Genomic DNA, 66054 nt, shown 5'->3' on the forward strand with positions numbered 1-66054 from the left:
TAAAAAAGGTACAGTATGTGCTACTACATGCTCAAAGTATATTTCTGTCGGTTAGGTCTTCTCTGCTCAAAAATGTTACCTCCAACATCTGTCCTACTTCTCAAATACATCTGGACTTGGTTATTTTTGGTGCGAAGACCTCAGAGATGAAATATGTATATACAGTGGGTATGTAAAGTATTCGTACCCCCTTTAAATGTTTCACGCTTTGTTTCATTGCAGCCATTTGTTAAAATCAAAAAAGTTAATTTTATTGCTCATTAAGTTAAACTCAGCACCCCATCTTGACAAAAAAAACAAATGTAGAAATGTTTGCAAATTTATTAAAAAAGAAACTGAAATATGACATGGTCATAAGTATTCAGACCCTTTGCTCAGTATTGAGTAGAAGCTCCCCTTTGAGCTATTACAGCCATGAGTCTTCTTGGGAATGATGCAACAAGTTTTTCATACCTGGATTTGGGGATCCTCTGCCATTCTTTCTTGCAGATCCTCTTTCACTGAAAAGAGGCTGCCGTCGGGGCACTCTGCCATAAAGCCCCGACTGGTGGAGGGCTGCAGTGATAGTTGATAATTTTGTGAAACTTTCTCCCATCTCCCTACTGCATCTCTAGAGCGCAGCCACAATGATCTTTGGGTTCTTCTTTACCTCGCTCACCAAGGCTCACCGCCCACGATTGCTCAGTTTGGCTGGACGGCCAGCTCTAGGAAGAGTTTGGGTTGTCCCAAACCTCTTCTATTTAAGGACTATGGAGGCCACTGTGCTCTTAGGAACCTTGAGTGCTGCATAAATTCTTTTGTAACTTTGGCCAGATCTGTGCCTTGCCACAATTCTGTGTCTGTGCTCCTTGGGCATTTCCTTTGACCTCATGATTCTCATTTGATCTGGTGTTATATAGACATGTGTGTGCCTTTCCTAATCAAGTCCATAAGTTTAATTAAACAGCAGGACTCCAATGAAGGAGTAGAACCATCTTAAGGAGGATCAGAAGAAATGGACAGCATGTGAGTTAAATATGAGAGTCAGAGCAAAGTGTCTGAACACTTATGACCATGTGGTATTTCAGTTTCTTTTTTAATAAATTCGGATCATTTCTACATTTGTTTTCTTCTGTCAAGATGAACAATGAACTCCCCAACAGGCAAAGCACCAACACCTGATCTCTGGCACTAAACTACGGTTTGGAAGCTTGGCAATCATACCACTTCTTCATTCGTGGCCAGAAGAAATGGTGCAAATTCCAGTCATGGGTTTTCTGTACTTCCAAATGTCCTGATCCATCATGACCAAGTTTTAATGGAGTGACCACCCAAAAAATGGGATCTCCAACAACATCTTCAGCCTGAGGCACCCACTTCCTTAGCAAAATATCATCCTGAAGGAAGCACCCGGAGAGATGCTTCACTTAATCGTCTGACAGCACCACTCTTCCAAGGATGGATCAACTCTGTTCCCTCTGCAGCTCTCCACGAGACACGGACAAAGAAATCAGGTAAATCCAGTGTCAGCAGGGGGACATTGTGGTTTCTGTAAATTATTGGTTTTGCATTTTAGCATGGCTTGTTTTTACATTTTAGCGTGGCTTGTTTTATTACATTTTAGCGTGGCTTGTTTTATAACCTTTTAGCATGGCTTGTTTTTACATTTCAGCGTGGTTTGTTTTATTACATTTTTGCATGGTTTGTTTGATTACATTTTTTTACATATTAACCCACCTTTTAGTAAATTACATGCACCTGGAGGGACTAATCAATTACAGAGAGCCCTGGCCAACCACATTACACAATGAAAGGACCTCCCCTCTCCAATTAACACAGCTGCTATAAAGGCCCCAGAGCAGGAAAAGGCCAGAGCGCAGGGGAGCCACAGGAAGGAAGCCACGGGCAGGAAGCCACGGGCAGGAGAAGCCACGGGAAATCGAGCGAGAGGGCGGCCAGACAACGGACGAGCAGGCAGGGTGCAACGGGGAGAGGAACGAAACGGACTGGACACCTCACCCAGGAAAGGAACGGAACCGGAAACAACAAGAAGAAAGGGCAAGACCGACCAGCAGCAGTGGCTGGTCGAATTCTTAAATCCTTTTAGTACCTTGTTCCAAATGGACTTTTAATATTGTAGTTATTTATGGGTTTTTAGTTAATAATAAAATCCTCCTTTTAAACCACGCTTTTAAGTCTTGTGATCCATGCTGTTCTTCCTCTGGTGAACAAGAACCTGTTCTATGGAGACCTAGACTCCGCAACTAGGTGGCGTTGCTGGTACCTTTTTATAAATGTAATCTTATTTTTTATTAGATTTTAATTCCCCCGCCTCACAAGGCTGACAAGGGAACTTTTCTGGCGTCGCTGGCAGGACCGGATTGGAGAACAGCTGCGGTGATTTAAGACAAAAAAGACTTTGAAGATGATGATGCCTGTGTTTCCTGGTGCCCCGTGGCTGCCTAAATTTAAAGGGCCCGGTGAAGATGTAAAATACAGTGATTGGAAGGAACAGATTCAAGGACTGTTAAGTTCCCAAGAATTAACAGAAGCTGGGAAGGCAGCTATTGTGTTGGGAGCCTTAGCAGGTGAGGCAAAACGCCAGGTCAGCGTCCTTGAAGACAGTGAGCGAGACCAGGGTAGGAAGATTTTTCTCTACCTAGACACTCTCTATGGCGATAGAACCCCAACCCCGGTTTTAAGATCAAAGTTCTTCGGTTGTAAACAGAAACCTGGAGAGTCTGTACCCTCGTTCATATTACGGTTGAGAGAGTTGTTTTGCATGTTGCGGCGGAATGATCCAAGCAACGCCCCCTCTGACACGGTGCTACGAGACCAGTTGTTGCTTGGGCTAAACGAAGGCCCAATGGCTCAGGCGCTGAAGGTGTATGCGCGCCGTAACCCAGACGAAGACTTTGCTGCACTTCGACAAGAAGCACTACTGCTGGACTCAGAACACGGATACACACAGCCGGAGGTAACATGCTTTTCTGTGAACGACTCTCATGCCTCCCCTGCTTTGTTACAGAAGGAAAGTTGGAGAGACACGCTGGAGCGAGAGATCATGGAAGATGTGAAATCCCAGATGCAAGGACTCACCCAAGAATTAATAAAGGAAATTAAACCACTACTTCAACCAGTCAATGCTCCCCCACAGCCCCTGACACAACATAGTGAGCGGTCGCGACCGGCGTCCGGTGTTAACGACTGGGATGAACAAGGTAGGCCAATCTGTCGCCAATGTAGACAAGCGGGACATATAGCCAGGTATTGTAGGAGGCCTGCTTCCCGGGTGGCTTTAAACTAGCTGTCCCTGCTGCTGAGGTCCAAGGGGCAGGGGTTGCTGATGCACTACACGACTCAAGGGCCACGGAAGCCTTTATTGGGCAATGCCCAACTATAGGAGTAACGATTGAAGGGGTTGAGTTGCAAGGACTGTTGGATACGGGGTCTCAGGTTACATTAATGCAGCAGAGTTTATTTGAGCAGCATTTTTCCAAAGCTAAGCTTGGGAAGACCCCTGTAGTTTTCCAGTTAAGGGCAGCCAACGGCCTGGAGATCCCATACACTAGCTACGCAGTGTTTGATCTGGAAGTGGAAGGCATCAAAATACCTGGACGAGGAGTCGTGATTATTAAAGATAAACACTGCACCCACCCGCTCCTCATAGGTATGAATGTTGTGACCGCCTGCTGGGAAATACTCTTTCAACGACCTGGAAGGCCAGTTTCCACTCCACAGCAGCTGAAGAACCAGAGAGTTTGGCGGGATGCTTTTGCTACCTGTCAACGTATCGAGGCCACCATGACAGAAGACGGATTCTTGGGAAACGTGCGGCCAGCTACTCGCCAAAATATCCGAGTCCCACCAAAGAGTGAGCTGCTGGTGTGGGGCCGTGCTCGGATGGGCCCGCGAGGAACAGACTACTGTGCCCTGATGGAAGCACTACCTGAAACCAACAATGTTGGCGTAGCTAGGACACTAGCAGTGGTAAGAAATGGGAGAATCCCTGTTCGTGTCTGTAACCCATATCCCTACACCTTGTCAATAGGGCGGAACCAGAAATTGGGTAAGCTGTACCACGTTGATGAAGCTGATGTGCGTGGATCTTGTGACCTTACCCTATCTCTGAAAGACAATTGCGTTGTTGAAGTGGCTTTGGTAGATGCAACAGGCAACCACAAGGGACAGGAGCTGCCTGAAGAGGTAAAGAACCTGACTAACCGACCTGATCTCTCTAAACAGCAACAGGAGGAGCTATGCACCCTGCTGCTCAAGTGGAAGGACGCGTTTGCTAACCATGATGAAGACTTTGGTCGGACAGACCTGGTACAACACCGTATCCATACGGGTGATGCAGCGCCCATCAGAGAAAGGTACCGACCTCTTCCGCCTCTGATGTATAAGGAAATGAAGGGCCTACTTGTAGAAATGCTTGAGAAGGGGGTAATCAGAGAAAGTTGTAGCCCATGGGCTGCGCCCATAGTTCTGGTGAAGAAGAAGGACGGTAACTGGAGGTTCTGTGTCGACTATAGGAAACTCAATGCCGTAACCCATAAAGATGCCTTTCCCCTTCCAAGAATCGAAGAGACTCTAACAAACCTGACCCGAGCTGAGTGGTTTTCTACCCTTGACCTGGCTAGTGGCTATTGGCAGGTTGAGATGGACCCCCAAGACCGAGAGAAAACTGCCTTTACAACCCCACTTGGACTATTTGAGTTTGAGCGCATGCCTTTTGGCCTCTGTAATGCACCAGCAACATTTCAGCGCCTAATGCAACAGTGTTTAAGTGGCCAAATGGCGGAGTCCCTATTGGTGTATTTGGACGACATCATAATATACTCACCTGATTTTTCCTCTCACCTACAGCATTTGGATGAGGTGATCCAAAGATTGTTGCGGCATGGCCTGAAACTGCGATTGGACAAGTGTAAACTTCTCCAACAAGAAGTAAAGTTTTTGGGCCATGTGGTGGATCATTCTGGGGTAAGACCTGACCCCGATAAAATCTCGTCTGTATCAAACTGGCCTGTCCCGTCCACGATAAGGCAAGTGAGGGCCTTCCTAGGGTTAGCTGGATACTACAGACGCTTTGTATCTGGATTTGCCAAAATTGCACGTCCCCTGAACAACTTGTTGACAGGCATTCCAGCAAATAAAAAGTCTGAGACTCGAAGAGTGCAATGGTCCTCTGAGTGTCAAGCAGCTTTCGATGCCCTAAAGAGGGCTTTGACACAAACCCCTGTTCTGGCATATGCTGACTACACACTTCCTTTCATTGTCTACACCGACGCAAGCAACCAGGGGTTGGGAGCAGTGTTAGCCCAAGCCCAGGAGGGAAGGGAACGTGTAATAGCGTACGCCAGCCGAAGTCTACATCCAACCGAGAAGAATGATGCTAACTACAGTTCGTTTAAACTAGAGCTTCTGGCTCTAAAGTGGGCGGTGACTGAGAAATTCAGAGACTACCTGACTGGAACGCAGTTCACAGTATATACCGACAATAACCCTGTTGCTCACCTGCAGACGGCTCGCCTGGGTGCTGTGGAACAACGCTGGGTCGCTCAGCTGGCTTCTTTCAACTACGACGTCAAGTACCGCCCAGGTAAAAGCAATGCTAATGCAGATGCTCTGTCCAGGTTTCCAGTTGACCCCATCCCTGCCAGGGTTGCAGACCAGGAGTGTGAGACAGGAACAGGCGTGACCACGGCAGCCATCGAGCTAAACCCTAGAAGTGAGGACAGTGAGTGGGCTAGCAGTGAATGGGAAGATGCACAAGCCAGTGATCCTGACATACAAGTGGCTAAGAGGTATGTAGAAAACCAGACTCTACCGACGGGACCAGAACGCCGAGCCTTGTCCTGTAGAGCACAGAGATTGTTGCAACAGCGGAAAAGACTTCAAGTTGAAAACAAAGTGTTGTGCCGTAAGGTTACCGATCAGCATACCCATGAAGTATGCTTCCAGGTGGTGTGTCCAAGCTCAAGGTGCGAAGAGGTCTGGAAAAAGGTCCATGAAGCTGCTGCCCATGCTGGTGGGGATCGGACCCTGGCCCGGATACGACAGCATTTCTATTGGCCTGACATGGAGCAAGAGGTACGCCATTTCCATTTGGGTTGTGTTACCTGCAGCCTCCAGAGGAAAAGAGTAGAGCCTAGGGCCCCTCTTAATCCGATAGCTGTGTCATACCCTCTTGAGGTTGTGGGGCTAGACTTCTTGTCCTTAGGTCGGCCAACAGACCGTATTCAAAACATCCTTGTGGCCACGGATTTATTTACACGCTACTCTTGGGCCATCCCCACACATGACCAAACGGCTCAGACAACAGTAAAAGCTCTGTGGACTCATGTAATACAGCCTTTTGGCTGTCCAGCTCGGTTCCATTCTGACCGGGGACCAAATTTTGAGTCTGCATTGATGAAACAGCTCTGTGATACTTATGGTATAACTAAAAGCCGCACAACGCCGTACCATCCTGCAGGAAACGGTGGGGCAGAACGCTTCAACCAGACCTTGTTAAACATGCTCCGCTCTCTAGAAACAGAAGCAAAACCGTTGGCCAGAATACTTGCTTGAGTTGGTACATGCTTACAATAATACAATACACAGTGCAACCAGCTACACTCCCTCCTTTCTTATGTTTGGGAGGCTTCTGAGGCTTCCTGTGCATGTGGGACTTGGTGTCGGTCCCCAGCAACTACGCCATGACATTGGTGGTTGGATACTAGACCACCAACAGAGACTTTCACTAGCGTATTGTATAGCTAGACAGAAAATGGATAACGCAGCCTCCCAAAGCAAACAACACTATGACAAAAGGGCTAAAGCTACGCCACTCTTACCCGGAGAGAGTGTATGGGTACGCAACAGAAATCGACGAGGTCAAGGAAAATTGTGTACTTGGTGGGACCCTGAACAATTTGTTATTGTTGAACTAGTGGGCAATACAGGGTTGGTGTATAGGATAAAACCTGAGAAGGGGGGCCGTGAAAGAACTGTACATAGAAATGCTTTAAAAGTCTGCTTAGCTCCTCCAATAGACCCCAACCCACGGACCAATGGGCCCGCAGCGGAGACACACTGGCTCCAAGGTACAGCGTTCTATGGGTTTGCTCCAGCCCCAGTGATGGTCCCGGCGCAGGAGCAAGGACCAGAAGTAGCGCCACGACGCTCAAACAGGACTAACCTCGGCCAGCCACCTGCTCGTTATAGGGAAATTTAGGTATTCATGTTGCAGGGACTGCCAACATTAAAGAGTGGAGGGATGTCAGCAGGGGGACATTGTGGTTTCTGTAAATTATTGGTTTTGCATTTTAGCATGGCTTGTTTTTACATTTTAGCGTGGCTTGTTTTATTACATTTTAGCGTGGCTTGTTTTATAACCTTTTAGCATGGCTTGTTTTTACATTTTAGCGTGGTTTGTTTTATTACATTTTTGCATGTTTTTTTTGAGTACATTTTTTTACATATTAACCCACCTTTTAGTAAATTACATGCACCTGGAGGGACTAATCAATTACAGAGAGCCCTGGCCAACCACATTACACAATGAAAGGACCTCCCCTCTCCAATTAACACAGCTGCTATAAAGGCCCCAGAGCAGGAAAAGGCCAGAGCGCAGGGGAGCCACAGGAAGGAAGCCACGGGCAGGAAGCCACGGGCAGGAGAAGCCACGGGAAATCGAGCGAGAGGGCGGCCAGACAACGGACGAGCAGGCAGGGTGCAACGGGGAGAGGAACGAAACGGACTGGACACCTCACCCAGGAAAGGAACGGAACCGGAAACAACAAGAAGAAAGGGCAAGACCGACCAGCAGCAGTGGCTGGTCGAATTCTTAAATCCTTTTAGTACCTTGTTCCAAATGGACTTTTAATATTGTAGTTATTTATGGGTTTTTAGTTAATAATAAAATCCTCCTTTTAAACCACGCTTTTAAGTCTTGTGATCCATGCTGTTCTTCCTCTGGTGAACAAGAACCTGTTCTATGGAGACCTAGACTCCGCAACTAGGTGGCGTTGCTGGTACCTTTTTATAAATGTAATCTTATTTTTTATTAGATTTTAATTCCCCCGCCTCACAAGGCTGACAAGGGTACCTTGTCCTCCATGTACCTATCTAACCCCTTTGACTCACGACCAACTGACTCCAGGAAAAAGCACAGCATTCTCATCAGGCTGTGCTGACACCAAGGGTGGGACAATTTAAGGAGGAGGCATATTTGCCCAAACACATACCAGCCAACTCATTGCCGAAAATCAAATCAACCCCTGCCACTGGTAACGCTGGTCTCACCCCAACAGGCACTTCACCTTGCACGAAGGCACAGTCTAGATTCAGCCTATGCACCGGGACAGGCAAGACCCTCAACCCCATTCCTCGCAGCAGAATTTTATCTCCTGTATCTATCTATTCTGAAAATGGAAAAATGGAGTCCTGTAGACAGCATCTGTATCCCAGGCACTTTAATATCACTACCAGTGTGCATTAAGAACCCCTCCGAGACAAAAGGCTGATAGGACATCAAGGCCACCAGCCATACCAGATTCTGCATGACCATCTTGCCACACTGGCCCCCCAACAGCACCAGGAACACTCACAGCCAGCGCAGAAGAATTTACCACCCAGTCCCCAGCATGTCAGGTGGTGCCCGAGGCAATTTATCCGGAAACTCTCCAAATGAACAGATGACTTAACACCATATTTCTGCACCGACTGCCACTCAGATTCACCGAGCCGGCTTTTATGAATTAGAATTACTCATCAGGCAATCCCAGTGGTAGTTGTAACTCCACGCTCAGTAAGGTACTGTACGTGGCAACACAACTAGTTCCCTCACAAACTCCACGTGAGACTGGTTGACCTTTTCCCCTGTTCTGCTGCAGATTCGCTTCAGGACTCATGCCTTTAGTACCGCATCCATGACAGGTTTAGAAGTCATATCATCAGAAGTCGCATATGCCGCAATTAACAAATTAACAATTAACAAAGTAAGTTCATTTCAACAGGTTTCGTTAAGTTTAGCCGCTAGCAAGACATCTCGTTAGCGACGTTAGTAAGCTTGTTGTGATCGCTACAGAGCTGCCAACTTTTAACAAAACCTTGCAGTGAGATTTTGTCGGGGTTGAATGCTACGGGGGGGGGGGGTGAACATTACATGGAGCAAATAGGGTTACAGATGCGTCATTTTCTGTCGGCGAGGTTGGAGATGAATCAGCGCAGATTTATTTTTTGCATCAGAAATTGGAGTGTGGCGTGAGTGTGTGTGAAAACATGCGAAAGCGTGTGTCACACGGAGAAACCGTGAGAGTTAGCATCCCTGCAGCTATGTTGGCTAGCTTGACAATAACCTTCCTAACAGTCAAACATCAAGCGAGTGCAACACAAGACATGAAAGACGGCAAATAAGTTACTGAACAGTCCAGAAGAAATATAAACATGCAAAAGAACCTACAATTTCACTCATGCGGGCCTATATGATCATGAGGTCAGAATGCACACAAAATTGTACCAAATAATATACACTTGATGCAATAGGCTCCATGCTGGTGGAGCCTGAGGGTGGATCTTGACCTAATTATTTCTATTTTTAGTTAAGGAAAAATAATTATTCCATGAATTAAGATAAAATATGAATGTGAGAATATCAAATATATGCAAGTAAATTAAGCGTTGTTTATAAATTGAGCAGGAACAAGCTGGTAAAAAAGGGAACCTTACAGATTTATTACGATTATAGATGAATATTCTAGTATTGTATCGTAAGTATTGGGTATCAAAGTCATAATTTTGGTGGACAACCATAGAGACAATATGCCTCCAAACTAATGTGAAAGTCCCTCTACCTACTGCCGGCCCAAACTAATCTACCTCACTGACCCTAGTCTTCATGCAGATTAGCAGGAGGCTTTTTAAACACTGAAACCAGTAGCACGGTCAGTTTCGGGGACACAGCTCTGGCGTGTCCCCGAAACAAATACTCCAGCCACACACCACCCAAAAACAAAAAAGCCTCCCCCCAAAAAATGACGCAATCCAAAAGACCAAGTACTGTATTTTACCTATCCATGTAAGCTTGCGTGTCAGACAAAACCACAGTTTCTTTGTGACAACTAACAGCCTTAAACCAGTCAAATTTGGACACACAAGCCCCCACTTGTCATGATGCGGGCCGCACAAAAATACAAACCAAGCAAATAGTCGGAATGTTCTTACCGAACGCTGCTACAGTTTCGCGTCAGTAGTTTCAGTGATGGAGGTTTGTTCATACATAGAACGTGTGTGTTGTTTAAGCACAAACGATACTACAACTATCACTAGCAAATAGTAAAACTAGGTGTCTCAAGGCAGAGAGAGAGAGAGAGCGCACCTGAGACCAGAGGGCCTTTTATCAGAGTGCACTGGCACACGAAACCCATGTGTTGCCAGTGCTGCTGATTACTTCAGGTGATCCCAATCCCCTGACGACCCTCTGCCACACCCACTTGCAGGTGCACCAGCCAGAGGCGGTGAGGGTCGTCACACTAATGGACAGCTGTGACATTTTCTTCAAACATTCCTGGTCCCCAGAGGATAAATTCCTCCGACATTTTATGAAACCCTGCCTTAGACTCCATCGCCATTAACAAGTGAACTAGTGAAATGTAATGAAAACTACTGCATGGATCCAAAAGGGACTAGACTATTGTATGGAAAACAATGAAATTTGTTTGTTTTTCTTCTAAAGACTAAATGTAAAAATGACGAATCACTTTAGAAAGCGTGTATTTCGTGTAAAGCTGTTGTTTAATTGTTAATATCATTTTAAACATAACACTACACACATTTGATCATCTTTGAGGCAGAATCCCACTGCGTGGAACATGTTGGAAGTAGCGACTCTTCCTGCTGTCCTTGTGCACTTTTCGGTGCTGTCAACTCTCCATCATTTGGCGGCTGTGTTTTTGACTCCAGTGCCATTAACAAGTGGACATTTGGGCCTCAAGTAAAATGTTACAACAATGACTGTGGATTGTAAAGCCCTGTAATGCAGATATCCAAGGGGACTAGACTATTGGATGGAAGACAACGGATGAATTGTAAGTACTTTGATGATCCAACTTAGAATGCAGTGTGAACACACAAAACGTCAGTTTATGTCCATGACCATCGACCTTTATGATCTCCGATGCTCTGTGGGTTAGCTCTTTTCCATAACTTTATGGTTTGCAAACCGGCCACCGACGTCGGTTCATGACGTGGAATGATGTACGAACACTTAAAACCGCTCCCACAGGTGTTTCAAACTTTAGTCGAGGCTACAAGACGCAGCTGCACATCAGTAAAAACCTTCACTACAAATCCTCACGAAAAAGGTAGAGTAGGTATGTGTTTATTATTAACTAAAACCAATACACAGTCAATGTGTTCTTGTAACTTCCTCTTGCATTCTTTAAAATACTATATTTGTGTCTTGCAGGTGTTGAAACTACCACTCTGCTCAATAATGTTGACTGGTTTGCGTCTTCATTCCCCGCATCTGTCCAATAACTCTCCCACATCTGGATTTAACATGTATGGTTGTGAAGCGTATGAAGAGGGCCAATACGTTTGGCTTTTTTTTATGATGCTGTTCTTTGTTTTGGGATTTCCTGCATCTATTGCCATCCTGTGGCAGATGTTTAAGGCTCACTGGGGAGGAAGTCTCTTCACACCAAATGATTTTTTCATACTGAATGTCTCCATCATGGACGCTGTCTTCTTGTTCTTCATCCCTTTTGGATTAATGAATAATTTTATCTGGATGTATTGGCCTTTTGAAACATTTCTTAATGGTGTCTATGCCTTGAACACATGTGGGAGACCCCTCATGATGGCTTGTATCTGTCTGGACTGTTACCTGGCTGTGGTTCATCCAATAACCTACCACAAGAGGAAAAGTCTGACTCCCAGGGTGGTGATGGCTGGCATTGTTTGGATTTTGACAATTGCCTCTGGAATTATATACTATACTTTTTATCTGTTATTCTACACCATCTTTTCCACTCTCCCATTGATAGTAGCAATGGTGATAATCGCGATCTGTGATTCTCTCATCCTCCATTCACTCATTAAATCTGACCTTCGTAGAAACATCCACCCTCAGAAGCAAAGAGCCATTCACACCATCATCAACAGCCTGGTGATATCAGTCCTGTCTTACCTTCCCCCAGTGCTTCTGATAGTAGTTGTAAAGCCCCAGGTCAGTGAAGATATCTTCATATGTTCTATTGGTTATCCTATGACACTTAATTCCTGTATGGGATCTACTCTCATGTCATTACTCCACCTTAAAAGTCATGGGCAGTTGGATTGTTTCAGGGTTGGATGCTGCAGGGAGTCTTAAGTCATAAATCAGGTGCTGTAGAAGCTTTAAAACATTTTAACTTTCAGAAGTTGAGTTTCAGTCAGCTCTGAAATAACTTACATCCCAACTAAATCATATTATCATTTGCAAATTCAAATCAGGACATATGTTTGTTCAATGGGATTCTTTCCCTGATTAAATTTATATAATGTCATGTTGTACTTGAATGTTGTTGCTTATAATCCACTGAATTACATATTTGCTCAAATTATTTATTTTCCTAAATAAGAAAACTGATAACAATCCTGTTACTTAAAAAGTCTCTATAGTCAAATCTTTACTCTTGAAACAATGCATGTGTGGAACCTGTATATTCAAATGAATGTGGATATTGTGATTAAAAAAGAAACAGTTGAATGTCTTTCAATGTGAACCCGATAATAAAGCCAATGAACTCGGTTTGCTTTGATTATTGAATGTAATGCAAATCAATTCAAATGAACAGCGCATTACACAGGGAAGTTTAGTCTCTTTTCACTGAGCTAACTCACTAAAAGAGGAGTAGTGGGTAACTTTTATCCGGTAACAAGGGTCCACTGCACTGGGCAACCAGTTAGCAGCACAGGCCGTTGATGGGATGACTGGTGTCATTTTCAGCTTCCATCTGGATAGAAAGAAACCTAAAACCTTTCGGCATTAACAGTAATCGTACTGAGCCATCAACGATGGATAGTAAATGAAATGAGTAGAAGCCCTAAACACACAAGTACTGAAAAAATTAATGAAGAAGAAAGTGAGGAAAAATGTGAGCTGGATTAAGTCACAGACTTGTTTTTTCCACGATATATTTACATTTGGTTTCTTTCATTTGGTTCATAATGATCATATTACAAATGTAAATGATGATGGCGGGAAGGTTTATCTTTCGTGCAGTATCACTCATGCAGCTGTGCGAGTTCTAACAAAACAAATTACATAATGTTCTGAAGTATTTTATCAATATAAGGCTGTATATGGCTAACAGAATTCATCAAGACATCAAAACAGGGAAAATTAAGTTGTATTTTGTACTTTCCTCTCATTTAATTTCTCATTGTTATAATTTATTTATATTTTGAATTGCATCTATGAATTCTTTGCAATTTTATCTCACAAGTCCCTTTCTGTTACTATAATATTTTTTGATCATGATACAAGGGAGATAAGAACAAACTTTTATTGATTCACACATATGTACAAAGATAATATGATTCATATAACTTAATCAAGCCCAAAGTCAACAAAATGGATAATATAATGTCCATATAACATATATGATTAATTGACTTTTAGCTCTCGTATACATTTTTTGGTGCAATCAAGCTCTTGCAAATAACAGTTTTCGCACCAAAATATTTTTATCCTCTACCAAGTAGCTGTTTTTGATTATTCATGCAATAGAACTCAGAACACAGCAGTTTGAACCATTAGGGCATTTCTTCCATCTACCATACATCCCAAAAAAATAAGCCACAACCTGCGAGCTTTCCTGGAAACAGATGTTGCTGTTCTACCAGCGAAACACATCAGGACCAAAACCCTCCTGTGACCCGTCACGCCCGACAGCAGGGGGCCTTCACGCCCCCCAGATTCCCCAAGTAGAGCAGAGGCATGATCGCACTCCCTGCAGTCGGGGTTACCAGGATAGGTATCGCCAAAAAACATTCGTACACTTTGTCGTCACTGATGGTCAGATTGCCCGAGACATACGCCAGCACCGGGGGGACGTACGAGATGACGGTCATGACCACGCTGTTGGTGATGATCTGGAGGGCCTTCTTCTTCGCGGGGTGGAGGCCTCCGCCCGCACAGACGGGCCTCTTCAGAGTCCTGAGGATGGAGACGTCGCACGTGACGATGACTGGCAGCGCCACCACGTAAACGACCATGGCCCAGGCGCTGTGGATCAGCTCCTCCGCCGCCACGGCCGCCACTCCCTGGGCCGCCGTGACGGCCCACACGACGGCGGCCATGAGGAACCGCGGGGTCAGACTCTTCTTGGCGTGGTAGGTGACGGGATGGACCACGGCCAGGAAGCAGTCCAGACAGATGCAGGCCGTGAGCAGGGGTCGCCCGGCCAGGTTCAAGGCGTACAGGAAGTTGCTCAACAACTGAACGGCCCTCGCGTGCCACAGGAGGAAGTTGCACAGCCCGAACGGGACGAAAAGCAAGAAGACCAAGTCCATGACGGTGAGGTTGAGCATGAAGAAGTCGTTGGGGGAGAACGGGGTTCCTGCTTTGAGTCTTCTGTACAGCTGCCGGAGGACGAGGACACACGCGGGACACCCGACCAGAGAGAGGAGAGCGCTGAGAGAAGCCCACACCATGATACCCGCCATCATGTCCCCACAGTGTCCCGCCGTTTCCCCCAAAGGCTCGCTGGAGTTGTGGGTTAGATTTTGAGAGCGAGGAAGCACACGGAGAAGCATTTTCTTACCAGCGGTGACACCTCGGGTAGGGAAAGAGAAGACGCAACTCCAAGATTGCTAATTTCCAGGTTTTCTCCTCGACGTTATTTCTAACGAACCACAATTTCCAGCTCACTTGGAGGATATGACCTTTGCTTTGGACAAGACTTGGTAATGAAGCAGCCAATTTGTGTATCAAATGTAAATTGTGATTTGAATATTCAAGTGACATCGAGGATCATCTTCTTCAATCTGAGCTGAGAGGCCAGCTGATTCAAGCTTTTGCAGATCACTTAGTCATTATGATATAATATGCATAGGATTTGGTGAAATGTTTTTCGCTGCCTCATTGTAAAGTTCGAAGTCAAAGGTCAAGGGTCAACCATTACCATGCCACGCTTAAACCTCCGGAAAAACACTTCTGTTGTACTTTACATTTGAATGATTTAACCGAATCGTGACCACGTTGAACGTATTCGTTTAAAGCTCAAATTTCAGTCTTACAACTGAAAATGCGGTTTTACTTTTGGTTCACATGAAAAATGCTGCTTTTGCTTACAGAAAATAACCTGATGCAGAACAAACATGTTTTTGATGCTTCCACTCCTCCTGCACTGTGTCCCAAACAAGGAGGACATTCTCGGTTTTAATTGACCACTTTGCGAAACAACTTGTCTATTTAAATAAATGGTGCTTCCATTGAACAGCCTTAAGATGTAAGAGTGTAAACATGAAGCAGCTTTAATGAAGAGCTGGAAAAAGCTCAGTACCATCAGTGTGAAATGATCTACACATATTATTGCTGTATGTCTTAAGATTGTTCAACGTAGGAAGGCTCAGTCTGTTTGTTTTTTAAAGAATATCCCAAATAAGTGTTTACATTAAATCAGTCGAAAGCAAAAGGTAGATGTTGTTTAATGTGTTAAAACCAAGCGATCGGGTCCACGTGGGAGAAAGAATTCTCTACAAAGCCTCTTGTCCCTCTTAGTGTTGCAGCTCCAGATGTGACCACTGGATGGCAGGAACCGGCATCGCATCACATCAGACTTCTCCCTTTGTTGCAGCTCATTATGTGTGTAGCATCAACGCATTTAGAGTAGAAACAGGGTTTATTGACACGTGGATGATTTTTCCAGAGGGAATCGTTATATTTTGGGGCTTTTTCCCATCAGCGCAGTGGTGTCGCTTCAGTGCTAGAAAACATCCTGTAAAGATTTACACAAAGTTTAGGGTTTAAAATGTTGTTATGCGCTTTTAATCAGACACACAACATATACAGATAATCCCATAGAAAATAACCATTTCTTCATATACATTTTCTTTTGGATTAACTCGCTCAAGAGCAATTGTCCTAATGTGTTCAATCAAACTAGCTACCACAATTGTGTTTTTCTTAATACAAGTATATACTACACATTTACAACATGCGACTTATCAAACAAATGAAGAAAAGGCATAATAATCTCCCAATTAAATGGTCATTATTATTCATGTCGTGTCACAATCACACAAATTGTCAACGGTAAACAAATATTCACATGTAAAAAGGTACAAAAGACACTTCTTCAAAAAGTAAATTACAGATAATTAATTTTATAAAACCTTCAGCACACTTTAGTCAGTTAACTTTCAGTTTCTTGCTTCGGTCTCACTTGAGATTTCTTTAAACACAGATTTCATTCAGCTCGGGCTTCAACTCAACCTCCTCATTTCACAACAACTTACTTTAGCGATTTTACCTCAGAATGCTGATCACGCTTCATTCAGTTCAACAGGGAGCGCGGCAGGAAGATTTCAGGCGTTACTGCAAACCAACAACCAGATCACACAACAGTTGGGTATAATAATAAAAAAATCACCTAGAGAAAGGACACGTGGTTTTAAAGGAGGACAGCTGGCAAACATCACAGTGTGAACACCGGTACCTTATTTGTGATTGTAAAGAAGGTTTTTATAATCTCATCCTCAACTGCTTGAGCTGCGCTTTGGCGCCGTTACGCTCGTGTATCTGGAGCAGAGGGGACGGGTGAAGGTACTCGAGCGCCCCGTGACCCCCAAATTGCAAACAAAGTAAAGTAAAACCCTTTAAAATGTAACGTCCTGAACGTTTTTGTTTTTTGTTTTTTTAAAAGGAGTCAATGGTGCAATTAAGTAGTATAGAAAAGGTCAGAGGTTGTACCTTTAAAGTTCAATTCAAGAGCAACAACAGAACCAATGCAAAAATACATTTCAGTAAATCTAAGGACTGTGTTGAATTATTCATCTCTTCTTACATTATGATGAGCAATGAGGTGCAGCAACAAAGAACTGTACAGTATATCCTTTATACAGTTATGCGAATCACATCACTCAATAACAATTATCTTCTCAATAATGTTAGTGTTTGACAGTATTCAACTAAAAAACATGTCACCATGTTATTTTTCTGTAATTGTTACAGAAAATCCGGTTGAACTTTTGGAGATCCTTTCTGTGGAACAGAAATCTTCAAAAACCCATTTGACAAAGTGACAACATCACGACAAAAGGACCTTGGGAGTAAAACCGGCGTCGCAGATGGAGATTCGGGATCTTGAGCCTCGTTCTCCGCGTGCAGATTCTTCACCTTCCCGTGGAATACACTCACCAGTAGCTTGTGTTGCTTTTTGCACAGTGCAAGGACAACAAAATAAAAACTAAAAAGTTCATCGCGAGAACGCAAGCATGGAGGGAACACAGGCAGTGTCCATGTAGTGCATAGTGCAATACTCAAAATGCACAAGATCATCCTTAATTATTCGACATATTTCAAATCCCTGAATCGTTGGCTCTGACTTACGCTAAACGTACGCTGGGTCTTTAACACAAAAATACACATTTTTAGATATTTAGCGGCTTCGATGCCGCTCAACTCATCTGCTGTCCCACAAAGTAGCTGCAGAGAGCTCATACGTCAGGGCGGCACAAAGCCTCTGTCTTCTCCACACAGGACGTCTTTCTTTCAGGGAGCATGTTCACTGGCCAGATGGGCTGCGGGGGCCTTTCTCAGAACAAAATGGCTTTGAGTGTGTTGAAGACCCCCATCAGGTCAGAGACGGAGTGACCAGAATACCAAACGCCACCTCAATACGCATCAGGGCTCGCTTTGTCGAAGAGCTCTCAGCGCCGCCTCCTCCGTTCAGCGGGACCGAACAGTAAACAGCACGAGGGAACCGGAGGACGCACAAAATACTGCTTCACGTGTGAGAACAACGACCACGTTTAACAGGTCGAATGGACGTTTAAAAAAAACAACAACAACAAAAAAGCACTCAGCATTCATTGATCCAGTGAGCTGTTGGGTTCTGTGATGAGCAGCCCCCCCCTCTCGTGACGCGGTGGTCTGGACAAATGTGCCAATTCGGTTTCAGCACTTAATGTCCCGCTGAGAGAAAGACAGGAGGACAAATAATGACGCGGACACCAGACGAATGCTACTCGGTGTCACAACTGGGGGATCCGTCGTCGACGTCGTTTGAAATCCGGGTGCTTGGCTCGATGTCGCTCCGGGTGCGACACCAGTGAGACGCGGGCTCGTCTTTGCCTTCCCTGTCCCTCCTCTCGAGTCCATCGCGTTGCCGCCGCCCCCCCCCGGTCCATCCCCTCAAGTATATCCGCTCCAGGTTTCCGCTAGTCCCAGGTACTCCGGATTCTCCGCAGTGGGGGTCACGAACCCGTTCACGTGCCTGGGCCCTCTCCCGTCTCTCTCCACTGCCTCGGGGCCGTCGGCCGCCGCCGCCGCCCCGGCCACGGCGTTGGCTTTGGCCACAAGGTCCAGGTAGTACGGGTTGTCAAAGGCTGGCGAGGTGAGGGCCCTCGGGATCTCCACGCTGTGGCCGGAGCAGAGGCCGTTGGGGGGCCGCCGGTCGGCCCGGGAGCCCTTACGGGGCAGCGTGCTGGGCCGCTCGTCGACCCCCGACCTCGGGTCCCAAATCTCCTGGTTGACGTACTCTGAACAGACGGAGGGAGGAAGAGCAGTCAGAACCAAAGAAACACGTGGCGAGATCGAAAAATGGCTGAAATGCTGACCTGGCAAGGCGTGACTGTGAACCTGCCCGCGAGTCCGCCGGGGCAGCGAGTGGTGAAGGAGGTGCGGGGGGGGGAAGCCGCTCGGCCTGTCCGTCTCCAGGTCGCCCTGGCTGCCGTTGGAGTAGGCGGGGTCTCGGCAGCAGCGCCCGGGGCTGGCCGGGGGCAGCGAGGCGTCGTCCGGCGGCCCGTCCAGGAAGACCGAGTCCGACTGCCCCCCCGCCGAGGGGCTGCGGTCCAGAGTCCGGTACTGGGGAATCCACTCGCCGCTGGGGCTGCAGACCCCTAGAGGTAAGGTGGCGTACTGGCTGCGCCCGAGGGTGCTCAGGGAGGAGTACATGCTGCGGGGGCCGCCGGGGGCCGAGGACTCGCCGTCTAGACCCTGATCTCTGCTCTGCTGGGAAAGAGAGGAGACAGAGAGGACATTCAGCCAGGTGTCCGTAGCTGTGTGGAGGACGACGGGGGCGGGGTTCAGTACGGGACACTGACCCGGTGCGACTGGTGTCTGGAGGGCCCGTTGGGCGGAGCCCCGTCCACCTGAGTCCTGGAGAAGGGGTTCGTCTGAGGCACCAGGTACTCCTCAGCATCCAGCAGCTCCCTCATATTGTTCCCTTCCTCCTCCAGAAGCATCCGGAAGAACTGGCTGTCCACCGGGTTGGACATGCTCATCTGCTCGTCGTTCTGCGGGACCAAGAACGAGGCCGTCTCTTTAGAAATCCCCGTGGACGGAGAACATCCCGTTCTCACGGGGAACACGGCGTCCCGCCGCGCTCGCCTACCTGGATGACGACGTAGCGAGGCGGATCTCTCGCCATTACACTGAAATCGCTGACGAGGTCTGTGAACCGCGGCCTGCTGTCGGGGTCGATCATCCAACCTGCCGCCCCAACGCAGGAATCAGGTGTCAATCATTTCAATATAGAAACTCGTGTAAGAAGAACTATTTAAAACACTTCCTCTGCTTACTCGTAATACCCATAATCCCTCATTTATCGAACCGTGTAAAACAAACTACTGACATTTGACCATGATCATGTAGACGTCGATGGTGCAGATGAGGGGCTGGGGGAGCCGTTCTCCTTCCTCCAAGACGTCTGGGATTTCTCTGGCGGGGATCATGTCGTAGGGTTTAGCCCCAAACGTCATCAGCTCCCAGACCGTCACGCCTGAGGAGGAAATACACGCCGAAATGACACAATTTCAAACATTGAATATAGTCAGCAACACCAGTCGGTCTTTAAAGTGACTCAAAGCAGCGGGTGGGGGGGAGGGGGGGGGGAACTGACCGTAGCTCCAGACGTCGCTCTGATGAGTAAACTTCCTGTGCAGAATAGACTCGAGCGCCATCCACTTTATCGGAACCTTGAAACACAGATCGGATGCGCCGGTTCAACGTTGTGCATCTCTGTGAACGTGCCGGCGTGCCGACGCTCGCACGTCTACAGGCGTCCTACCTTCCCTCCGTCGGCGTGGTATTCGGTCTCGTCGATATCGAGCAGACGGGCCAGACCGAAGTCGGTGATCTTCACGTGGTTCGGGTTCTTCACCAGAACGTTGCGGGCGGCCAAATCCCTGTGGACCAGCCGGACGTCCTCCAGATAACTCATCCCCTGCACAAGATGGAGACATTAACGTCTCCCGCTGTCACCAGCAGCCGGTGGAGCGAACCACAAAAAGGTGAGAACTCGCTCGCACACCTTGGCGATCTGGACACACCAGTTGAGGAGGAACTGGGAGCCGATGCGGTCCTTGTTCTCCCTGACGTAGTCCAGGAGGCAGCCGTACGGCATCAGCTGCGTGACCAGCTGCACCGTGGAGGTCAGACAGATCCCCAGCAGACGGCACACGTAGGGGCTGGCCACGCCGGCCATCACGTAGGCCTCCTGCGGGCAGACGGAGGAAGGATGCTGAAGGGGTTGACCGCCGGAGGGTCACGGAAAACTCGGTCCGATCTGCTTTTTACTCACATCGAGGATCTCTTTATTGGCCTTTGGCGAGGTGTTCTCTCGTAACACCTTAATGGCCACCGGTATTTTCACGTTCTCCCCATCAGGAGCCCACACTCCCTAAAAAAAATAGAAGCCATTAAACGTCTCCTCAAGCAAAGCTGGACATAAAAAGGTACCGTCAACGAACTGGCTCACACCTTGTAAACGGTACCGAAGGCGCCTGCACCCAGAACCCGGAGTTTTTTTAACTCTGTCTCCTTCAGGATGCGCATCTGAGCCTGATTGGGTGACGCGCCGCTGGGTGTCAGAGGCTCCACGAGCTGCGAGGAAGCGGATTCCCTCATTAGAAACTACGCTTACAAAAGAGCCGTCAAAAAGACGAGGCGCTCGGGGGCCCACCTCGTGTTCCTGCAGGATCCTCCTCATGGCCTCCTTCTCCCTGAGGATCTTCTGTCGCCTCAGGTAGAAGACCAGCAGGGCGAGCAGGATGAAGACCAGCACCACTCCACCCACTGCGGCCGCGATTGTTGTGCCCGGTCTAAAAAGAGAAAGAGAGCGAGAGTTCAACTATTCCTCGCGAGAATCCGGCGCCGCATCACGAAAGCATGCGAGCGGTCACGGCGGCTCACCCTGTCCTGGTGTCGACGGGGCAGCCTCTCTCGTCCATCAGGGTGCAGCTGAAACACACAAGCGCCGGGCGTGAACCCCTCCTCGCCGCATGTGTGTCTCTGTGTGTGTGTGTGTGTGTGTCTGTGTGTGTGTGTGTGTGTGATCACTTACGACAGCGTGCAGGTGGTGTTGCAGGGCAGACAGTGTCCCGTGGCGTTGCTGTACTTCCACACGGTCTGCTGATCCTCCTTCACGCCGCTGGGACAGCGCTCTACGCAAAACTCGCCGTCCTGGTAGTGTCGACACTCGGTGCATTGATCCGCCCGCTGAAGACGCACAGAGAGAAGACTTTAGGTACATGCACAGTCGCAGGTATGAAAGGTCGCAGGGCCACACATTTTTCGTTTTCACACGTTTCTAACCCTGCGCTGCATTTATTATGAAATATTCATTTGATTTATTAGGAAATATTCATTTGATTTATTAGGAAATATTCATCAGTGATTGTGACCCCCCCCCCATGCTGAAAAAAAATCTAATGAGCCCTTAAATGTCAGAGACCCTTTTTGAGATTTTGAGTTTAAATTTCGGGTGCGCATCAACGTCTCACCGGGCCGTGACAGGAGGCGGAGCCATTGACCGGTTGACACTCCGCGTGACAGGCGACGCACAAAGATCCGTCTGTGTATTCACGGACAGACCTGCAACACAAAAAGCAGGATTTAACACAAAGAAACATAACACAAAGTCTGTCATTAGTTGGGTGCTTTTATCTCAAGCACCCGACACGGGACAAACGTTTGTAGAAAAGGGGCCCAAGCCGCAAATAACGCCGTCGGCCTCGTCAGATGACCACAATGTTTGTTTCAACAACTATGAGTGACTGTGAGATGGAAAGTCAACTTTACACTTTATATTTTATGCGTATTAAACAAAAGGAGTACAAATATTTAATCATGAGAAGTACACATATTTTGGTATTTAAGTGCATCACCCAGTGAATAAACAGGACTCACGTTTCCTTGTAAGTGCAATAATCTAGACCAAAAGAAAAGACCAGATTTAAGAAGACGTTAATACGTATGAGATGTTAAATCATGTTTTTTTTTGTGTTGCATGACTTGATCAGTGTGATGTTTTAGGAATGTTTTTGGACTGTGTGAAGTCTACACGTCATCACACTATATTTGTCTCACAAAAATCAATTTAGTTACTCTTTAAAGAAACTGCGGATGTTATCACATGCGTTTGTTTTGTCATTGATCGGTCGCTCAGGGGCACAATTCAAGTCAAAAGCTTTCTGATTGATTTATTGGGGCTACTTTTGACATCAAACTAAATCCTCCGGTTTATGTTTTTACTTTCTGAAAATACATGATACTTTTGTCTTTTTTAAAAACTTGTTTGTGCATTATGATCCACAGCATCACACAGAACATTGGCCTTTTTTTAAAGGATATAGTGCAGCCACACCCACGCAAACAGATATCGTCATACCCCTGGTTGATGTCACACTGCTTCACGCACTCAATGCCACGTTGGAAAGCACTGCAGGACACACACTGGCTGGGCCCCGGCCCCCAGCAGCCCCCCTTGCACAGCGGGTGACAAACACGCCCCTCTTCCTCTGAAAACATGCGGAGAAAACAGATGCACACTGAACTCTTCTTCTAACCATCACCGGAAATTAGTTGCTTCCCAAGCAACAACATCCATGCATGTTGATTAAAATGACATTTTCATCAATATGAAACAGACGGATTTGTGTGAATGCATCAGGCCGAGATCTGCAACCTGGATAACGGACGAGTGACCCCCCCCCCCCTCGAGGACCTTTACAGGACCTCGGCGCTGCATTTTCGTGTGCTAACCCACCACAGAGTTGGGCGTCCTGGTTGTGGCTGACGATGCGGTGAGGCCCCTCGGTGGGATGCAGCAGGCTGTCCCAGGGCAGGGAGCTGGTGTAGCACAGCTGGGAGTTGTTGTGCAACAGGACCAAACCTCCGCTGACGCTGCGCAGTGAACGCAACCCCAGAGACCGGATGTGAAGATTCTGGACGGCCAGTGAAAACACGCCCCTGACAGGAAAGAGAGGCCAGCGGCAGTTCAATTTACTGTTCATTAATGACGTCAGCTTGTTAGACTCTCAATCCAATAAACTCACTAAGAAGGCTGTGTTCTGATATTATTTAATGCATTTTGATAGATATCAAACACGACTTGAACCCAGCCTCACAGGTATGAGAATCGTTATCTTTTGGTTTGCAGGGTGTTTGAAAATACTACGGTACAAGAAGAAAAAAAAAATTGTGATTAGTGTCTATTTTCAGTTGAGGAAATATGAAAGAAAAACAGTGAAGCAGACCATAAATTTACAATAAAGAAACAATAATTACCCCGAACGTGCTGTCAAACATTGTCAGACAATCAGATCTCACATTTGTCACTTTGACCGAGTTCGCGCACGCTGCACTAGAGGGAACGTTATCCTGCCTGCAGCACGCTGCTGCAAGATGGAGCAGCTGGGCCGGCTAATAATTAACCTTAATAACCCTGAAAGTGAACCAACGGCCTCAACTGAACGTCGAAACAAAGACAGAGAGACAGTTCGGAAGTCTTACTTGTAGAGCATCCTGCCTCGGATCACCTTCAGGTTCTCAAACACACTGAGGTTACTCCACTCCTCTGGCCAGGCTTCGATGTACAAATAATCTGCAGAGCAACATCAGATGCATGGAGAATTTACGAAACACTTCTTCATTGTTCTTCATTGGTGAAATGCTTTATTTATATTTACATAACATGGTTCAATTTAAAAAAAACTAATAGTAATAACCGGATTTTATTTTCTAGGTCAAAGCTTCACCAAGCACTTTCTCCCTGTTCTCCTCACTGTTCCGTACCCGTTATCTCCTCCAGGTTCTTGAAGCTGCGCAGGTGCTCGAAGGTCAGACCTGATGTGTTGCTCGCAGGGTCACTGGACAACGACAGCATTATGTTTAAATCACCATTTTCACACAGCAAGAGGCAATAAATAACATCAACGTGAAGCTGCTATTGGTGGTTACTAAAGGAGCCACGGTCGTACGGCTTGGGTTGAGTTAATGACTTTTATTTTGTCATTTCTTAATAGCCTTTGTGAACTGTATTCATGGTTATATATTTGACCGGTTTGTATCTTACCTTGCAAAACTCTGGGGGAGGAAGGCCAGACTACCGAAAATCTTCTTACACTTGTTGAACTGCTCCACATTAGCCGACGTTACCATGGCGATGCCTTGGTTGTCAATGGCCCCCTGGTTGTCTGAACCCAGACCGTAGCACACTGCGAGACGAACCATGAGAACGGATTATAACCAATTTATTTTAAATCCAGAAATAAGGCTGTGCCCACCGAAGATGTTTAATTTGACAGGAAAAGAAAATCAAATTCATGGAACACAATTTTGGATCATGTGACCGGCGTCCGTCCCACAGAGCCGGATTACCGTGTAAGCTACATTAAAAACAACAAGGTGCTGCAGAAACAAGTTTGTTCACTTTGCGCCATCGTGAGCATGTGACGCATCGCAACGTCAGCGCCAGATGACTAAGTCTTTGCGACACGTCACCTTAATGGCTCCCTGATAAAAGAGCCACTGAGTATTGTGTTTAATGGGACTTCTACCTTTGGGACAGTCTCCTTCACACTTTTCACATTTCTGCATCTCGTTTCCATCGGGGTTCTTGACCACAACTTCCTGGTTGGCTTTGGGACAATTCAAAGTACAAGCCACCTCCATGGCCAGATAGTTATCTGCAGACAGGGGGACAAAAGGGTTCAAAGGGCGTCTTTGCTGCAAAAAGAAAATTAACTAGGTATGATGAACCGGGAAGCCGGGAGCCTCAAGCGTTAAAAGTAGCAGGGATTTCGTTGTGATTCTTCCAGGTTTTAATTCCTTGAATTCCAGGAATCTGAATAAATCATCCACGTCTCCTCCATCAAAGCTCTGTTCAAAATGAGTTCTCACAGGGACACGTCTTGACGCAGGTGGCTCCAAAGTTGAACTTCCTGTTGGGGTTGATTTTGATCTGATAGGTGACGGGGTCGTAGATCGTTGGTGCCGGGCAGTTCTCCTTACACACGCCGCTGTCGTTGAAGTGGCGGCAGGCCTGGGGACAAGAGGGACAGGAAAACGCGTAACCCCAGAGGACGAGCTGACGGAGAGCGCAACAGGCGCGCGGAGTGGGTGTGGGAGTTTGTGTTTTTTACCAGGCAGTCCAGGTCTTTAGGTCCGGTGCACCCAGCAGCACACTGCATGTGACAGCAGTCATGAGCATTGGGGCCTTTACAGCGCTGACAGCCGGACGCACAATTAATACGGGTCACTGTGAACGAAGGCGACAGAGTGAGCACTTTCGGCCGTACTTTTGAAATGAGTGTCAGCGTCATGCCGACGACGTTCACTCACAGTGCTGGCAGTCCTCCCCGGTTTCTCCCCAGCAGCCCGTCTTACATACGGGGGAACAATTTGGACCTGTGCAGAAAGAGGCCCAGCAGTGAATGAGATGAGAGCTCTGCAGGTATCGGCCGATGCCGCGATGATCTGACATGCGTGTTTGACTGACTTGTCGAAGGGACTGCAATCATCTGTGTCAATCCTAAACAAGTATATACCCTATAGAGCGGATTGCATGGTTCGGCCCTGTTTTGAGTCTGTAAAGGATCGACTCCCTGATTCATGAAAAAGAATCCGTGGAAACAACGGCCATGGCTTAACACACTTTCCTCTGCCGTTTTGTTTTTTCCATTGGCACACAATAAACAAGTTCAATAAGCATCCATCAGCTGCTCACAGTCATTGGCCCGAGCCTGCAGTCGGTGCTTCCCGGCGTGGTCGTTCTTCTCGTCCAAAGTATCCCTCCAAACAATGTTCTGGGGGTCTGGGAAGCACAGCTGGGGGTTGCCCCAAATAAACACGGCACCCAACAGGATCTCTGCAGGGGAGACGACACACAAGGGGGAGGATAGCGAGTCATTGCCGCAGTGGATAACCGCTATCTGAACACCTTTAAAGCCGCAGATGTTTTTTAAATGAGTCAGAACAGATTAAAATCACACAGTCTCAACCCCAGAGGGGTTCACACCGGCTCCGGGCTTCAACTATCCGCCCTCCTGTGCCACCGTCCTACCGGTGAGGCTACGAAGCCGCAGCGTCCTGAGCCCCCGTCCGCCCAGAGTGTTATCCAGCACGGCCAGGGCGTAGCTGGAGTTGTACAGCTGGCTGCCTCTTATGATCCGAAGGTTGTCCAAAGGCAACAGGCTCACGGACACATGAGCCACGAGCACGTAGCCCTGGACCTCCACGATCCCCTGAGGAAGAGGTGGACGAAAAACAAAAAAGGACGAGTAAAGACTGAGTGTAAAAACGAATTGTTCTCTCTTCACTTAAATACGTCTACACGCGTGCGTAGATACCTGTAGGAAGGAGAGGTCGAGGTCTCCATGAAGGTGCGTGATCTCCAGGTGGCCGTGGACGACCTTGCAGCCGGTGTAGAGCAGCTTCAGGGTCTCGTAGTGGTTTTCCAGGCTGGAGGGCAGGGTCAGCTTCATGTCTGTTCCCAGGCACACTGCAGCACAGACAACCGTCGAATTCATCGCATACATTCACAACGTTGTACAGCTGATTAGGTTTTACTGTGATTCGAAATAGCACATTGGACGCCGCGTCAGCTTCCACCTCCAAGCTGCAGAGACCCGGACCACGTAACTTACGAGCAGCCTTGAAGACAGACCACATGCGCTCCCCCAGTCTCTTAGTGAGCACGATATAGTTTCCACTGGCAGCGGATCCCCCACAGTGGGTCTCACACACACACACACACACACACACGCATAGTTCCCATGCTTTAGCAGCCCCCTCCTCCTCTCTGCTGAGGTTATAAATTACTTCCTTTGCCCCCCCACCCCTCTTCGAACAGCCAAAAGTCAACACACTTTTCCCCGATGGTAGCCCCCACCCCCCCCGTTGCCATCTCTGGAAAAGCACAGCATAAATGTTTCCCGTAGCAGGAAGTATACCGGCGGGCGGCGGCAGGTATTTTTCCCATGATACCGCGGGGCTCAACAAAGCTGGGATGGTATCTGCTTGAGACGTGCGCTTATCAACACCGGCTTCCTGCTGATGGCTGTGACTCAGAACGCACCGGGTCACGAAGTGCGGATATCACGCGTTACCATTTGACGGCTACAGCGGCCAGAAACACACACGCGGCCGTCGCGTCGAGCGTCGACTCGGACGACTAATCGCGGCCTCCCACGGGCGAAGCCACCGTGGAAAGTAGTTGGGAGGTGTCGGGGGGGGGGGGGGGGGGGCGTCCAGGGAGCCGTGCTTCCGGCCCCGCGGCGTTTAAAACCATTATTAAAAAAGGACACAACATCCAAATTGGGACTCTGGGATTCGCACCAACCACCCCCCTTTAATCCCCCCATTGTTTGCTCTCCAAGAGTCTCACGGCAGCGTCTGCATACGTGCGTGCCCCCCCCCCCATCCCTGTAGCCTAAAATACTCCCTCTTCTATCACTAGCTGCCCAATGCCGTGTCACTGCCGCGGCATTCCTCCCTCAGATGATATCACTGCATTTTATATAGTGCACAAGACGATCTCGTCTTGTGTGTCGTCCACACAGCTGAAGACTGTCACTGACGTCCAAACACACAACTTTAAAACAAAAAAATAACATCCTATTGGGGCTATCGCAGCTTCCATCGGTCACATGCAAAAAAAAAACAGACGGGAGAAGGTCGCACCTCCTACTCTTACGTCATTTGCATTTATTAAGTTGTGTATTTGTGTGACATCAGTCATCAGAATGAACACAGGCTCGTATCCCGTGATTGGATCTTAATCTTCGAACTGCGTCTCACACCAGCGTGCTTCTCGGGAACAGACCGCAAATCTGAAAGCCAGCTTCAGGCCACACCTGTGTGTGGCAGCGGGCCAGGTAGTGCCTAGGGAGTGTGCGTGTTTACCAGTGTGTGTGTGTGTGTGTGTGTGTGTGTGCTGTAAGTGACAGAAAGACAGTTGAGACTGAGCCGTGGTGGAAAAGCCTGCAGCGTGACACACCGGACCCGGACCCCCCCCCCCCCTCGGGCCTCTGGATCAGATCCCTCCGAAGCGCGACGCAAACACAACTGTGCGAATCCAGCAGGTTCATTAAGACTCAGATTTGACGCGTCAGTCCAGATTTTAACACAATGGCAGCATAAACGTCAAACCCTCCCCCCCCACAAACCTCATAGAAAACATTCTTTCTTCCTCTTCACTCCACGAATGAAGACGGAAAAAACCCAAACAGGTATTGCTCAACAGACGAGTAGAACAGGATCAGTACTGAACTGGAGAGACACACACTCACACACACCCGCGATGCTACACGAACACCACTGCTTTAGAATGTCTCCTGCATACTTTTATACATTTTGAAAAATTAAAAAAAAGCAGTAGTTGTATACGGACACACTAAGTATATTTCCAGAAATCTGTCTGCATGAACCTTGAAACTCTAATTAATTCAGGTACTAGATTTAAATCTAAAAACCTGAATACAAAATCTATCAATATTGTCTAGATGCATTGATTCATGAACTAATGCTGGTATATTAACCCAAACAAACCTGGACGATCACAGTATTCAACACACAGGTATCGATAAACTGTATTGTAGGTTTATTGGAATGAACTCTGCGGTTTTCAAATACGCTGCAGTGACTCTCAGCTCGCTTACAGGAGAGTCACGGCCGGCTGAGCTAACCGGTAAGGTCTTAACCGCTTCCCAGTGAGTTCAGCTCGTTGGGGGCGCTGGAGTGTGACAACGACACGAAGCCTGTGGACACCAGGAGCACACAAAACACACAAAACACACAGCGTGTTCTCACACGGGAGCAGCCTGGTGGAATAATGGGTCGAGAACACGGAAAGAAAAACACGCAAGACAACCGCTGACCTTTGGAATCACAAACAGCTCGGCCCCAGGATGTGTGTGTGTGTGTGTGTGCATACAAAAACAATACTTTACTACTGAAAGTAGAACTTGTTGCACGACTTCTGCAGCGATCCCACTAAACTGACGCTTCACGGATGGACTAAAGTGCTCCGGCCTGTTCACCCCAACAACACGGCTGTGTTTGGAAATGTCTGTGTGTGTGTGTGTGTGTGTGTGTGTGTGTGTGTGTGTGTGTGTACGTAGTGGTCAACAAACGCTGTCAAGTGCGTGTCAATAATGTCAGTTATTGATTTAAATGTGCCTAACGTATTAAATGCTTTTAACATCTCATGCTGACACATATCTGATCATTGTTGTCATGGGGGAGAAATAAACACACCATGTTCGGACCGCTTTCTTTTCTTCAGCATTTCATTCAACACCAAGCGCATGTTGCTCAAACTTTTTCAGCCCCGATAAGAGGAGAAAGTTTAAAATGCACGACTATTCTCAAAGAAATCAGATCCTATGCAGATAAAATAGAAAACGCGCTTTCGCAGAGCATCGTCGTGCATCTTCTACAAGATGCAACTAGGGGGGAAATGTGGGATTATTCTGCAAATACGCGCGTGTCTATCAGACAATGTCCTGCGCGGAGCCTCGGGACAATAATTGACATCGTCATGATCCCCGACGCACAATGCCGCGTTTCTTGTTGTTGTTGTTGTTGTTGTTGTTGACGCGTGGAGCAAACCAGCCCGACGTCTCTCGGTGTCTCTCGAGCTGCAAAGCAGGTTCCCCAAAGTGTCTCACCTGTTCCTCCACCACCCGTCCTGCTACCCGTATTACTGCTAGTACTACTAGTACTACTAGCAGTAATACGAGTACTACAGCGCGCAACAAAGTGTGCTCCTCGGGGGGGGGGAGGCTACTTTAGGGGCTACTTTGTGACAGGTGGGATTAGGAATGCGGTGTCGTCGACAGACATCTCTCCCCCTATCCCCCACGCACACATACACGCGCACGCGCGCACACACATACGCATATATACACACACACACACACACAACACCCCCCCCCCCCCCCCCCCCTTCACCCGGGGGCCATTAGAGCCGTGAAGAGTCACCCACCTTCTCTCCCCAACGCGCCCGTCGCCGCCAGCAGCGCGGCCCCGACCAGCACCAAACTTCTCGCCGCCTCCATCTGCTGCGGCCCGGCGCCTCTAGTCCATGTCCCGGTTCCGAGTTTCCTTCTGTCCCCCCCCACCACCACGACCACGACCACCACCCCGAGGACGACTTTGTCCCGGTCCTTCCCTCTGTGCCGCCCGGCCTCGGCTTCCTTATCCCGCTTTTTCCTTTTAGTTGTCGCGCGGCTCTGAATCTCAGCGACTTCCTCCCTGGAATTCTCGTGCCTGTCGGTTGCGGAGCGTGACAGCGCGCCGGAGCGGACGCGCGCTCCCGCGGAGGCCTGAGCGGGGAGTGGCAGGTCGACTCCGACCCGCCCTCCCTTCAATCTGCGCTGCTGCGACTTTGCGCTACTTTAACTTGTGCATTTCAGCCCCCCTTCTGTGAGGAGAATGTGCCGGTTTGTACATGTAAGGAAAAGTGTCTCTGTAACCCCCCCCGATGATTTAGTGACATCACAACTAGTTTTGAGAGATTAGGAAAACATTTTGTGTTATTGCACTACTGAAATAAAATATATACACAAATATTTGTGTATTTGTTAATCTTGGATTATTTATAAAAGTTGTGCAATAAGTTTCTAGCTCCTATGTGTTGCTTAGTTTTTATTTACCACTATGGAGCCGGTAATGATGCAACAATATCTGATGTGTCACGTCATGTGTGCAGAGTCCTGGACAAATTTTCTCATGTCAACAAATAAATTGTACCCTATTGTACCATTGCCCAGGACATTTTACCTCCAAATAAAAAATGTTACTCAACACAGATGATCTTTTCCGCTCAGTACGCGCAAAGCCGATGAAGGAACACGTCATGAAATATGAACCAATATAATAATAGTTATAACGATCTGGGTGAGGAAGATTGTTTCAAAGCCAAACAACTTTTATTTTTATCCATTAGCATTAGCCCTCCTATCAGCATATTAATCAGTATGCTGTTCATGTGTTCCAATTCAACGTGGAGTGGTGACTTCATTGAAAGCGAGCTGTTATCCGTTTCACCGGAGCATCTTCATACTTCTCACGCCCTTCACTTTCACCGTCACAAATCAGGAGGTTAAGGAGGAAGAATAAACTCCATTCATCCAAATCTAAGGCCTCTCCCCACCCACAGCAGCAAGGGGTCAGAGTCCGAGCTGCCGCACGGAGCTGTGAGGAAACAACATCAGGCTCCTCGCTGAGCCGTTCACAGACCCGGTCGAAAACCTTCCACAGAGTTTGCTGCTGCAGCAAAAGCAATAAAAACAAATGTCATGGTGAGTTTTCTCGGATAAATTTGGCGTGTAGAAACATGCGAGTCGTGGCATTATGAGGTTGTGCGTTTCGATGCATTTTCTGCCCTGATTGTCACTGTTCAGTCCAATAAATACACTTAAACTATAAGGCCTGCAGGGTTGCAGAAACTTGAATATTCATCAGTGTCTGTCTTGTGGTTAGCAAGTGGGTGAGAGGTGTTTGCAAGCGATAGAGCCCTGAGACAACTACACAGACTGCAGGAACACGCAACACAGGCGAAACAGAGGCGTGTTTTGGACAATGAATATATGACACGTTCACTTGCTCACTTACATCAGCAGGAGGAATTTGTCTCAGCGACATTAGAGACATAATAACTACGTACAAAGAATTTGCGAACGTGATACTGGCACAACTGGTACAAGGTCAGCAGGACCTTCGGCCTGCACTGCAAGAGGGGCGGCATGAATCAGAGACGGGACGTGTCATTTTAAGTGGGGGGGGGGGTTTAGAAAACGAGGAATACATTGCCTTATTACACCAGTGCTTTTACATTGTTGACTTGTGGGGCTTTTGAGTTGTGATGAGTTTGACGCAGTTCCCCTCTATTATTCTAAATCGTTTTAAACAGCTATTTGATGCACAAAAGAACCATTTACAGATTTGTGGAGCAGAAGTATTTCATTTCTTCTCACCTCTATGCTTGGAGCCGTCGGAGGAAACCGCAGCAGGTAAGCGTGTTGTGGTCTTAATCCAACTGATATGTACCAAAGAGCCGAGAGGTTCTTAAAGGAGAAACTTAGCCGCTGCAACGTTTCCCTTAGACACGTACAGTAGATATTTTTCCCTCATGTCGACCAATACTTATCATTGGGAACCACTAACACAGAATCGCTTAGGAAATGTATCACATTCACGGGATAAGCTGCTCAATTCTTTTTCAACAAAGGAACTTTTTATTGACTTTTTCTTCAAATATCAGCTGTGAGGTGGAGGAAAGAGCTTCAGGTCGGAGAGGAGATGCTTCACTGGGCAGCGGATGAGTTAATCTTCTTTTCGAGCGTTCAGACGAATGAATGAATGCCAGTAATTAACAAACATCACTGCAACTGAAAATATGAATGGTGGGCAAATAATAATAATTACAATATGCACAGTAAAATGTTTCTTTTCTCATAAGCAAAGTATCTCTGGCACGATGTCAGCAATCATTTTGCCAACCAAACCTCTGCCCCCCCTTCCGGTCAGCAATTCTAAATTTACCCATCGTCGCGCAGGCGCACACGGTAGCTTCACAAATGGATCCAGAACAATCTCGCTGACAATCACACAATTTAGTTTGCGATGGCAAAAGCAACACAATGTGGAGTCAAGGCGACGGGTACACACATTCTGTACAGGTCATTGTTGTCACACACAAATACAAAAGCACGCACCTAAATGTTCACACACACACACACATACGTAAAGTGCACATATGCAAGGGAACCGCTGAGGGATGAACACACACATTGTATGAATGATTTTGTCGACGGGTTTGATGAAAGAAGAGCGGTTCTCATGTCAGGCCGGTTTGATACGACATCAAAGGCAGACAAGAGTGACGGGGGCTTTTAGACATGGTGGGGCAGTTATCTGAACAGCAGCTGGTTTTGTGCGTGTGTGTGTATCATTCTGAGGATCAGAACAGCAAGGAATGAAGACCACAGGATAGGCAACCAACAAACACCGTAACACTCAATCTCACACACACACACCACCTAAAATTTATTAGAAACTCTTGATGCTGAAAAAGCGTCCGAGCTTCCTCTCAAAGCTCATTTCTCCTTCCTCAATTATTGTCTCCCACTACAAGGCAATCCAGGTGAATGAAAAGTGTATTTTCATTTTGTGAACATCCGCCACATCCCACCCACCAAAAAATAATCGAGTCAAAGGGGGAAAAACCGTTAAGAATAAAGCACGTGGATTGGTCAATGATAACAGAGTTAAAACAACAAAGGCAGCTGATAAAAACTCAAATGGAAATGATACAGAAGTGAACAGTGTAAGAGAAGCAGCAGTGGAGACAATGAAGGCACAAAAATACACGTGTGATAGTGAGGGAGAAAAAAAAAAACAGTCAGCTAGAATAGCCTCCAAACATAACCCCCCCCATTCCCCCCCTCGCTCTCGAACAATCCACTTCAGCCCACTTGACAAGGGGCAACTGTGTGTGTCCACCAGTCCACTTTTAGCCCAGATGAACCCTGATACTCGCCGTACCAAACGCAGGAGGTCACGGTGGCCCGGCGAGGGATTTGGTGCCATCTACTGACACACACGGCAAACTCCAATTTGATCCAAAAGACCGTTGAGTAAAACCAAAACCACCGGATCGGGGGATCCGTTTCAGACGCATCGGAGAGTCGAAGGAAACGGGATATGCAGCGCGGCCATCGTGCTTCTCCTTCGTCCGGTCTTGACAATAAATGCCAAAAGAAACTGTCTGTCTGTACAAGGCAAAAACTAAGAACGTTGCTTTTTTCCAAAAAGAAATAACAAAAGTACCCCTCCCAAATAAATATTAAAAACCATTAAAACAAATTATACTTTGATGGAGGTCAACATGGCGCCATGCATGTCATCCGGGACTACTTCCCGGTTCGGGTGTCCCGCCACCCTGATCGGAGACGTTCGTCGGCGTCGTGACGGCGAAGAGGTGACGAGCTTCTTCCTACTCGACTTTGACGCCCATCTTCTCTGTGTTCAGCAGGTAGAGGCTGTCGTCTATCAGGAAACTGGAAGCAGAGGATTTATCTCCATTAATAATCATTTTAGGTTGTTTTCTTTCAAGGAAAGGACGTAAACATTCTCTCTTTTTTCCATTACCAAAATATGTCAGACATACAAGACAATGGACAAAGAGACAGATAAGAGTAATGTAAAGTAAAAAGGAAAGGAACAAGACAAAGCATTTGAGGGGACAAACCTGTAGAAAAGGAAGTGCACTGGTATCGTGCTGAGGTGCCACACAGAATGAGCATCTAGGACCCAGAGCATCGGGGGGAAGTCCAACAGCTCCAGGAGGGCCAGACCATAAAGCAGCACGACCACCAAGCCGCACTTCCACGAGTAGGGCAGCGTCCGCCGGTTCTGCCAGCACCAACACAGCCACCACAGCAGGTTCACCATTCCTTTAGAGACAGGAAACGGTGAAAAAAAGACTCGGTAACAGACTTTATAATGACCAGATCAAAGCAATCCTAGGTACATCACTTAAGCCGTGGACTTGTAACTGCACATGCAATAAAACTAGCCAGCATATACGCAACATGACTTTTTTCCTCAAAATACAAAGAAGCCAGATGTGAGCTTTAAGAGCGACTCTTGAGCGTGTGCCGTACCGATGGTCGCGTTCGCAGCCATGTTGTAGCCGTAGTCAAAACTGACAAAGGTCAAGAAGGACACGTGCGAGGTAAAGGCCAAGATGAGCAGGACTCCCACCATGCTGGACGCCGCGGGCCGCCTCAGACCCAACGTTCTGACACAGACAGTTTGAACGGAAGTAATGGATCAAAACAAAGTGATATCATTTACGTTGACCACAACATAAGAGAAGACGTTTGTTTATATCATGAACAGGGTAAATTATAAGTAAACTGTGCTTCCACACATAAAAATAATTACCTGACACAACACAGGTAGATGGAGTAAAGAATGACTGCTGTTGCGCAGAAATAGTCCATTTTCTGGAAGACAACGTCACAGACACAAAATAAATGATCAAAATCAAGAGGAAAAGAGTCGGCCGGCACAGCTTCATGTCACTTCACGTCACGAGCGTTACCTCTGTCAGATAGGTGTCCCGGGTGTGAAAAACTGTGGACCAGAACCAGGCATTGAGAGAAACCTAAAGAACAACAGAGGCTCTCGTTAATACGCATCGGTACATATTGTGACACAGTAGCATCTGTGTATTTATCTCCATCTCACCAGCGAGAAGGCGTTGACGGTGTGGTACATGGGGCTCTGGCGGGGCACCGTGCTGCGATAGCGCAGCATCATGAGGAGGCACGCCAAGCCGTTCAGCAGAGACGCCAGGGCGGAAGCCGGCTCCTCGAAACACAGGAAGCGCGTGAATGGCCACTGTGGGAAATGAAAAACACATTTGTCATTGGACAACGGAGCACGTGATCGAGCCTGGTCTCGTTCTTGATGTAATCTACGTATTTTTAAGGACGGAGTCCTCGCCGATGAGAAGAATAGCGCCGTTGCGACGGACACAGCACCGACCTTGCCGTGGAACTGCGGGACTCGGTACCCCTCGGCCTGGTAAAGGCCCACGGTGGTCCACATGCATTCATAGCGACAGTCGTCGCGACACGTCCAGCCTGGAGCGCACGCGGGAGACAGGAGCAGAGGTCAGAAGGGTTTCAATCCAAATATGCTGCTGGCAAATACGCAGTCAAACGACATTAGCCGGCAGGCAGCACGTTTTGGAACTTTCTTTGGGTATTTTTTCCCCCCCAAATTTTTTTTTCTACGTTGTAATTAAAGTTTATACATTTATTTTTGTACTGCTGTCTTTTGTGGACTTTGTCTTTTGTCATTTTCCATCGTTTTATATTTGATTAACTGAAAAAATAAAAAGGCACAACTTGTTAGTTTCTCTGGTTGGATTAAACGGTATCAATTGCTTCTTCTTTTCGTAAATCTCACTCTGAACAATAGCCCATAGTGGACTGAGGGTGGAGTAACAAACGATAACGATCCTCTTTACAAAGGGCCTTTTGTGGCACCTTGCTCGGCCAGTAAAACCTGCGTCCCGCTCGTAAATTACGGTATCACGTGTCAAAGATTAGAAAATATACTCCGTAAAAAAACAAACATTGCAGCCGTGACGTGTGAAACTACGAAAATATGAGTTTAGCAGGGTGTTATTGTAAAAAAAAAAAAGAAGGTAACGTCACTGCGTTTTTTAATTTGAAATATAGACCGCTAGCAAGCTAACGTTAGGTTAGCTTAACTTTGACTAACAACAACAACAACACAAAAACAACTGACCCGTGAGCGCCATATACTGCGGCTGTGCGGACTGGAAGCCCCGCAGCCGAGCCCCGGTGCAGTTGGTCCCGACACACTGCTTCACGCAGTCTCGGTACACCGGCTCCTTGTCGCCTTGGGAGGCCCGCACGGCGGCGGGCACTTCCGTCAGGAGGAGCAGGAGCACCGCGGCCACAGCGGGGAGTCCGACAGATGTGCGGCGGCGGGCGGGCGCCGAGGCCATGGCGGTGGGTGCGCTGGATCTCGCGGCCCGTCGGGAACTCACGGAGGCGCGGCGGGACGATCTCGATGTCTTCCGGGGCCGACGGTCCACATTACCGGAGAGGCATTCCTAGTCGGTGGTGGTGGTGAACCGGGGGTCCGAGATGTTGTAAAAGTTACAGTACGGCTGGCCCCGTATTGTCCTATCAGGGGTCAAGTGTCACACTCGCCCACCGTTTCCGGCCGCTATTTCCAAAATAAAACATTCACCAATGGACGTTTATGGACGCTTTTATATTAAGTAAGAAAACATTCAGTTATATCTTTAGTGTTAATGACGTTCGATCACATCTTTCCAGATATCTTTCAGAAATATCCCTTGTTTTTGCAAGAACACTTATTTGCCAAATTCAGTACCGGTCCCTTAAAATCTACATTTATTTTGAATGCCAAGCATTTCGTTTATTATTTGTACTTCCTGTTTTTCTATGTACGTCACAGTCATGATTCACTGATTCACTGAATAATAATGACAGTTGTAATGCTAATAACAATATGTAACTTAAGGCACAAGTATATCAAACATTTATGATTCAAATTACAAATGTGGAGTTTGCCAGTTAATCATTAGGAACCTTTTTACATGCCAGGAAGCCATACGTCCAAGTCAGTGTATCATTGACCTTTCATCTTCCCCGCTGTTGCAATGTCTCATGCTTTGAATATAAAAGTGTGTTCTAACTATCTAACTTTACTCACCAGTCACTTTCTACTGTGTCAACAGTGTTTTGCAAATGTAAAGCAATTCGCCTTTTAGGCAAATCAAGTGGTTCTATGCAGGATATCAATCACTCCCTCTGTTTAAACCTGTGAAAAAGTTTTTTTTTATCCAAGACATCAACGTGTTTTTCAATTTCTGTGACTCTAGATGGATATATTGTATAGAGTCTCTATATACATGGTGGCCTATGAAGTATTACACTCTTACTACATGCTATACAGCAAATATCTTATGGAACTGGTACATTCTTTAGCCAGTCAAGTTTTCCCAGACTGATCAAATGTAGGATGATTGAAACTGTGTTTCCAATTAAAGTGATAGTAATCGCTGGAAACATTACACGACAAGTCAGTATATTCTTAGCTAAGCTAAAAAAAAAGCCAATCATTACAGCAAATAATGGAGGCAGATAGGAAAGAAATGTAATAAGAATGTGGTTGAAGATGATGTTTGCAGCCTTCTTCTTCTGAGGGTGGATTTCCTTTCCTCCAAGTTTCGATCTCTTCAGGGTCCAGAGAACGCAGAAGTCACAAAATCCAACAACAGGGAGAGCGAATGCAAAAATGGAGAGTGGGACCTTGTCACTCATACCCTCTTTGGGTTGAACCACGAAAAGAATTCCAAAAACAAGCGTCACAGTCCAAACACCAGCAGCCATCAGAATTCTGGGAGTCAAACTCTTTCTCACCCGATAAGTAACGGGATGAACCACAGCCAAGTAACAGTCCAGACTGATGCACGTTATGAAGAGAGGCCTCCCACACACATTGATTGAAACTATGAAGGAAATAACTTTTTCAAACCTGAAGTCAACGTTGTTCGTCAGGAAAACAAAGTATGGGGTAAAAAAGACACAATTCAGTGCATCCAAGAGACAGAGATTTGCCATAAAGACATCATTGGGGGTCAAAGAGGTTCCTTTTCTTCCTTTCTGAAATATGTCCAAAAGTACCACAAAAGTTCCAGGGATTGCAAAGACAGTCGAAACAACAACGGCACATGAAAAGACGATAAGCCCCTCAGGATGTTCAGAACACCGAGAGAGAGGAGCTGTTGCATTAGTGATGTTAAGTAAGCAAGACATTTTACTTGTGAGTATTGGTAACAAAAGAGGAAGCCCAGACCTTCCTTTCACCGTCTTATTGATCAATTGGAGGAACTCTACAGCCACCGACAATTTAAGCAGGCCTCTTGCTCCGTGTCAAATGACAAGACGACAGCTGTGTTTTAGTGGGTCCTCTTGATTTGAATGGTGCATGTGCAGCAGCGAGTGTTAAAGATGACAAGCCGCAGCATCACCTGTCACACGTGCCATTTTCCATCCAGATTTGAATTTGTTTTACTGTAAAATCAACATGGGGAAAAATGATTAATGTCATTACTTGATGTACCTCAGTTTAACCGAATAAAATAAACCATGACAATAAAAACACATCTGAAATCAGGGCTGATAAAATGGGATGGAGAATGCAAATATTTCCATTTCATTCTGTCCATTTCACCATCAGTTTTTTGTTTAAATTGATGGTGATTCGGATCAATGGGGCAGTGATAAAGGACAACATGCTCTCATTAACACGGACATTATGAAATAAAAGCATAAACTGCAAAAGGATGCCCTGCTCAAGTTTACCTTCGTAGGATTTCTTTTGTGAAGAATTTATATTTTAACTACTCTTAATTCACAGGCCGACTGGTAAAACTAAAGCTTCTCGTAACACGGTATAATCTTTATATTAGTGTATTAGGGGGTAGGTGTTTACATTTTTGTGTCCCCCTGCGTTGCACAGTTAGTTTTGAGTTTATTCTGCGTAGAGAAATTGCATTCTTTTGATCCCTTTTTGAAAGCAGGCCGCCCAAACCACACCTAGACAATGTTTCCCCCTGTGCATGGTACAGTATCGTCCCTGCACCACAGGCCCCAAGAGCCTCATGGACTCGCCGCTGTATACCCTGGACTGCGTTATGCATAGGTGCTGCATGAAGGTCCGACACACACACTGTTGGCCTCAGCACAGAAGGACAGAATGAACAATGGGGGAAAATAAGGAGAAACAACAGGCAGAGACAGGGAGAGTGTGTTGGTGCCAGTAGATTATTTATTTTTATAATAAATAAACCTTAAACAAGATTATTTCTTTTTATTATGAATAATCCTGTGTCCCCCTGTCGGCGCTCACACACAAACAACCTCCACAGCCTTCAGTCCTCACTGAGTATCTCGATAAATGAGACAAGTCTTTCTCGCAGTGAGCTGGCGAGCGGGAAGAGCGGGCCGGGAGGAGAGGAAGTGTGCGAGGGGGCCGAGTGGTCGGAGAGGAGGGGAGCGAGTGGATGGCGGGTCGAGGACGGGGGTCTAAGAGGCGGTGACGATCGAGAGGTTTTGTTTATTATTTGTATTTCCTTTTATTTAATAACCTCACAGTCACGATTCACTGATCTATTGATTTTTGTGTGCAATTATAACATATGGCATGGAGACATAAAATAAACAAATATACATATATATATGTATAGTTAGTTGATAGACTTGTATCTCAAGATCAGGTCAGGAAACATTTATTACCAAAATATGTCAGAAATACTAGGAATTTAACTTGGCAGTTGGTGCATAACAGCAGACAGTTAGACAATGGACAACGAGACAGATAAGACGACATAGTGCAAGAGGAATAAAACAAAATAAAATAGAATATAAGGCTATAGGTTAGTTTAAATATAATGGAATAAAATAAAGTGCACCAGCGAACAGACAGCCATACTCTACACAATAGGTCATAGCAATGAAATTGCAGTAATTCAAATAATAATTGATAATTATAGCGACAACATTAGTGGTAACAGTAATGACAATATGTAACTTAAGTCACTAATGTGTAAAACATTTATGATTAAAATTAAAGGTTTGCCACTTAATCATTAGCAACCGTTTTACATGCCAGGAAGCCAGAAGTCCAAGTCAGTGTAACATTGACCGTTCATCTTCCCCGCTGTCAAAATGTCTCATGCTTTGAATATGCAAGTGTGTTCTAACTATCTAACTTTACACACTCGTTCATCACCATATACTTTCTAGACAGTGTTTTGCAAATGGTTAAGCAGTGGTTCTATGCAGAATATCAATCATTCCCTTTATTTTAAGCTGTGAAAAAGTATTTTTCATCTATTTTTAAACCTAAGACGTGAAAACGTTTTCAATTTCTGTGACTCTAGATGGATATATTGTATAGAGTCTCTATATACATGGTGGCCTGTGAAGTATTACACTCTTACTACATGCTATACAGCAAATATCTTATGGAGCTGGTACATTCTTTAGCCAGTCAAGTTTTCCCAGACTGATCAAATGTAGGATGATTGAAACTGTGTTTCCAATTAAAGTGATAGTAATCGCTGGAAACAACACAAGACAAGTCAGTATATTCTTATCTAAGCTCGAAATAAAGTCAATCATCACAGCAAATAATGGAGGCAGATAGGAAAGAAATGTAATAAGAATGTGGTTGAAGATGATGTTTGCAGCCTTCTTCTTCTGAGGGTGGATTTCCTTTCCTCCAAGTTTCGATCTCTTCAGGGTCCAGAGGACGCAGAAGTCACAAAATCCAACAACAGGGAGAATGAATGCAAAAAAGGAGAGTGGGACCACTTCACTCATACCCACTTCGGGTTTAACCACGAAAAGAATTCCAAAAGCAAGCGTCACAGTCCAAACACCAGCAGCCATCAGAATCCTGGGAGTCAAACTCTTTCTCACCCGATAAGTAACGGGATGAACCACAGCCAGGTAACAGTCCAGACTGATGCACGTTATGAAGAGAGGCCTCCCACACACATTCAGTGAAGCTGTGAAGTAAATAAACTGTTCAAACCTGAAGTGAACGTTGTTCGTCAGGAAAACAAAGTATGGGGTAAAAAAGACACAATTCAGTGCATCCAAGAGACAGAGATTTGCCATAAAGACATCATTGGGGGTCAAAGAGGTTCCTTTTCTTCCTTTCTGAAATATGTCCAAAAGTACCACAAAAGTTCCAGGTATTGCAAAGACAGTAGAAACAACAACGGCACATGACAAGACGATAAGCCCCTCAGGATGTTCAGAACACCGAGAGAGAGGAGCTGTTGCATTAGTGATGTTAAGTAAGCTAGACATTTTACTTGTGAGTATTGGTAACAAAAGAGGAAGCCCAGACCTTCCTTTCACCGTCTTATTGATCAATTGGAGGAACTCTACAGCCACCGACAATTTAAGCAGGCCTCTCGCTCCGTGTCAAATGACAAGACGACAGCTGTGTTTTAGTGGGTTCTCTTGATTTGAATGGCGCATGTGCAGCAGCGAGTGTTAAAGATGACAAGCCGCAGCATCACCTGTCACACGTGCCATTTTCCATCCAGATTTGAATTTGTTTTACTGTAAAATCAACATGGGGAAAAATGATTAATGTCATTACATGATGTACCTCAGTTTAACCAAATAAAATAGAACCTGCACAGAATATGTCACATTTGTTTACAGCCACAACTGAATAAATAAATGCATAAAATCCACAATAATTTTATAAACCATGACAGTAAAAACACATCTGAAGTCAGGGCTGATTAAATGGGATGGAAAATGTAAATATTTCCATTCCATTCCGTCCATTTCACAATCGGTCTTTTGTTGATATTGATGGGGATTTGGATCGATGGGGCAGTGATAAAGGACAACATGCTCTCATTAACACAGACATTATGGAATTAAAGCATTAACTGCAGAGGATGCCCTGCTCAAATTTACCATCACAGGATTTCTTTTGGGAAGAACTTATTTTGCAGGCCGACTGGGAAAACTAAAGCTTCTCGTTACAGAATATAATCTTTATATTAGTGTATTAGGTGTTTCTATTTTTGTGTCCCTCTGTTTTGCAAAGTTAGTATTGAGAAGAAGGAGAAACAACAACGGTGACGGTCTCTGGGAACCGTCACCTTATCGTGGTAGAGAGGTTTGTGTGTCCCTATGAACCTGAGGGCTGTGTTGTCGGGAGCCTTGTGCTCCTGGTAGGGTTAACCTTGGCAAAGTGGTCTCAGGCGAGGGGCCAGACTAAGAATGGTTCAAGACCCCCATGAAAAAACGGAAGAGGGAAGGAGTTACCCGGCCCGGAGGAAGCCCGGGGCCCCCATTTGAAGCCAGGCCCAGATTGAGGGCCCGACAGCGAGCGTCTGGTGGCCGGGTTTACCGCAGAGCCCGGCCGGGCACAGCCCGAAGGAGTGACACGGCAGCCCAAGACTCTACTCCTCATGGGCTCACCACCTGTGGAGGAAACCGATGGGGTCGGGTGCGCTGCTGAAAGGGTGGCAGTGACAGTGGAGGGTCTAGACCAGGGGTCTCAAACTCGCGGCCCGCGGGCCAATTGCAGCCCTCGGGACGATATTTTGTGGCCCCATCCTTAATATGAAAGTGTAATGTTAGTGCGGCCCGCAAGTATACTTTATACTGTAACCCCACTGTCAGCTGCTGTGTGGGACATGTTATGATGTTCTGGTTTCCTACTGTGTGCTTGTCCAGTGAACGTGGCATGCATGTGACTGACATGGGGGGCGGGTCGTGTGTGTCGGCCGAGGTGCAGAGAGCAGGAGGGTGAAATTCAGTTTCCTGCCCTCTTTCGCGCAGGTGATCATGTGACTAACCGTTAGCATCGCTCGTTTAATAAAGTTTTCCTTTACGACTCACACTAACAACACATGAAGCATCTGACGTCACCGACGAGCGTCTCCGTCCATTACTATGCAGCTTCGATTCACGTAACTTCACGTTTGGCTATAAAGGAATTCCACGGTCACATGACCTTAGGTCTCCCCCGCTGAGTTAAAGGAGGACTAGTGTTGTAGTCTCATTCGGACCGATCCCCCAGGGTGGGGTCCAATGACTGCTTTTGAAAGTGAGTGTTAAGTTGTGTTATTGTTGTTGACAAACTGTCTGTCTCTCAGTGTGTCTGTGGATGGAAGAGTTGAGCTCAGCGATGGGACCGGAGCGAGTCTTACCAAACTCTAAGGATGAGCTGGGGGGGAGCGAGCGCCCAGCCGATGGAGCTATGCTGCCTGCGTGGAGGGGGAGGTGGGGTCCGAGATGGAGCTGGATGGAGAGGAAGAGGAGAACGATGGAGGATATTACTACCAACCCCTGAACCAGGAACCTGAGGGGGAGGAGAGGGCCGTGGGGCAGGAGGACACCCCCCCCCTCCACTGAGCAGCTTCAGCAGAGGATACAGGTGAGTTGTGTTTATACAAGCATTTATTATCATAGTATAACACATTAGTGTTTTAATAAAGCTTCCACTCTTTATTACAGGGGTCTCAAACTCCGGTGTGGCAGACCGCCGCGGGGGGTGGGGTACCGACTTTGGCGTACCCCACCCCCCGTCGACCATGCCGTTCGGACGCTAGTCTGGCCCGCGTTCGGTTGAAGTGGGCTGCATCTGGCCCGCAGCTGATTTGAGTTTGAGACCCCTGGTCTAGACGGAACAGACCTGGGCGGCAGATGCTGGCTCTGGGGACGTGGAACGTAACCTCTCTGGGGGGGAAGGAGCCGGAGCTTGTGCGGGAGGTGGAGCGTTATCAGTTGGATCTGGTGGGGCTTACCTCTACGCACAGCCTCGGCTCTGGAACCACACTCCTGGATAGGGGGTGGACTCCATTCTACTCCAGAGTGGCCCATGGTGTGAGGCGCTAGGCGGGTGTGGGGATACTTATAAGTCCCCGGCTGAGTGCTGCTAGATTGGATTTTACCCCGGTGGACAAAAGGGTCGCCTCCCTACGCCTCTGATATGAGGCCGCATGTTCTGGACACTCGGGTAAATAGAGGGGCAGAGCTGTCAACTGATCACCATCTGGTTGTGAGCTGGGTCAGAGGATGGGGGAAGACTCGGGACAGACCCGGTAAACCCAAGCGTGTAGTGAGGGTGAACTGGGAACGTCTGGAGGAGGCCCCGGTCCAAAACATTTTCAACTCACACTTCCGGCGGAGCTTCTCTTACATTCCTGTGGAGGTAGGGGACATTGAACCAGAGTGGTCTATGTTCAAAACCTCCATTGCTGAAGCCGCGGCGGTGAGTTGTGGCCTCAAGGTCTTAGGTGCATCAAGGGGCGGTAACCCTCGAACCCCGTTGTGGACACCGGTGGTCAGGGAAGCCGTCCGACTGAAGAAGGAGGCCTTCCGGGTTATGATATCCGGTGGGACTCCAGAGGCAGTTGCCGTGTACCGACAGGCTCGAAGGGCAGCAGCCTCTGCCGTGATGGAGGCAAAGCAGCGAGTATGGGAGGAGTTCGGGGTAACTATGGAGAAGAACTTTCGGTCAGCACCAAAGTGCTTTTGGAAGACCATCCGGCATCTCAGGAGGGGGAAACGGGGAACCATCCAAGCTGTGTACAGTAAGGATGGGACCCTGTTGACCGCGACTGAGGAGGTTATCGGGCGGTGGAAGGAACACTTTGAGGAACTCCTGAACCCAACTACTACGGGGTGAGGGGGTCCTTGCTTGGGGCCATCCAATCCTTGTACGCCCAAAGCGAGAGCTGTGTTCGAGTGCTCGGCAGTAAGTCGAAGGCGTTTCCGGTGGGGGTTGGCCTTCGCCAGGGCTGCGCCATGTCACCAATCTTGTTTGTGGTTTTCATGGACAGGATATCAAGGCGTAGTCGGGGGGAGGAGGGTCTACAGTTCGGGGGGCTGCGGATCTCATCGCTGCTTTTTGCAGATGATGTGGTCCTGATGGCATCTTCCGTCTGTGACCTCCAACTCTCACTGGAGCGTTTCGCAGTCGAGTGTTAAGCGGTCGGGATGAGGATTAGCACCTCTAAATCTGAGGCCATGGTTCTCAGCAGGAAACCGATGGATTGCCTACTCCAGGTAGGGAATGTGTCCTTACCCCAAGTGAAGGAGTTCAAGTTCCTCGGGGTCTTGTTCACGAGTGAGGGGAAGATGGAGTGTGAGTTTGGCCGGAGAATCGGAGCAGCGGGGGCGGTATTGCACTGGCTTTACCGCACCGTTGTGACGAAAAGAGAGCTGAGGCGGAAGGCAAAGCTCTCGATCTACCGGTCAATCTTCGTTCCTACCCTCACCTATGGTCATGAAGGATGGGTCATAACCGAAAGAACTAGGTCACGGGTACAAGCGGCCAAAATGGGTGTTCTCAGGAGAGTGGCTGGCGTCTCCCTTAGGGATAGGGTGAGAAGCTCAGCCATTCGCGAGGAGCTCGGAGTAGAGCCGCTGCTCCTTTGCGTCGAAAGGAGCCAGTTGAGGTGGTTTGGGCATCTGGTGAGGATGCCCCCTGGGGGCCTCCCTAGGGAGGTGTTTCAGGCACGGCCAGCTGGGAAGAGGCCCCGGGGAAGACCCAGGACAAGGGGGAGAGATTATATCTCTGCACTGGCCTGGGAACGCCTTGGGATCCCCCAGTCAGAGCTGGTAGATGTGGCCCGGGAAAGAGAAGTTTGGGGTCCCCTGCTGGAGTTGTTGCCCCCGCGACCCGACCCCGGATAAGCGGTTGAAGATGAATGGATGGATGGATGGATGGAGAAACAACAGTCAGAGACAGGAAGAGTGTCTTATTGCCACAAGATTATTTTTTTTTATTATGAATAATCCACAAAAGTTCCAGGTATTGCAAAGACAGTAGAAACAACAACGGCACATGACAAGACGATAAGCCCCTCAGGATGTTCAGAACACCGAGAGAGAGGAGCTGTTGCATTAGTGATGTTAAGTAAGCAAGACATTTTACTTGTGAGTATTGGTAACAAAAGAGGAAGCCCAGACCTTCCTTTCACCGTCTTATTGATCAATTGTAGGAACTCTACAGCCACCGACAATTTAAGCAGGCCTCTCGCTCCGTGTCAAATGACAAGACGACAGCTGTGTTTTAGTGGGTTCTCTTGATTTGAATGGTGCATGTGCAGCAGCGAGTGTTAAAGATGACAAGCCGCAGCATCACCTGTCACACGTGCCATTTTCCATCCAGATTTGAATTTGTTTTACTGTAAAATCAAGATGGGGAAAAATGATTAATGTCAGTACATGATGTACCTCAGTTTAACCGAATAAAATAGAACCTGCACAGAATATGTCTGTCACACTCACCTGCCAGCTCGATCTTCCACACCTGCCCCGCATCCACAATCAGTCACTCTCCTTCCTTCCACACCTGCTTCGCATTCACAATCAGCCCCGCTACATAAGCACTGCACACCCAGCCTGTCATTGCCAGATTGTTCTTCGCGCCATGCAAGTCTCTCCAGCACTCTACCTTGGACTGATCTCCCGGTTTCGACCCTGCCTGTTCCCGACCCGTTCGTCTGTCTCCGCCCCGGTGAGCACGTCAGCCTTCTGTCCCCGACCACGAGTCCTGCCTGAGCGCCTCAGGTTTCTGTTGCCTGCTCCTTGGACTGCTCGGCGCTTCTGCCCTTGTGCTCCGGATCCCCGACCGGCCCAGCGATCGCACCAGCTGTCTCCCGGCATCTCCTCCCCGATCCTGAGGACCGCACTCTGCTCTGCCTCTCATTGTGCCCGAACGCCTGCTGTGAGGCCGTGTTCAATAAAAGCGTTAACCAAACACTCCGTGCCGTTGTGCTGCATTTGGCTCCGCCAAACGCCCGTGTCAGTACAATCTGGCCACAAAATGGAGCCAGCGCACACCGGTTCACCACAGCAGCGCTTGGAGAGAGTCGAGGGTGCCCTCGTGCAGCACGAGGCGCTCCTCACATCCACCCTGGCTGAGGTGCGCCAGGCAACAGCCGCCAGCCAACAGGCCAGCGCCGCTCAGGAGCAGACGTTAACCGCCCTGGTCGCCCAGATCCAGCAGCTCGCCCTAAGGATCTCCCAGACGGAATCACAGAGCCCTCCAGCTGCACCTCCCGCAGCTGAATCTCCGCCGACTCCCCCCGGCCCCGCCTTCGAACCCCGGATAGGAGCTCCAGAGCGCTACGGCGGAGACCCAGAGAGCTGCTCCCCCTTCCTGACTAACTGCTCCATCCTCTTCGCCCTGCAGCCCCACACCTTCGCCTCCGAGGAGGCCCGGGTGGCCTTCGCCATTAATCACCTCACTGGGAGGGCCCGGCTGTGGGGAACGGCGGAATGGGAACGCCAGACCCCCGTCTGCAGGTCATTCCAGTCCTTCGCCGCCGAGGTCCGAAAGGTTTTCGGTCCGCCAGCTCTAGGCCCAGATGCCGCCGGCGGTTTTCTGAACCTCCACCAGGGAGACCGTGCAGTGGCAGATTACGCCGTAGATTTTCGCACCCGAGCCCGCCAGAGCAGGTGGAACACCGAGGCTCAGTGCGACGCCTACCTGCGGGGCCTGGAGGACTATGTAAAGGACGAGCTGGTGTCCTTCGACCTACCCACCTCCCTGGTTGAGCTCATAGAGCTAACACGGCGAGTTGATCGACGCATCCTTGCCCGACAGGAGGAGAGGCGACAGGGAGGGGCTGGACGCCTCCAACCCCGCCGCAGCAGTCCGCCACACCAGGCTTCATCCCTTCGATCTGCACCCCTGGTGGAGGACCCGGAACCCATGCAACTCAGCCGGACCACCCTGTCAACCGTAGAGCGCCAGCGCCGGCGCAGACTGAATCTGTGCATGTACTGTGGGGGAGAGGGACACTTTGTCTCCAAGTGCCCGGGAAAAGCCAAGGCTCACCAGTGACTGGGGACGCACCGGTGAGCCCTCCCTCAAAACTGTCCCCCATCAAGAGACCAATCTGCCACTGCCGCCTGCTGGTGCCAGGGGGTTCCCACACCCTGGCGGTGTTCATTGACTCGGGGGCCGACGTATCCATTATCAACAGCGAGTTAGCCCGGCAGTTGGGGATTGAGAGAGTGCCTCTGCCTCAGCCAGTGCCCGCCAATGCCCTGGATGGTCACGCCCTCGGAATGGTGACCCACCAGACTGTCCCTGTCCAGATGCTGCTCTCCGGGAACCACCATGAGTCGGTTTCTTTTCACATCCTGGACTCAACTCGGATCCCGCTCCTCCTGGGGTTCCCCTGGCTTCGCCGTCATAACCCGCACATCGACTGGGCGACAGGGTCCATCCTGGGGTGGAGCACAGCCTGTCATCAAGTCTGCCTGAAACAAGCCCTCGTCCCCCAGCCCCCATCCTGCCCCTCTTCAGCCCCGGACCTGGCGGGCGTCCCGGCTGAGTACCACGATTTCAAGGAGGTCTTCAGCAAGTCAAAGGCTACCTCCCTGCCTCCGCACCGGCCGTATGACTGTGCCATTGACCTCCTCCTTGGCACTAGCCCTCCTCGGGGCCGCCTCTACTCCATCTCGGCCCCAGAGAGAAAGGCAACGGAGGATTACATCAACGACTCTCTGTCCGCCGGCATCATCTGTCCCTCCTCGTCCCCGGCTGGGGCTGGGTTCTTTTTTGTCCAAAAAAGGGACAAAACGTTAAGACCCTGCATAGACTATCGGGGCCTCAATGACATCACGGTAAAGAACCGATACCCGCTCCCCCTCATCTCCTCAGCGTTTGAACTCCTGGAGGGGGCCACCGTTTTCACCAAACTGGACCTTCGAAACGCGTATCACCTGGTCAGCATCCGAGAAGGGGACGAGTGGAAGACGGCTTTCAATACGCCCACCGGCCACTACGAGTATCTGGTCATGCCCTTTGGCCTCACCAACGCCCCTGCCGTCTTCCAGTCCATGGTCAACGACGTGCTACGGGACATGCTTGACAAATTTGTCTTTGTATACCTGGATGACATCCTAGTGTTTTCCAGATCCATGTATCTTGCAAAACTCGCTCTTCGTCAAGGCCGAGAAGTGCGAGTTGCATGCTCCCTCTGTGTCCTTCCTTGGGTACATTATCGGTCAGGGGGACATCCGCATGGATCCGGCTAAAGTATCCTCTGTCACCGCCTGGCCGGTGCCAGAGTCTCGAAAGCAGCTACAACGCTTCCTGGGTTTCGCAAACTTCTATCGCCGCTTCATCCGAAGGTACAGCACGGTGGCAGCCCCTCTCACGGCTCTCACCTTCCCCAAGGTCCCTTTCCGATGGTCACCTGCGGCGGACTCCGCCTTCCAGACCCTGAATAGCCGCTTCACCTCCGCCCCCATCCTGCGCATGCCCGACCCAGAGAGGCAATTTGTAGGGGAGGTGGATGCTGGAGGATGTTGGCGTAGGGGCCGCCGACGACCAGAAACTCCACCCCTGCGCCTTCTTCTCTCGCCGTCTGAACCCCGCAGAGAGAAACTACGACATCGGCAACCGAGAGCTCCTGGCAGTGAAGGCGGCTCTGGAGGAGTGGCGGCACTGGCTGGAGGGGGCCAAACAGCCGTTCCTGGTGTGGACCGACCTCAAGAACCTGGAGTACATCAGGACGGCCAGAAGACTAAATTCCAGGCAGGCCCGCTGGTCACTCTTCCTCACCCGCTTCAATTTCACCCTCTCCTATCGACCAGGTAGCCGCAACGTCAAGCCCGACGCCCTGTCTCGCCTATTTCTGAAGGGGGAGGAGGAGGGTACTGCAGAGGCGGTCACCATCCTTCCCCCGGCTCGCCTGGCGGCTGCCATCACCTGGGGAGTCGAGGAGAGGGTCCAGGCAGCTCTGGAGGAGCAGCCAGGTCCCAGCGCCTGCCCACCCAACCGACTCTTTGTCCCGAGGCAACTCCGGTCTGAGGTACTCCAGTGGGGCCACAGTACCCATCTCACCTGCCACCCAGGGATCCAGAGAATTTCTCCGGCGCCGGTTCTGGTGGGAGTCCCTGAACAAAGACGTCCAGGAGTTTGTAAAAGCCTGCCCCGTCTGTAACCGGAACAAGTCCTCCAACCAGGCTCCGGCTGGACTCCTTCACCCGCTTCCCGTCCCTCACCGCCCCTGGTCCCACGTATCCCTGGACTTTGTAACCGGCCTACCACCATCTCAAGGGCACACCGCCATTCTCACGGTGGTGGACCGGTTCAGCAAGATGGCGCATTTTATTTCCTTGCCTAAGTTGCCGTCGGCCAAAGAAACTGCGGATGTGGTCCTTTGCGACGTGTTTAGACTCCATGGTCTCCCTGTGGACGTGGTCTCGGACCGGGGACCACAGTTCACCTCTGTCTTTTGGAAAGAGTTCTGCACCCTCATCGGGGCCACGGCCAGCCTGTCCTCTGGGTTCCACCCCCAGTCCAATGGCCAGACGGAGCGGAAGAACCAGGAGATGGAGGCGTCTCTCCGGTGTATGGTCTCCAGCCACCCGTCGACCTGGTCCAAACAACTAATGTGGGTGGAGTACCCCCACAATACACTGGTCAGCTCGTCCACCGGCCTCTCCCCATTCCAGTGCGCCCATGGGTACCAACCACCTCTGTTCCCAGCCCTGGAGAGGGAGGTCTCCTGCCCAGCCGTACAGACCTTCATCCGCCAATGTCGGCGCACCTGGGCCCAGGCCAGGGCCAACCTCCAGCGGTCAGTGACTAGATACTCCGCCTCTGCTAACCACCGACGCTCCACTGCGCCCACTTACCGGGTGGGCCAGAAGGTCTCGTTATCGACCCAGGACCTTCCCCTTCGTGACGACTCAAAGAAACTGGCCCAGAAGTTCACTGGCCCATTTGAGATTCTCAAGATCATCAATCCTGCTGCAGTCCGCCTGAAGCTTCCGCGGACCATGCGTGTCCACCCTACATTTCACGTCTCTAAAATTAAGCCTGTGGTGGAGAGCCCTCTCGTTCCCGCCACCCCGGCCCCCCCACCTCCCCGCATTGTAGATGGAGGTCCTGTCTATTCTGTCCGACGCCTCATCCGCTCCCGCCGCCGGGGGAGGGGCATCCAGTACCTGGTCGACTGGGAGGGCTATGGTCCGGAGACAAGATCCTGGGTCCCCGCCGGTTTTGCATAACAGACCACATGTGTCAGGCCGCTTTACTTGTTTCAAGTAAGCGACTGTGCGCGCACCACAGGCCCCGAGAGCCTCTTCTGGACTGCGTTATGCATACGTGCTGCATGAAGGTCCGACACACACACACTGTTGGCCTCGACACAGGAGGACAGAATGAACAATGGGGGAAAAGAAGGAGAAACAACAGACGGGACAGAGACAGGAAGAGTGTCTTATTGCCACATGATTATTTCTTTTTATTATAAATAATCCTGTGTCCCCCTGTCGGCGCTCACACACAAACAACCTCCACAGCCTTCAGTCCTCACTGAGTATCTCGATAAATGAGACAAGTCTTTCTCGTAATGAGCTGGCGAGCGGGAAGAGCAGGCCGGGAGGAGAGGAAGTGTGCGAGGGGGCCGAGTGGTCAGAGAGGAGGGGAGTGAGTGGATGGCGGGTTGAGGACGGGGTCTAAGAGGCGGTGACGATCGAGAGGTTTTGTTTATTATTTGTATTTTCTTTTATTTAATAACCTCACAGTCACGATTCACTGATCTATTGATTTTTGTGTGTAACTATAACATATGGTAGTGAGACCTAAAATAAATAATATATATATATTACAGTATAGTTAGTTGATAGACTTGTATCTCAAGATCAGGTCAAGAAACATTTATTAACAAAATCTGTCAGAAATACAAGGAATTTGTCTTGGCGGTTGGTGCGTGACAGTAGACAGACAAGACAGCAGTGCACAAGTAATAAAATAAAGTAAAATGAAGTGCTAATGCAATGGGTCAGTAGGCTATGGGTTAGTATAAAAGAAGGGAATAAAGTTAAAAATTTTAAATAATAAAAAAGTAAAAAAAATATATATTAAGCATAAAGTGCACTAACGAACAAGTAGCAAAGTGACGAGTGACGACAAAGTGATGAATTACAGTTAAAGTGACGTGTGCAGTGTGAAGGGGAGTGAATGTTATAGTCAGTCATTCCACCGGTCACTCCCCTTCACACTGCACACGTCCACATAGACAATGGACAACGAGACAGATGAGACGACATTGTGCAAGAGAAATAAAATGAAATATAATAGAAATCAATCACTCCCTTTATTTTAAGCTGTGAAAAAGTATTTTTCATCTATTTGTAAACCTAAGACGTGAAAACGTTTTTCAATTTCTGTGACTCTAGATGGATATATTGTATAGAGTCTCTATATACATGGTGGCCTATGAAGTATTACACTCTTACTACATGCTATACAGCAAATATCTTATGGAGCTGGTACATTCTTTAGCCAGTCAAGTTTTCCCAGACTGATCAAATGGAGGATGAGTGAAACTGTGTTTCCAATTAAAGTGATAGTAATCGCTGGAAACATTACAAGACAATTCAGTATATCCTTATCTAAGCCAGAAAAAAATCCAATCATCACAGCAATTGATGGAGGCAGATAGGAAAGAAATGTAATAAGAATGTGGTTGAAGATGATGTTTGCAGCCTTCTTCTTCTGAGGGTGGATTTCCTTTCCTCCAAGTTTCGATCTCTTCAGGGTCCAGAGGACGCAGAAATCACAAAATCCAACAACAGGGAGAGTGAATGCAGAAAAGGAGAGTGGGACAAACTTGGTCATACGCGCTTTGTGTTCAACCACAAAAAGAATTCCAAAAACAAGCGTCACAGTCCAAACACCAGCAGCCATCAGAATCCTGGGAGTCAAACTCTTTCTCACCCGATAAGTAACGGGATGAACCACAGCCAGGTAACAGTCCAGACTGATGCACGTTATGAAGAGAGGCCTCCCACACACATTGAGTGGAGCTGTGGAATAAATAAACTGTTCAAACCTGAAGTCAACGTTTTTCGTCAGGAAAACAAAGTATGGGAAAGAAAAGACCAAAATCACTGCGTCCAAGAGACAGAGATTTGCCATAAAGACATCATTGGGGGTCAAAACGGTTCCTTTTCTTCCTCTCTGAAATATGTCCAAAAGTACCACAAAAGTTCCAGGTATTGCAAAGACACTCGAAACAACAACGGCACATGACAAGACGATAAGCCCCTCAGGATGTTCAGAACACCGAGAGAGAGGAGCCGTTGCATTAGTGATGTTAAGTAAGCAAGACATTTTACTTGTGAGTATTGGTAACAAAAGAGGAAGCCCAGACCTTCCTTTCACCGTCTTATTGATCAATTGGAGGAACTCTACATCCACCGACAATTTAAGCAGGCCTCTTGCTCCGTGTCAAATGACAAGACGACAGCTGTGTTTTAGTGGGTTCTCTTGATTTGAATGGTGCATGTGCAGCAGCGAGTGTTAAAGATGACAAGCCGCAGCATCACCTGTCACACGTGCCATTTTCCATCCAGATTTGAATTTGTTTTACTGTAAAATCAACATGGGGAAAAATGATTAATGTCATTACTTGATGTACCTCAGTTTAACCAAATAAAATAGAACCTGCACAGAATATGTCACATTTGTTTACAGCCACAACTGATTAAATAAATGCATAAAATCCACATTCATCTTATAAACCATGACAATAAAAACACATCTGAAGTCAGGTTAGATTAGATGGGATGGAGAATGCAAATATTTCCATTCCATTCCGTCCATATCACCATCAGTCTTTTGTTTATATTGATGGTTGAGATCAATGGGGCAGTGATAAGGGACAACATGCTCTCATTAACACAGACATGCCTTGCTCAAGTTTATCATCACAGGATTTTTTTGTAAAGAACTTATTTTGCAGGCCGCCCTGAAAACTACAGCTTCTTGTAACACGGTATAATCTTTATATTAGTGTATTAGGTGTTTCCATTATCGTGTCCCTCCACCTTGCACAGTTAGTATTGAGTCTATACTGCATAGAGAAATTGCATTCTTTTGATTCCTTTCTGAAAGCAGGCCGCCCAAATCTCACCTAGATAATGTTTCACGCTGTGCATGGTACAGTATCATCCACACTCCACTAAAACCAACAGAGACGGTGTGATATGAAAGATGGTGGATTTTATTTGTACTTCTTTATCGGTTACAGTCAGACACGATCACAAAAGGAGGAAACAACAGTGAGCGGGAGGTGGAAGAGTCACAAACAAAGACTTTTTACCTTTTTTTGTTTATTTTATCACTACCCGCTCACCGCCTTAAACCATCTCTTTCCCGATAAATACAAGATTTTGAAAGTCATAAAATTGTCTCTACCTTTCTTTAGCTGCAACTTTTTCAGGTTGAGACTAACAGACCGATATAAACAATATATACATATATATATGTATAGTTAGTTGATAGACTTGTATCTCAAGATCAGGTCAGGAAACATTTATTACCAAAATATGTCAGAAATACAAGGAATTTAACTTGGCAGTTGGTGCATAACAGCAGACAGTTAGACAATGGACAACGAGACAGATAAGACGACATAGTGCAAGAGGAATAAAACAAAATAAAATAGAATATAAGGCCATACGTTAGTTTAAATATAATGGAATAAAATAAAGTGCACCAGCGAACAGACAGCCATACTCTACACAATAGGTCATAGCAATGAAATTGCAGTAATTCAAATAATAATTGAGAATTATAACGACAACATTAGTGGTAACAGTAATGACAATATGTAACTTAAGTCACTAATGTGTAAAACATTTATGATTAAAATTAAAAGTTTGCCACTTAATCATTAGCAACCATTTTACATGCCAGGAAGCCAGAAGTCCAAGTCAGTGTAACATTGACCGTTCATCTTCCCCGCTGTCAAAATGTCTCCTGCTTTGAATATGCAAGTGTGTTCTAACTATCTAACTTTACAAACTCATTCATCACCAGTCACTTTCTACTGTGTGTAGACAGTGTTTTGAAAATGGTAAAGCAATTCACCTTTTAGGCAAATCAAGTGGCTCTATGCAGAATATCAATCACTCCCTCTGTTTAAACCTGTAAAAGTATTTTTCATCTATTTGTAAACCTAAGACGTGAAAACGTTTTTCAATTTCTGTGACTCTAGATGGATATATTGTATAGAGTCTCTATATACATGGTGGCCTATGAAGTATTACACTCTTACTACATGCTAAACAGCAAATATCTTATGGAGCTGGTACATTCTTTAGCCAGTCAAGTTTTCCCAAACTGATCAAATGGAGGATGAGTGAAACTGTGTTTCCAATTAAAGTGATAGTAATCGCAGGAAACAACACAAGACAATACAGTATATTCTTATCCAAGCTTGAAAAAAGGTGCATCATCATAGCAATTGATGGAGGCAGATAGGAAAGAAATGTAATAAGAATGTGGTTGAAGATGATGTTTGCAGCCTTCTTCTTCTGAGGGTGGATTTCCTTTCCTCCAAGTTTCGATCTCTTCAGGGTCCAGAGGACGCAGAAGTCACAAAATCCAACAACAGGGAGAGTGAATGCAGAAAAGGAGAGTCGGACAAATTCGTTTATACGCGCTTTGTGTTCAACCACGAAAAGAATTCCAAAAACAAGCGTCACAATCCAAACACCAGCAGCCATCAGAATCCTGGGAGTCAAACTCTTTCTCACCCGATAAGTAACGGGATGAACGACAGCCAGGTAACAGTCCAGACTGATGCACGTTATGAAGAGAGGCCTCCCACACACATTCAGTGAAGCTGTGAAGTAAATAAACTGTTCAAACCTGAAGTCAACGTTGTTCGTCAGGAAAACAAAGTATGGGGTAAAAAAGACACAATTCAGTGCATCCAAGAGACAGAGATTTGCCATAAAGACATCATTGGGGGTCAAAGAGGTTCCTTTTCTTCCTTTCTGAAATATGTCCAAAAGTACCACAAAAGTTCCAGGTATTGCAAAGACAGTCGAAACAACAACGGCACATGACAAGACGATAAGCCCCTCAGGATGTTCAGAACACAGAGAGAGAGGAGCCGTTGCATTAGTGATGTTAAGTAGGCAAGACATTTTACTTGTGAGTATTGGTAACAAAAGAGGAAGCCCAGACCTTCCTTTCACCGTCTTATTGATCAATTGGAGGAACTCTACAGCCACCGACAATTTAAGCAGGCCTCTTGCTCCGTGTCAAATGACAAGACGACAGCTGTGTTTTAGTGGGTTCTCTTGATTTGAATGGTGCATGTGCAGCAGCGAGTGTTAAAGATGACAAGCCGCAGCATCACCTGTCACACGTGCCATTTTCCATCCAGATTTGAATTTGTTTTACTGTAAAATCAAGATGGGGAAAAATGATTAATGTCATTACTTGATGTACCTCAGTTTAACCAAATAAAATAGAACTTGCACAGAATATGTCACATTTGTTTACAGCCACAACTGATTAAATAAATGCATAAAATCCACATTCATCTTACAAACCATGACAATAAAAACACATCTGAAGTCAGGTTAGATTATATGGGAGGGAGAATGCAAATATTTCCATTCCATTCCGTCCATTTCACCATCAGTCTTTTGTTTATATTGATGGTTGAGATCAATGGGGCAGTGATAAGGGACAACATGCTCTCATTAACACAGACATGCCTTGCTCAAGTTTATCATCACAGGATTTTTTTGTAAAGAACTCATTTTGCAGGCCGACCGGGAAAACTACAGCTTCTTGTAACACGGTATAATCTTTATATTAGTGTATTAGGTGTTTCCATTATCGTGTCCCTCCACCTTGCACAGTTAGTATTGAGTCTATACTGCATAGAGATATTGCATTCTTTTGATCCCTTTCTGAAAGCAGGCCGCCCAATTCTCACCTAGATAATGTTTCACGCTGTGCATGGTACAGTATCATCCACACTCCACTAAAACCAACAGAGACAGTGTGATATGAAAGATGGTGGATTTTATTTGTACTTCTTTATTCGTTACAGTCAGACACGATCACAACAGGAGGAAACAACAGTGAGCGGGAGGTGGATGAGTCACAAACAAAGACTTTTTACCTTTGTTTGTTTATTTTATCACTACCCGCTCACCGCCTTTAACCATCTCTTTCCCGATAAATACAAGATTTTGAAATTCATAAAATTGTCTCTACCTTTCTTTAGCTGCAACTTTTTCAGGTTGAGACTAACAGACCGATATAAACAATATATACATATATATATATATATATGTATAGTTAGTTGATAGACTTGTATCTCAACATCAGGTCAGGAAACATTTATTACCAAAATATGTCAGAAATACAAGGAATTTAACTTGGCAGTTGGTGCATAACAGCAGACAGTTAGACAATGGACAACGAGACAGATAAGACGACATAGTGCAAGAGGAATAAAACAAAATAAAATAGAATATAAGGCTATAGGTTAGTTTAAATATAATGGAATAAAATAAAGTGCACCAGCGAACAGACAGCCATACTCTACACAATAGGTCATAGCAATGAAATTGCAGTAATTCAAATAATAATTGAGAATTATAACGACAACATTAGAGGTAACAGTAATGACAATATGTAACTTAAGTCACTAATGTGTAAAACATTTGATTAAAATTAAAAGTTTGCCATTTAATCATTGGCAACCGTTTTACATGCCAGGAAGCCAGAAGTCCAAGTCAGTTTAACATTGACCGTTCATCTTCCCCGCTGTCAAAATGTCTCATGCTTTGAATATGCAAGTGTGTTCTAACTATCTAACTTTTGTTAAGGTTTCGGAAGCTCTCGAGGGAGGACTCAATCCTTTGTTCTCGTTCCGGCCGGAAACGAGGACACGAATGAGTCAATTCGTTTAAATTCAAAAATCAAAAGTTATTTAATAACTGAACAACGTAATAGGGATTACAATTACAAAGTGAAATACTAAGCGAACAGTGGAATATTTCGCGAAATAGAGAATCCTCTGAGCAAGTCTGAAGGGACTTATCAACGCGGCTGCAGGAGAAATTCTAACAGTCTTTCCCCCGCCATGGTCCTTTGAAAACTCTTGAGGTGTGTCTTCCTTGGTGCATTTGAATGTCATTGGCCTCTTCTCCAAAGGGTCACCTCCTCCATTGTCCCCTTCACGTCGAGGTGTGAAGCTGCAGCTGTAACCTGAAACCTCTCTGTCCATCTGTCCCTCACATTCCAATGCACTCAATGTAGATACATTCGGCTTTATGCCTCAATGAGTGAATTTAACAAAGCATACATCGTTTAAGTCTTCATCTTATAACTAGTACACTTTCATTACAACAACCCATCATTAATGATCACCGTTCATCACACTTCATCATAAGATCTAAAACAGTTCATGTGGTTCAATTCTCAAGACATTTGCCTCAGTCGGCTGCCTTACATGAAGTTGTTGATTTTATTACCTGACAGGAGAAAAAACTCCCAAAAAACCCTCTTTGGGGATAAAATCGGGAGAAATCCATAAAGAACGGCAATTGGCATCCGTCCCCAGGTTTTAACATCACATTGTGACAGAATGTTAATGTGTACAGTGTTTATATGATTTAAATGACTATGAATTGTGTTTGATTGAAATTGCATTCACTTCATCTAACATGTTAATGTAATAACTAATATCTAACATCACACAAACTATAATTCTAACACTAAACATTATTACACGTACTATAATTCCCTGACTAGGGGTGCACTTCTGGCTTAAATCCCTAACACTTTACACATTCATTCATCACCATATACTTTCTAGACAGTGTTTTGCAAATGGTAAAGCAGTGGTTCTAAGCAGAATATCAATCACTCCCTTTATTTTAAGCTGTGAAAAAGTATTTTTCATCTATTTGTAAACCTAAGACATGAAAACGTTTTTCAATTTCTGTGACTGTAGATGGATATATTGTATAGAGTCTCTATATACATGGTGGCCTGTGAAGTATTACACTCTTACTACATGCTAAACAGCAAATATCTTATAGAGCTGGTACATTCTTTAGCCAGTCAAGTTTTCCCAGACTGATCAAATGGAGGATGAGTGAAACTGTGTTTCCAATTAAAGTGATAGTAATCGCTGGAAACATTACAAGACAACTCAGTATATTCTTATCCAAGCTCAAAAAAAGGTGCATCATCATAGCAATTGATGGAGGCAGATAGGAAAGAAATGTAATAAGAATGTGGTTGAAGATGATGTTTGCAGCCTTCTTCTTCTGAGGGTGGATTTCCTTTCCTCCAAGTTTCGATCTCTTCAGGGTCCAGAGGACGCAGAAGTCACAAAATCCAACAACAGGGAGAGTGAATGCAGAAAAGGAGAGTGGGACCACTTCACTCCTACCCACTTCAGGTTTAACCACGAAAAGAATTGCAAAAACAAGCGTCACAATCCAAACACCAGCAGCAATCAGAATCCTGGGAGTCAAACTCTTTCTCACCCGATAAGTAACGGGATGAACCACAGCCAGGTAACAGTCCAGACTGATGCACGTTATGAAGAGAGGCCTCCCACACACATTCAGTGAAGCTGTGAAGTAAATAAACTGTTCAAACCTGAAGTCAACGTTGTTCGTCAGGAGAACAAAGTATGGGAAATAAAAGACCAAAATCAGTGCATCCAAGAGACAGAGATTTGCCATAAAGACATCATTGGGGGTCAAAGAGGTTCCTTTTCTTCCTTTCTGAAATATGTCCAAAAGTACCACAAAAGTTCCAGGTATTGCAAAGACAGTAGAAACAACAACGGCACATGACAAGACGATAAGCCCCTCAGGATGTTCAGAACACCGAGAGAGAGGAGCTGTTGCATTAGTGATGTTAAGTAAGCAAGACATTTTACTTGTGAGTATTGGTAACAAAAGAGGAAGCCCAGACCTTCCTTTCACCGTCTTATTGATCAATTGTAGGAACTCTACAGCCACCGACAATTTAAGCAGGCCTCTCGCTCCGTGTCAAATGACAAGACGACAGCTGTGTTTTAGTGGGTTCTCTTGATTTGAATGGTGCATGTGCAGCAGCGAGTGTTAAAGATGACAAGCCGCAGCATCACCTGTCACACGTGCCATTTTCCATCCAGATTTGAATTTGTTTTACTGTAAAATCAAGATGGGGAAAAATGATTAATGTCAGTACATGATGTACCTCAGTTTAACCGAATAAAATAGAACCTGCACAGAATATGTCTGTCACACTCACCTGCCAGCTCGATCTTCCACACCTGCCCCGCATCCACAATCAGTCACTCTCCTTCCTTCCACACCTGCTTCGCATTCACAATCAGCCCCGCTACATAAGCACTGCACACCCAGCCTGTCATTGCCAGATTGTTCTTCGCGCCATGCAAGTCTCTCCAGCACTCTACCTTGGACTGATCTCCCGGTTTCGACCCTGCCTGTTCCCGACCCGTTCGTCTGTCTCCGCCCCGGTGAGCACGTCAGCCTTCTGTCCCCGACCACGAGTCCTGCCTGAGCGCCTCAGGTTTCTGTTGCCTGCTCCTTGGACTGCTCGGCGCTTCTGCCCTTGTGCTCCGGATCCCCGACCGGCCCAGCGATCGCACCAGCTGTCTCCCGGCATCTCCTCCCCGATCCTGAGGACCGCACTCTGCTCTGCCTCTCATTGTGCCCGAACGCCTGCTGTGAGGCCGTGTTCAATAAAAGCGTTAACCAAACACTCCGTGCCGTTGTGCTGCATTTGGCTCCGCCAAACGCCCGTGTCAGTACAATCTGGCCACAAAATGGAGCCAGCGCACACCGGTTCACCACAGCAGCGCTTGGAGAGAGTCGAGGGTGCCCTCGTGCAGCACGAGGCGCTCCTCACATCCACCCTGGCTGAGGTGCGCCAGGCAACAGCCGCCAGCCAACAGGCCAGCGCCGCTCAGGAGCAGACGTTAACCGCCCTGGTCGCCCAGATCCAGCAGCTCGCCCTAAGGATCTCCCAGACGGAATCACAGAGCCCTCCAGCTGCACCTCCCGCAGCTGAATCTCCGCCGACTCCCCCCGGCCCCGCCTTCGAACCCCGGATAGGAGCTCCAGAGCGCTACGGCGGAGACCCAGAGAGCTGCTCCCCCTTCCTGACTAACTGCTCCATCCTCTTCGCCCTGCAGCCCCACACCTTCGCCTCCGAGGAGGCCCGGGTGGCCTTCGCCATTAATCACCTCACTGGGAGGGCCCGGCTGTGGGGAACGGCGGAATGGGAACGCCAGACCCCCGTCTGCAGGTCATTCCAGTCCTTCGCCGCCGAGGTCCGAAAGGTTTTCGGTCCGCCAGCTCTAGGCCCAGATGCCGCCGGCGGTTTTCTGAACCTCCACCAGGGAGACCGTGCAGTGGCAGATTACGCCGTAGATTTTCGCACCCGAGCCCGCCAGAGCAGGTGGAACACCGAGGCTCAGTGCGACGCCTACCTGCGGGGCCTGGAGGACTATGTAAAGGACGAGCTGGTGTCCTTCGACCTACCCACCTCCCTGGTTGAGCTCATAGAGCTAACACGGCGAGTTGATCGACGCATCCTTGCCCGACAGGAGGAGAGGCGACAGGGAGGGGCTGGACGCCTCCAACCCCGCCGCAGCAGTCCGCCACACCAGGCTTCATCCCTTCGATCTGCACCCCTGGTGGAGGACCCGGAACCCATGCAACTCAGCCGGACCACCCTGTCAACCGTAGAGCGCCAGCGCCGGCGCAGACTGAATCTGTGCATGTACTGTGGGGGAGAGGGACACTTTGTCTCCAAGTGCCCGGGAAAAGCCAAGGCTCACCAGTGACTGGGGACGCACCGGTGAGCCCTCCCTCAAAACTGTCCCCCATCAAGAGACCAATCTGCCACTGCCGCCTGCTGGTGCCAGGGGGTTCCCACACCCTGGCGGTGTTCATTGACTCGGGGGCCGACGTATCCATTATCAACAGCGAGTTAGCCCGGCAGTTGGGGATTGAGAGAGTGCCTCTGCCTCAGCCAGTGCCCGCCAATGCCCTGGATGGTCACGCCCTCGGAATGGTGACCCACCAGACTGTCCCTGTCCAGATGCTGCTCTCCGGGAACCACCATGAGTCGGTTTCTTTTCACATCCTGGACTCAACTCGGATCCCGCTCCTCCTGGGGTTCCCCTGGCTTCGCCGTCATAACCCGCACATCGACTGGGCGACAGGGTCCATCCTGGGGTGGAGCACAGCCTGTCATCAAGTCTGCCTGAAACAAGCCCTCGTCCCCCAGCCCCCATCCTGCCCCTCTTCAGCCCCGGACCTGGCGGGCGTCCCGGCTGAGTACCACGATTTCAAGGAGGTCTTCAGCAAGTCAAAGGCTACCTCCCTGCCTCCGCACCGGCCGTATGACTGTGCCATTGACCTCCTCCTTGGCACTAGCCCTCCTCGGGGCCGCCTCTACTCCATCTCGGCCCCAGAGAGAAAGGCAACGGAGGATTACATCAACGACTCTCTGTCCGCCGGCATCATCTGTCCCTCCTCGTCCCCGGCTGGGGCTGGGTTCTTTTTTGTCCAAAAAAGGGACAAAACGTTAAGACCCTGCATAGACTATCGGGGCCTCAATGACATCACGGTAAAGAACCGATACCCGCTCCCCCTCATCTCCTCAGCGTTTGAACTCCTGGAGGGGGCCACCGTTTTCACCAAACTGGACCTTCGAAACGCGTATCACCTGGTCAGCATCCGAGAAGGGGACGAGTGGAAGACGGCTTTCAATACGCCCACCGGCCACTACGAGTATCTGGTCATGCCCTTTGGCCTCACCAACGCCCCTGCCGTCTTCCAGTCCATGGTCAACGACGTGCTACGGGACATGCTTGACAAATTTGTCTTTGTATACCTGGATGACATCCTAGTGTTTTCCAGATCCATGTATCTTGCAAAACTCGCTCTTCGTCAAGGCCGAGAAGTGCGAGTTGCATGCTCCCTCTGTGTCCTTCCTTGGGTACATTATCGGTCAGGGGGACATCCGCATGGATCCGGCTAAAGTATCCTCTGTCACCGCCTGGCCGGTGCCAGAGTCTCGAAAGCAGCTACAACGCTTCCTGGGTTTCGCAAACTTCTATCGCCGCTTCATCCGAAGGTACAGCACGGTGGCAGCCCCTCTCACGGCTCTCACCTTCCCCAAGGTCCCTTTCCGATGGTCACCTGCGGCGGACTCCGCCTTCCAGACCCTGAATAGCCGCTTCACCTCCGCCCCCATCCTGCGCATGCCCGACCCAGAGAGGCAATTTGTAGGGGAGGTGGATGCTGGAGGATGTTGGCGTAGGGGCCGCCGACGACCAGAAACTCCACCCCTGCGCCTTCTTCTCTCGCCGTCTGAACCCCGCAGAGAGAAACTACGACATCGGCAACCGAGAGCTCCTGGCAGTGAAGGCGGCTCTGGAGGAGTGGCGGCACTGGCTGGAGGGGGCCAAACAGCCGTTCCTGGTGTGGACCGACCTCAAGAACCTGGAGTACATCAGGACGGCCAGAAGACTAAATTCCAGGCAGGCCCGCTGGTCACTCTTCCTCACCCGCTTCAATTTCACCCTCTCCTATCGACCAGGTAGCCGCAACGTCAAGCCCGACGCCCTGTCTCGCCTATTTCTGAAGGGGGAGGAGGAGGGTACTGCAGAGGCGGTCACCATCCTTCCCCCGGCTCGCCTGGCGGCTGCCATCACCTGGGGAGTCGAGGAGAGGGTCCAGGCAGCTCTGGAGGAGCAGCCAGGTCCCAGCGCCTGCCCACCCAACCGACTCTTTGTCCCGAGGCAACTCCGGTCTGAGGTACTCCAGTGGGGCCACAGTACCCATCTCACCTGCCACCCAGGGATCCAGAGAATTTCTCCGGCGCCGGTTCTGGTGGGAGTCCCTGAACAAAGACGTCCAGGAGTTTGTAAAAGCCTGCCCCGTCTGTAACCGGAACAAGTCCTCCAACCAGGCTCCGGCTGGACTCCTTCACCCGCTTCCCGTCCCTCACCGCCCCTGGTCCCACGTATCCCTGGACTTTGTAACCGGCCTACCACCATCTCAAGGGCACACCGCCATTCTCACGGTGGTGGACCAGTTCAGCAAGATGGCGCATTTTATTTCCTTGCCTAAGTTGCCGTCGGCCAAAGAAACTGCGGATGTGGTCCTTTGCGACGTGTTTAGACTCCATGGTCTCCCTGTGGACGTGGTCTCGGACCGGGGACCACAGTTCACCTCTGTCTTTTGGAAAGAGTTCTGCACCCTCATCGGGGCCACGGCCAGCCTGTCCTCTGGGTTCCACCCCCAGTCCAATGGCCAGACGGAGCGGAAGAACCAGGAGATGGAGGCGTCTCTCCGGTGTATGGTCTCCAGCCACCCGTCGACCTGGTCCAAACAACTAATGTGGGTGGAGTACCCCCACAATACACTGGTCAGCTCGTCCACCGGCCTCTCCCCATTCCAGTGCGCCCATGGGTACCAACCACCCCTGTTCCCAGCCCTGGAGAGGGAGGTCTCCTGCCCAGCCGTACAGACCTTCATCCGCCAATGTCGGCGCACCTGGGCCCAGGCCAGGGCCAACCTCCAGCGGTCAGTGACTAGATACTCCGCCTCTGCTAACCACCGACGCTCCACTGCGCCCACTTACCGGGTGGGCCAGAAGGTCTCGTTATCGACCCAGGACCTTCCCCTTCGTGACGACTCAAAGAAACTGGCCCAGAAGTTCACTGGCCCATTTGAGATTCTCAAGATCATCAATCCTGCTGCAGTCCGCCTGAAGCTTCCGCGGACCATGCGTGTCCACCCTACATTTCACGTCTCTAAAATTAAGCCTGTGGTGGAGAGCCCTCTCGTTCCCGCCACCCCGGCCCCCCCACCTCCCCGCATTGTAGATGGAGGTCCTGTCTATTCTGTCCGACGCCTCATCCGCTCCCGCCGCCGGGGGAGGGGCATCCAGTACCTGGTCGACTGGGAGGGCTATGGTCCGGAGACAAGATCCTGGGTCCCCGCCGGTTTTGCATAACAGACCACATGTGTCAGGCCGCTTTACTTGTTTCAAGTAAGCGACTGTGCGCGCACCACAGGCCCCGAGAGCCTCTTCTGGACTGCGTTATGCATACGTGCTGCATGAAGGTCCGACACACACACACTGTTGGCCTCGACACAGGAGGACAGAATGAACAATGGGGGAAAAGAAGGAGAAACAACAGACGGGACAGAGACAGGAAGAGTGTCTTATTGCCACATGATTATTTCTTTTTATTATAAATAATCCTGTGTCCCCCTGTCGGCGCTCACACACAAACAACCTCCACAGCCTTCAGTCCTCACTGAGTATCTCGATAAATGAGACAAGTCTTTCTCGTAATGAGCTGGCGAGCGGGAAGAGCAGGCCGGGAGGAGAGGAAGTGTGCGAGGGGGCCGAGTGGTCAGAGAGGAGGGGAGTGAGTGGATGGCGGGTTGAGGACGGGGTCTAAGAGGCGGTGACGATCGAGAGGTTTTGTTTATTATTTGTATTTTCTTTTATTTAATAACCTCACAGTCACGATTCACTGATCTATTGATTTTTGTGTGTAACTATAACATATGGTAGTGAGACCTAAAATAAATAATATATATATATTACAGTATAGTTAG

General features: G+C 48.0%; 2 protein-coding genes and 1 long non-coding RNA gene across 4 annotated transcripts; 1 reads left to right on the forward strand and 2 right to left on the reverse strand.

The window, feature by feature from the left end:
* The first annotated feature begins 3649 nt into the window (after positions 1–3649).
* Positions 3650–4986, forward strand: LOC144408021 (uncharacterized). The gene is made up of 3 exons (XR_013467769.1): positions 3650–3969; positions 4225–4355; positions 4849–4986. It is a non-coding gene; the product is annotated as an uncharacterized LOC144408021 (long non-coding RNA).
* A 10987-nt stretch (positions 4987–15973) lies between these two features.
* On the reverse strand, positions 15974–30838 carry erbb2 (erb-b2 receptor tyrosine kinase 2). Of its 2 annotated transcripts, none has more exons than XM_078103554.1 (27): positions 30447–30838; positions 26809–26960; positions 26523–26703; positions 26187–26327; positions 25802–25867; positions 25603–25718; positions 25361–25502; positions 25018–25146; positions 24534–24675; positions 24254–24327; positions 23972–24062; positions 23226–23428; positions 22848–22977; positions 21961–22051; positions 21522–21676; positions 21371–21418; positions 21141–21279; positions 20939–21061; positions 20760–20858; positions 20490–20675; positions 20247–20402; positions 20079–20154; positions 19812–19958; positions 19572–19669; positions 19282–19473; positions 18796–19186; positions 15974–18717 (listed from the first exon to the last, which is right to left on the reverse strand). In XM_078103554.1, exons 1-27 carry the CDS (start codon positions 30517–30519, stop codon positions 18371–18373), a joined length of 3888 nt encoding a protein of 1295 aa, XP_077959680.1. In that variant the 5' UTR covers positions 30520–30838; the 3' UTR covers positions 15974–18370. The 2 variants fall into 2 exon arrangements, with proteins under 2 accessions (XP_077959680.1, XP_077959681.1); XM_078103555.1 differs by having other exon boundaries at positions 18796–19189; positions 30447–30802.
* A 1839-nt stretch (positions 30839–32677) lies between these two features.
* Positions 32678–38924, reverse strand: pgap3 (post-GPI attachment to proteins phospholipase 3). Its single transcript, XM_040176255.2, has 8 exons — positions 36791–38924; positions 36020–36117; positions 35720–35872; positions 35574–35636; positions 35414–35475; positions 35131–35267; positions 34716–34920; positions 32678–34524 (listed from the first exon to the last, which is right to left on the reverse strand). Exons 1-8 carry the CDS (start codon positions 37011–37013, stop codon positions 34461–34463), a joined length of 1005 nt encoding a protein of 334 aa, XP_040032189.1. The 5' UTR covers positions 37014–38924; the 3' UTR covers positions 32678–34460.
* Positions 38925–66054: the final 27130 nt, after the last annotated feature.

Source organism: Gasterosteus aculeatus, chromosome 5 (assembly GCF_964276395.1).
Source record: "Gasterosteus aculeatus chromosome 5, fGasAcu3.hap1.1, whole genome shotgun sequence".
Taxonomy (NCBI): domain Eukaryota; kingdom Metazoa; phylum Chordata; class Actinopteri; order Perciformes; family Gasterosteidae; genus Gasterosteus; species Gasterosteus aculeatus.

What these genes read in the sequence shown, in the direction of transcription:
- erbb2 (XM_078103555.1), bottom strand. Translation starts at nt 30,519, where the DNA reads ATGGAGGCGGCGAGAAGTTTGGTGCTGGTCGGGGCCGCGCTGCTGGCG. An exon ending in GGGCGCGTTGGGGAGAGAAG is followed by an intron (nt 26,961 to 30,446) that starts GTGGGTGACTCT and finishes TCTGTGCTGCAG; the next exon opens with TGTGCCTGGGAACAGACATG. An exon ending in CCAGGACGCCCAACTCTGTG is followed by an intron (nt 22,978 to 23,225) that starts GTGGGTTAGCAC and finishes GCATGTTTTCAG; the next exon opens with AGGAAGAGGGGCGTGTTTGT.
- pgap3 (XM_040176255.2), bottom strand. Translation starts at nt 37,013, where the DNA reads ATGGCCTCGGCGCCCGCCCGCCGCCGCACATCTGTCGGACTCCCCGCT. An exon ending in CCGTCAACGCCTTCTCGCTG is followed by an intron (nt 35,637 to 35,719) that starts GTGAGATGGAGA and finishes GTTGTTCTTTAG; the next exon opens with GTTTCTCTCAATGCCTGGTT. An exon ending in GGCTGCGAACGCGACCATCG is followed by an intron (nt 34,921 to 35,130) that starts GTACGGCACACG and finishes CTGTCTCTAAAG; the next exon opens with GAATGGTGAACCTGCTGTGG.